Here is a 64,746-nt window from a genome sequence, read left to right as displayed (position 1 = left end):
CCACCAGATGGTGACATAATGGCAGCTATCTGACTCCTAGCTATTTGTATATGGTATGACTCCTGCCATTGTTTGTTGAATTTGTGCGGGCCGCAGTTTGGACACCACTGATATAAGGAATGACACACAGCAAAATACAAGAATTAGTTAAAAACACTCACTTGTTTGACTAACATATAAGACATATTTTGTGACGTGGTTAAGGACATAAGCAGTGTGAATCTTAGAGCACCTAACGGTTGTATCTGATTCCTAGGGTGCGATTCCATTCAGAATCGATTCTCAATTCAAACAGATTCTCACAATGTATAATTAGGTATAATAAATACAATGGAACTTATTCAAAACAGGTCACAGGTTAGAAGAGCTCCTTCTGGATTCATAGAGATAAGATTGTTTTTTTAATTTTTTTATTTTTTTAATTGAATCGATTTATAATCAGGTTGAATAAGAAGCATGTTTCGGATTTGTAAAAATATTTTTTGTGCACTCCTCGCTGTTGGTGTTTTTAAATGTGCCCATCAACTAAATTGCATACACAGTGTGATATGTAACATGATAATATTTAAATGTGATGCCAATGTGCATAAAAGAGACTTTAAACTAGCATCGGTGATTAAAACTAGTCAAGACTGAAGCACAAAACAATGCAATGTATTTGCTTTTTTAATATGTTATGTTGCAGCCTAATGCTAAAATCTTTTTTTTTTGGATACAAACTATTACATTCACATTAGAATCTCAAAATACGGTTTGAAATTGGACCAACACTTATGGAAAAACAACATGAACACTCATATGAAGAAAAGTGTGATGATAACCTTAGAACAGAAAAATAGAGCTCAATGCAATGTAGTTGGGTAAAATAACCCATTTGATTGATTATGAATCTTTTTTTTTATTTTATTTTGAAATATTGACTCACAAGGCCTGCAACCCCAAAAAAGGGACAAGCGGTAGACAATGGATGGATGAATGGATAATTCACAAGGCTTAATTAATGCCCCCAGAAAAACCCAGTGCACAATTCTGGATTTTACAATGACATCACTGTGGGACTTTGTTAAGAAAATAAGAGTCTTAGAAGAACAGCTTACATATTTACTCTTATTATTTTGTACTGGAAGACAATTTGTAGAAGCGGAATGTTGCGCTTGCAATTATTTTTCTCTTAAAAATTGTACTTTGAAACTTTCAGGAAGGTTGAAACTGTCCTAAGCTGTTTATGATAAAGAGACAAAATATATTTGTATATTTTGTTGTAGACATTTTTAATATATAAGCGTAGATTGAATCACTGCGATGAGGTGGCTACTTGTCCAGGGTGTACACCGCCTTTCGCCCGATTGTAGCTGAGATAGGCACCAGAGCTCCCCGCGACCCAACGGGAATAAGCGGTAGAAAATGGATGGATGGACGTAGATTGAATCAAATCTTGATTAATGGATTTAAGAGCTTCTGAATTGAAATCGACTTGATTTGGTAACTTGGCCATGATATCCCGCTTTAGTCACGACCGCTCGGTACAACATGGCTAAGTAACAATTTTTTTTAAACGCAGTTAAGGTTTATTGACATGGAAGAAAAAAAAAAAGAGGGAAATGTGATGAGCCCATAGATATGATTTAGTTGATGTAAATTGGACGGGTTGCATGCATCACTTCCTTAAAACACATAAGTATCATCATAGGGTGATTAACTTCTTTTTACACTTTTATGCTAAACTGTAGTAAAGATGGGCACAGTCTGACTTTGGAACAGATGATTAGTTTTGGGAAGGCTCACTGATGGACCTTCTTAAGAGGTTCCGCTCTACTGTAATTGCAAAGTGGCTTCCCTCAGGCAGGCCCGCCTTTGCGGCTCTGGGAAAAGTCGAGGTTGTCCCGAGGATGTATGAATTAGAGTCAAGGAGAGGCTTATGTGTCCTTGAGAACATCAATGGCAGCAGAAGCCTCTTCCAGAAACATCTGTGTCTCGTCACCATCATGTCAGCTTGGTGGACATGTTGTGTCATCTCCGAGGCTTTTGTGGGAACATCAGCGTCTTTACATATCATGTCTAATACATCGAGTCGGATTCACGAGCGGATGGGGGCGATTATTGATGAATTGGTCAAATTGTATTGACAGTTGATTAATGTTGGCTTGAAGTAAAATAGAGTGCAGTATGTGTCTGCAACCAGCAGAGGCGCTGTTGGGTCAGTTAGTACTTGATGTCACGTGGCTTAGCAACATGATTCTTCCATATTTTTGAAAAAATAAATCCATCCATCCATCCATTTCCTACCGCTTATTCCCTTTTGGGGTCTCGGGGGGCGCTGGCGCCTATCTCAGCTACAATCGGGCGGAAGGCGGGGTACACCCTGGAAAAAATAAATGTAAAACATTTATTTTTATTTTAGTATTTTGAAATGTGACTTTAAACCTTATTTAATTTGCCATTTTCTAATCTACCTTTTGCTTAATTTTTTTTTAAACCCACTTGATTTTAAGTATCTTCAATGCAAAACAGAACATACTACTACTATCCATCCATCCATTTTCTACCGCTTATTCCCTTTGGGGTCGCAGGGGGGCGCTGGTGCCTATCTCAGCTACAATCGGGCGGAAGGCGGTGTACACCCTGAACAAGTCGCCCCTCATCGCAGGGCCAACACAGATAGACAGACAACATTCACACTCACATTCACACACTAGGGCCAATTTAGTGTTGCCAATCAACCTATCCCCAGGTGCATGTCTTTGGAAGTGGGAGGAAGCCGGACTACCTGGAGGGGACCCACGCATTCACGGGGAGGACATGCAAACTCCACACAGAAAGATCCCGAGCCCGGGATTGAACCCTGACTACGCAGGACCTTCGTATTGTGAGGCAGACGCACTAATCCCTCTTCCACCGTGAAGCCCTACTACTACTATAAATAATAATAGTAATAATAACAACAGCAATAACAGTACTATTCTTAAGTTTTTGAAAGGTGTTACACTTTGGATTTTTTTTTTTTTTTGCTTACATCTCTCCATAAACCTTAGTTCTAAACAGAAATATCAAAAATGTCATGTTTTTTTTATTTTCAGTCTTTTTAAATGTTTACTCTTTTGACAGCCTTTTTGATCAGATAATGTCACAGGTTAAAAAATTGGTAAAATAACTCACGTATCCACATTTTTACAACCGGTACTTAAAAATTGTGACATGATTTGACCAAAAGACCACTAAAAGGTTAAAATAATAAATACACGTATTTCCTGTTTGGTATTTTTATTTAGGGCTGAGGTTAGTTAAGAGATTAATCAAAAAAACAACAACAAAAAAACAGAAGTTTTTGTGCCCTTTGAAAAAAGAAATAATGACTTTTATGTCCTGGGTTCGATCCTGTGCTCGGGATCTTTCTGTGTGGAGTTTGCATGTTCTCCCCGTGACTGCGTGGGTTCCCTCCGGGTACTCCGGCTTCCTCCCACCTCCAAAGACATGCACCTGGGGATAGGTTGATTGGCAACACTAAATTGGCCCTAGTGTGTGAATGTGAGTGTGAATGTTGTCTATTTACAGTGGGGCAAAAAAGTATTTAGTCAGCCACCGATTGTGCAAGTTCTCCCACTCAAAATGATGACAGAGGTCTGTCATTTTCATCATAGGTACACCTCAACTGTGAGAGACAGAATTTGAAAAAAAAAAATCCAGGAATTCACATTGTAGGAATTTTAAAGAATTTATTTGGAAATTATGATGGAAAATAAGTATTTGGTCAACCATTCAAAGCTCTCACTGATGGAAGGAGGTTTTGGCTCAAAATCTCCCGATACATGGCCCCATTCATTCTTTCCTTAACACGGATCAATCGTCCTGTCCCCTTAGCAGAAAAACAGCCCCAAAGCATCATGCTTCCACCCCCATGCTTCACAGTAGGTTTGGTGTTCTTGGGATGCAACTCAGTATTCTTCTTCTTCCAAACACGACGAGTTGAGTTTATACCAAAAAGTTCTATTTTGGTTTCATCTGACCACATGACATTCTCCCAATCCTCTCCTGTATCATCCATGTATCCATTTTAGGTATAAACTCAACTCGTCGTCTTTGGAGGAAGAAGAATACTGAGTTGCATCCCAAGAACACCATACCTACTGTGAAGCATGGGGGTGGAAACATCATGCTTTGGGGCTGTTTTTCTGCTAAGGGGACAGGACGATTGATCCGTTTTAAGGAAAGAATGAATGGGGCCATGTATCGTGAGATTTTGAGCCAAAACCTCCTTCCATCAGTGAGAGCTTTGAATGGTTGACCAAATACTTGTTTTCCACCATCATTTAAAAATAAATTCTTTAAAATTCCTAAAATGTGAATTCCTGGATTTTTTTTTCACATTCTGCCTCTCACAGTTGAAGTGTACCTACGATGAAAATTACAGACCTCTGTTATAATTTTAAGTGGGAGAACTTGCACAATCGGTGGCTGACTAAATACCTTTTTGCCCCACTTTATCTGTGTTGGCTCTGCGACCCCAAAGGGAATAAGCGGTAGTAAATGGATGAATTAACGATCATTGTATAGACATTGAAATGTTAAAATGTAACATGAAAAAAAAGCTCTACGAGCAAATCATGTACAATGGCGTAACAACAAAAACTATGGCCAAAAATACAACTAAAATGTACCTATAAGACAAAAAAAAAAGTGTTAATGATATTTTTTGATTTGTATATTTAAAAAAAATCTTAGAATAAGGCTGCAACATGATATAGTAACATATATATATAAAAGAAGGAGTATTTGTGACTTAGCTGCAACTTCGACAGGTGGAGTTATTGTGTCTGCACCATAAGGCACTGAGACTGAAACCAAAGAAACAAAAAAAAAGTGGTCTAAAAACGTCCATAAAAACGCAAGAGATAGCTCAGACCATGGGGGAGCGGAGTGGACCAAGGACCGAGTTGTCAGTCGTCTTTCTTATCCGAGATGCTGTCTTCCTGGCTATCTCCTGAACTGACCTGACCGGACAGTTCCAGATCGCCGGGACTTGCCTCCTGGATAGCTTGGTACCGCTGGAGCTCCAGGTAAGTGGTGAACAGCTTGGCGTACTCCGGATGGGTCATGGCGAAGGCTTGAAACTCACCTGGGAGGGGATCCCCAACACACGGAATATTTTGTAAAATAATATTTTATTCCACAGGCTGGGAAAATGACTGTCTAAGAACATGTTTTTTAGTTGTTTTTGTTTGGAGTGGAACTCAAATTAACACACTGGTGTGTTAGTTTGCGGCATTGGCAGAGTTGTATTATTTACTTTGTATTAAAATGGGATATTCAGGAGTAATTCCACAGTTAGAGATGTTACCTTTCCCTTTAGAATCGAAAAGGTACCAGTTACCAGAACCCGGGAATCTATACCAGTAATCAACAATATACATTTTTGATACCTGTGTGTGTTCCAATGTGTTAATAAATGTTAATTGTTTTAAAAACATGTATTCCTCCTTAATTACAACACTTAGCTGCACTATTCAGTTGATATTCAGGAGTAATTCTGCAGCTAGAGATGTTACCTTTCCATTTAGAATCGAAAAGGTACCAGTTACCAGAACCTGGGAATCTATACCAGTAATCAATATCAATTTTTTTGTTAATAAATGTTAATTGTTTTAAAAACATGTATTCCTCCTTAATTACAACACTGAGCTGCGCTATCCAGTTGTTCAACTTGTTTTCTTACATTTCTCTGTCTCCTTCGCAAGTACTGTACTGTATTTTATCGTAGACTTTGCATGCTGTTACAATTCCAAAACATTAGATCGCAGAATAGAGATGCGCGGATAGGCAATTATATCATCCACAACCGCATCACTAAAGTCGTCATCCACCCGAACCAATATTTTATCAGAACCGCAACCGCCCGCCACCTGACCGTTGTTATATATCCGGAGTCGGCGACCTTTACCACTAAAAGAGCTAGTTTGACCCGTGTCACAAAGTAAAGAAGGCAATGGGAGCCACTAACATTCTCGCGAATATCCGATGATGCTCATCCAGATAACGAGAAATAGGGCGTGCTGTGAAGCCATTGCCTTTGACGCCTTCTACATCATGTGCGAACCGTATGCCAGTCCAGCAACATGCTGTATGCAGCTTCCGCAGATACACGTACAAGATTGAAGGGCATACTGGGTGATACAGAGTACACTAATGGTTGTGATATAAACAATTTTAACAATCTTACTAATATGCGCTACGCTGTGAAGCCACACCCAACAAGAATGACAAACACATTTCGGGAGAACATCCTCACAGTAACACAACATAACACAACAAACACCCAGAATCCTTTGCATCCATGCTACTCCTGACTATATTTTACACCCCCGTGCCCCCAACCCTGCCCACCTTACCGACGCACGGGGGGGTGGGGGGACGGCGGGATTTGCTGCCAGCGGGGTGTATAATATAGTCAGGAAGTGTCATGGATGCAAAAGATTCTGGGTATTTGTTGTGTTGCGTTTATGTTGTGTTACTGTGAGGATGTTCTCCCGAAATGTGTTTGTCATTCTTGTTTGGTGTGGCTTCACAGCGTGGCGCATATTACTAAGAGTGTTGAAGTTGTTTATATCACAACCATTAGTGTATTCTGTATCACCCATTATGCTTTGCAGTCGTGTGCGTGTGTCTGCGGAAGCCACACACAACATATTGCTGGACTGGAAAGTAGATTGTACATGTTGTAGAAGGCGTCAAAGACAAAGGCTTCAGAGCACGCCCTAATAATTGTTAACTGGGTGACTGCCGGCAGACATTTTTGAGAATGTTTACGTCTCCTATTGTCTTCTTTGCTTTGTGACACGGGTCCAAAATGGCTCTTTGAACGGTAAAAGTTACCGATCCCTGAACCATGTATATCAAATATTTCCAAATGGTTCAACCGCCACCCGCCCAAATCTATTTAAAATATATATTTTCGTCATGTCACCCGCCCGACCGTGGATGAGACCGCAGACCGCCCATCTCTATCGCGGAAGTATATATAGGTTGAGTTTGCCATAGCTCGCAAGTATTTTTTTTAATGAGCCCTACAAAGTGTTTATACTGTAAGTATTGCGTTTATTACACACATGCTTGTTTTAGTTTCGATGACCAAAATTGGAGGTGTTGAAATCACAATGTAAAATGGGCTCATGCTAATTAGTAACATGTTTATGGCAAATCCAACGTAAATTAGCACCGGGCTAGTGGATTTTGAAAAGGGGAGCCTTACTGCACTTTTGAGCGCCTTCTCCTTGCTTTGTTGAAATGGAACATTGTAACATTGACGAAAGGCAGGCTGAGTGATTGACTGCTTGTTTCCCGGCCAAGTGTTTGAGCCATTGCTGAAACTGGATATAATGTCACGCGCAACAAAGGTATCAAAATATGGCGCCGTTTGACTTTACTTGGTTGTTTTTTTTCAAAGTTTAACAGAATAGATACATTATCCCATTTTTCTTGGAGTTATTTTATTGTGCCTTTTCTAGAAATGACTTTTTTCAGGCCTCTCATTGGCTGTAATGGTCCTGTTATTGGTTATGTCACCTTTGACATGCATTACACAACCTGCAAATGTGGTCGAACACTGCTGTGGCTATATTTCATGATTTTTGCCAATAATAACACTAATATGATGTGTTTTAAAGGGCATGAACACATGTGTATACTCACTGAATGTGATGAAACCAGAGTTGTCTGCGTCGATTTCTTTAAAAAGTTTGACCATGTTGATATCGGACACGCCCAGAGCTGAGCGTAGCAGCACTGTGAACTCCTCCCGGGTGATTTTCTCATCTTCGTCTGTGTCAAAAAGCTGCAAGAAGAAAACATGTGGATTAAACCATCATGTCTCTTCCTTTCCCATGCAATACATCCTGAAGCTGAACTTAATAATAGGATTTTTTTTTTTTTTTTACCTCCTTTCTTTGTTGAATTTCTAAAACCACATTTGATGTTCTGGGCGGAAAATTGACTGCGAGACTGACTCCAAGACTCCCACGGCGCTCCACAGCAGCCACATGTTATTACTGTGACATGACGCAAACGTCTTAGTGCTGCTGTCTGCTTCCATTTCACTGCAGTGGCGCCTTCCGCTTTCGAGTTTGTTCAACATCAATAAAACCAACGTACACCTAGTGATAATTCATTTATACTAGTGCTGTCAAACGATTAAAATAATCGCATTTTGTCCGTAGTTAACACGTAATTAATCGTAGATTTTTTTTTTTTAAATATCTAATCAATGCACGTTTGAATTGATACAGTACCTCTTCCTGGTACCTGAGAATCGATACTGGTACTCAAAGGTACCAATTTTCAGCACTTTTGTCTTGCTAAATATTGTTTTTGATAATAAAATCTCATTTTTTTTAAAGCAACATTCAAAAACTCGCTGTTTATGATAACTGCTGCCCATTTGTTATATCTTGTTTTAATATCAATTCTCTGAGTCTTAATTGTAGTAGCAAGTCCAAGAAGTTATATTGCTGTAGTGTATAGTTTATGTTTTTTTGGCTAATCAGTTCGGTTTTTGCTGTCTAGTCTTTTGTTACTCCCTAAAAAGTGTTAATATTTTAATACGGAAAAGCAGTTTGATTGTATCGTGCATCTTAGTTGGACTTTTCATTATCAAATTTGGAGGCGTTGAAATCGCCATGAAAAATGGCTAATGCTAATCAGTAGGGCTGTGAATCTTTGGGTGTCCCACGATTCGATTCAATATCGATTCTTGGGGTCATGATTCGATAATATATCGATTTTTTCCCATTCGATTCGATTCAATTTTCGATTCAAAGACGATATTTTTCCGATTCAAAACGATTCTGTATTCATTCAATACATAGGATTTCATCAGGATCTACCCCAGTCTGCTGACATGCAAGCAGAGTAGTAGATTTAAAAAAAAAAAAAGCTTTTATAATTGGAAAGGACAATGTTTTATCAACTGATTGCAATAATGTATTTTTTTTTTAACTATTAGACAAACCAAAAATATGACTTATTTTATCTTTGTGAAAACATTGGACACAGTGTGTTGTCAAGCTTATGAGATGCGATGCAAGTGTAAGCCACTGTGACACTATTGTTCTTTTTTTTTTTTATAAATGTCTAATGATAATGTCAATGAGGGATTTTTAATCACTGCTATGCTGAAATTATAACTAATATTGATCCTGTTGTTGATAATATTCATGTTTGTTTCACTACTTTTGGTTTGTTCTGTGTCGTGTTTGTGTCTCCTCTCAATTGCTCCGTTTATTGCAGTTCTGAGTGTTGCTGGGTCAGGTTTGGTTTTGGAATTTGATTGCATTGTTATGGTATTGCTGTGTAGTGGTTTGTTGGATTGATTAAAAAAAAAATAAAATAAAAAAATTAAAATAAAAACAATTTTAAAAAATAGATTTTTTAAAAATGAGAATCGATTCTGAATCGCACAACATATTCAAATCGATTTTTTCCTACAGCCCTACTAATCAGTTTACCATGAATTGATTAGCGTGGACCCCGACTTAAACAAGTTGAAAAATGTTACCATTTAGTGTTCAACTGTGCGGAATATGTACTGTACTGTGCAATCTACTAATAAAAGTTTAAATCAATAAAAATCAATCAAAGTAGCACGTCAATAGCAAAGTCAATGTATATTAGCATCAAGCTAACGCATTCATGGAAAAGTGGAGACCCTACTTTACTGGAAGATTTTTTGAGTAAACGTCTTTGTTAGCATTGGAAATTGCATCGACGTCCCGCCTAACACAGGTACCGCAACATGTTCGATTTTTAAGTGAATCGGTGTCCAGAGGACCGGCGGCCTTCGGTCTGTGCCAAAAAAGTACCGGATTCGGTACCCATCCATACTAACCTACACACCATGCTCAAAGTGGCACTCATTTTCAGCCCTGAAGTTTAACGCCCAAACCGACCTATTTCATATCATTGACCAACCTATTATGTAAAAATAACGTGATGACAACCTATAACCTGCTGCTCGATTGCTGATTAGAACCAGGAAATACCACCATACTAATCCAGTGCTCAGGTCACTGCAGTGCCTTCCTGTTGCTCAGAGAATAGACTTTTAAACAGCACTGCATGTCCACAAGCATTTTCATGGTCTTGTGCCAAAGTACATCTCTGAAATGTTAAAGAAATATGAACAATCCCAGGCTCTGAGAACCTCTGGGTGTGGTCTCCTGCTGTCAGGACCAAACATGGTGAGGCTGCGTTTCAGTTTAATGCTACTAAAACCTGGAAATATCTTCCAGGAGATGTGAGACAGGCCTCAACATTGTAATTGTTCAAATCCAGGCAGAAAACACCTATGCATAGTTTTCTACACGATTTGATTTTAAACTGAATTATAACAGTTTAATGATGCTTTTATTTGGATTATGGTTATTTTTATGACTTATTTTTAATTGGGCCTTCTTATATTTTCTGTAAAGCACTTTAAATTGCCATGTGTACGAATTGTGCTCTAAAAAATAAACTTGTCTTACAGTGTTCCACCTTGTAATTCTGTGTATTTTTCCAAAATAAAGGGTTACTTTGCATTGGGGATTTATTTGAACATGATTTTGAGTGCAAACATATTCACACCTCAGACTCAACTGTAACTGTATCATAAAAAATAATCTGTAAAGATCTAATACATTTTATTAGTAAAACAAATATTTTGACTCAAACAGTTCAGATTGTTTCACTGCCAAAATAAGTAAATGAATATTACTGTGCTTTCATCCTGTGGTCTTGATTTTAGTTCTACTAGCTGAGATAGGCTCCAGCACCCCCCGCGATCCCAAAAAAGGACAAGCGGTAAAAAATGGATGGATAGATGGATAGTGTGGGCTTATAGACTGTGAAAGTCCAGTTTAAAAAACTGCTATCAGAGCGCTGCTATCAGTTAGCTCGCGTGCAGGCGACGACAGAATTATCCTCGGACAACTCCCCGTCCCGTTATGCTCCGTGGGTAATCTCTTTGTCCCACCGCTGCCAACATGAAGTGTTATTGTATAAATAATACACTGGGTATTTACGACTGGAACATGCTTTATTTCAGCCCGGTTGTTTACATAGCCAGCATAGGTCCGCCGTGCACCCACAGCGTCATATGCGTCCCAGCACAATTCACGTCACTAATTTCGCTTCTTCTGCAGTCGAGTAGTCGCAAGATCACTAGCGCCCTCTACCACCAGGAGGCGGGAGTCATTTAATGACTCATATTTGACAGACGCAACTACGGTATTGTGACGGTCTCAAGCCGTCGTCTTGCGGGTTCCCAGGACCACCAAGAAAGGACATGGCTTGAGCAGTTTGACTTTGTTTATTTTTCAATAAAACCTCAGTCTAGGTTGCTCTTCCGCTCCTCTTCTCGCTTGCTCGCCGCCATCTTGGGCCGGCCTCCAGCGTGCCCTGCCTGTCTGTCGGACCATCGGCTCCCCAGGTATATTAATAAAACATAGCTGCTTACTGTTCTTTTCAGCATACCGGTATTCAATAGTTTGGACCTTAAATCGTACTGAATAGCTCTTAATCTTCTTTCCTTTATGCGATTTCAAATTACCGGTATTGAAATCAGCCTCCTCCATTTTGAAAATGATGACAGGAGAAGTGTCACTCGTGACGTCACGAGTTTGACCAAGCGGTAATACTAAGCACGCGCTAATTATTTTGCGAAGCGAGTTTGACCCGGCAGTAATTCAAGGCAGGCGCATACTATATGCCCGGCGGCAATTCAAGGAAATACGGGAGTACAAATAAAAGGCAATTAACGTTAATTTGTTACTATCACATCAACTTTGACAGCCCTAATTCACAAACAACAATCTTTGTCATACCCGGAATGCCATCCGAAGGACGTCTTCAGTGTTGGCTGGTCGACACAGGATGGTCACTCCAATGACGTACTCTCTGAAATCTATGGTGCCATCACAGTTCTGAAAAAGGAACACAAAACAACATGTTACAAATGTTGACAATTGTGTATATTTGTTTGTGCACAATGGCACACAAATACATGAGAAAAACGGGGTTATGGATGGGTAAATTATTTTTGGCTGTAAAGGAGAACTGCACGGAATTTTTCCTATTGTTCACAATCATTATGAGAGACAAGAAAACACCTTTTTTGTACTTTTACGATTATAAAAATAATTTTTAAAAATGCTTGAAATAAGAGGCACCGTTGTAGCCTTCAAAGCATATTTTGATAATTGTATTCATTTTCACACTGATTTTTTAAGTGCATTGATCTCTGTTTTCATACCAGCGCACGTCTGAGTTCTGGCAACAACAATGTTTATTACTACTTCCGGATTCAAACACAAGTGTGTTTTCTAATCAAGGCAGACTTGGTAACAGACAATGAGGAAGACTATTTTTGGACAAATGAGGATTTACTACCTTATACTTTTGGAGCTGAATATACTGCTGCCTATAGAAACGACCACGTAGTATTCGAAGAGTTACACCTTGGAGCAGACGGAAGCCGAGAGAGGGTAGAATGACAACAATTTTGATGCTATAAATATGGAACTTGGAGACAAGCTATTTAGACATAAATGGATTGCTTACCCAAAATCAACAGGAAACGTACCCGGCCAGCTGGACTAGACGACCAACTGTCCATCCAGTGACTCACTTTAATATTGATCATGATACACGCAGCACGCCATGCGTGTCATTACAACTACAATACATACGCTGTCTGGCATGCCGTGTACAAACAAAACATGAAATGAGGGCTAATACTTTATAGATACTGGAATGTGATTGTTCATTTGTTTCAGTCAGTACAGATTGGTGTTGCTACAGCTTGGTTATTATTGTGACGTTTAGCTGGCATTGTGGTGATGCGGTTGCGTTCTCTCGAGGTGCAGGCGGATAATGGACACAGCGTGAAGGTAGTAATGATGATTTATTTACAACTACAAAAATAGACTAAGAACAAAAAGACTTGCACAAGGCACTACAGACAAAACCAACAGAACTAGCATGGGAGCTAGAAGGAACAGAAAGCGCTAGCATGTGAGCTAGGAACACAAACAAAGGAATAGCCTGGAAGCTAACAAATACAAAGAGTCTTTTACCACAATGAGGGATAGCGACGTCACCTGTTGCATCGAAGCAAGTTGTAGACTGCGAGACCGAATGACAACCAAGGCAGGTTTAAATAGCGAGGAATAATCAAAAGGCAGGTGCGCGACAAAAAACACAAGGCAGGTGACACTAATACGTTACTATGGCAACGGAAACAAAACAGGAAGTGCCACCAGGAACTAAGGACGTCAAATCCTTAAACAGGATGTGATAACAAAACAAAAAACAGAACCAAACCATAACATGACATGATCCAAGTAGAGGATCATGACAATTAAACAGGTTACGGAACATAAATTAAGTATTGTTGACTGTTTTTGAATGCATTTTAGAGCGAATTAGAAGTAGAATTGATTGCTTCCATTGGCTATATTGCTAGCCACTGAGAACAAGCCAATTTTTATGTTAGAAAGCAAAACATTTAATAATAATGATTGTGAAAAAAAGGCAACATTCTAAAAAAAAAGTGCAGTTTCCCTTAAAGCTGAAAACCTGTGGAACCCAAATAATTCAAAATTTCACACATGGCCTAAATTTACAGAAAATGTGGTCCCATGGGTCAAATAATGCAGTCTTTGCTTTTTCTTTAGCAATGTATATACAATTACAATACAAGTGTATGACATATAATCTAGTTAAACATTAGGGGTTACATTTCCGTGACCAACTGCATCGGGTATATTCAACTAAATTATTTTGGGGGCCACATTTCCAGAAAGGACTTGGGAGCAGACTTCTCCCTTAACTATTAGTCTTATTTTGTATATTCGGAGGACCAGCGTCCTCCACAGTAGACTTTTGCTTTTGGTCTATTTATTTTATCAAAGTTACAGGAGCGCTCTTCTGTTTTTCACGACCTTTTGCCAACATTATAGTCAAAGATCATCTTTGGGACATCACTAGTGTTTTTAAGAATTTGCTGGCAAAATGTGTGTCTTTGAACTGAACTTGCGAACCACTAGTTGAATAGACTAAAAGATTAAAAAGAGAGGACTTCAAATGGAACCTTGGGGAACACCACTAGTATGACTAAATAAGTTGAGCTTTTGAATGACTATTGACTGCATCTTAGTTACATAAATCACATTACCAAAAAAAAAATGTACAACTGCCAAAAAGGAGAGGACTTAAAGGAGTGCTTGAGAAACGCCTTAGTTATGTAAATCACAAGTTTGCACCCCAGTGTTGTATGTTTGCTGACAAGGTTAAAATGTCAATAAAAAGGGATTTGCCAATGTGTTTACAATGGTCCAAGTTCCTCCATACAACAGGAGCTCTATAATTTTTTTTAGGAATTTGCTCCAAAAATGTTTGTCTCCCAAGTTTTGGATTGAATATGGGGGCCGATATGGTGTCACTCGAGGCTGGATTTGGCCCTAAGGCCGCCAGTTCAATGGCTTTGAACTATAGAAAAAAGTTAAATCAAGTTTTATTTACATTTATATTATTTAAAGACTGGAAAAAAATGTCTTTGCTAATGTTCTGAACTATTGTGTCCATGATTTTTTTTTAAATCAGCATTATACTGCACTTACTTGAAGTGAATATAGATCAACTTCCAAGCTAAATCCCTTCTTTTGATAGCAAACTAGTGCAAGCAGCGCACTCAGGTTATTCTGAGTTACCGTATTTTTCGGATTATAAGTAGCTCCGGAGTATATGTCGCAACTGCCGAAAATGTAGGAAGAAGGAACAAAAACATATACACGTAGCACTGGAGTATAAGTCGCATTTTTGGGGGAAATTTATTTGATAAAATCCAACATCAATAATAGACATTTGAAAGGCAATTTAAAATAAAAAATAAAAAAGAATAGTGAACAACAGGCTGAATAAGTGTACGTTATATGACACATAAATAACCAACTGAGAAGGTGCCTGGTATGTTAACGTAACATATTATGGTAAGAGTCATTCAAATAACTATAACATAAAAAACATGCTGTACGTTTACGAAACAATCTGTCACTCCTAATTGCTAAATCCCATGAAATCTTCTTCTTCGATGTCGCTTCTAAACAACTCTGCCAACTCCAAAGTATGCGCCGCTTCCTCTTGTCGTTTTCTGCTGCATATTTCACTACGTCCATCTTGTAATCTGTAGTACATGATTTCCTTTTCAGTGCCATTTTTGTTCAGCCCTTCTCGGTTTTTATAAGTTACCGCCAACGATGAAATGATCCATTTTAATAGCTATGGCAGTAGCATATATCATATAGCAGTTAGCATTCCATGACCCACAATGCACTTCTGCCATGACCCTCCCCCGCCAAATTCTTATTGGTTGACGTGTATGTGACGATTGCTGACGTGTGTGTGACATTTTCTTCATCTCTTCCGCGAATGTGATAAATAATATTATTTGATATTTTACGGTAATGTGTTAATAATTTCACACATAAGTTGCTCCGGAGTATATGTCGCACCCCTGGCCAAACTATGAAAAAAACTGCGATTTATAGTCCGAAAAATACGGTACTTCGAACTAGCTGTAGTCAGTTTGTGACGTATGGTCGCCTTACCCTGTCAAACAGGGCAAAGAGCTCCTGTAGGGCGGGGCTGACGGGGAGTTTGAGGAAGCTGGCAAACTCCTTAATGGTGATGCGTCCTCCTTTACATGAGCTGGCCATGGCGGCGAAACCGTCCAACTCCTTTCTCACGTTGTCCCACTTCAAGCTAACGAGGAGCAGCCGACAGGTTCAGACAAAATTTGTCTCAAAGCGGTGCGATTCTAATCAATTGGGTCTTACTTGAGCTTGCGACTGATTTTGGTGAATTCCACCAAGCCGGCCTCCATAGGGAGTGTCAGCTCCCCAGCAGAGATCATCAGGCGGCAGTCCTCGTACGTGTGGTCTGTCACGGGGACTCCCAGCGCCCTGGAAACAGCGTCACACACACGTCACACAAGGACGGCTAAAAAAGACGAGAGTTTGATTCCATGCACGGGATTCTTTACTTACCTGGCCATGATGTGTCTCACCCTGCTGGCTAGCAAAGCAGGACTTTTTTTCTCTTCCTCTGTGGGGATGTGAGGTGGCAAGAACTGAAAAACATGCAAGAATAAGGTCAAGTAGACATGTTTCAGCTATAAAAACATACTGCCTACCGTATTTGCCAATACAGTAGCCAGGGTCATTTATTTACTTAACTGCAGACATGTTTACTATACAAATGTTACATAATTATTTGAACAGAATAATTAGGGCTGTTAATAACAGTAAGTGATTTATTTAACTAAATAAGTAAAAAATAATAAAGCCACACCTCTTTGTTGATATCAGGTGGAGGGTAGTATAGCATTACAGAGTCTGACACATCAACGGTACTGCTGCGTGATGATTAATTCATTTGTAAACTGATTAATCTGATTAACATGTTTTAATCATTTGAAATGCATACATGCAACATACAATGAAATCCCATACAAAAATATTTTACTATATCTTATTTTTATTAAGGACACTTAATAAAAAAAATACATAAAACAATATAACCCGTGTAAAATTAATGCAACATAGAATAATTTTTCTCTATAAACTCCTTTGTAAACCTCAGCTTTACATACACAAAGTCTTCTTTGCTATCGCAGCAAAAACATCTAATGGCATTATGCCACCACTATTTATTTTTCGTTTCATCAATGATTTCAAGTTCATTATTGGGGCACAGTATCTATCGAAGCAGAGGCCACTATTTGAGGAGGTAGTTTTGTGGTTTCGCAACCTCGCCAATTCAACAAATATCTGCAAACGATGGACCGCTTTGCTATTTTGTCTTCACCGCATGTTTTGGCCAATCAGCGTGATTTTCGCCAATTGAATTTGTCTCTGAATAGCGTCCAATCAAAACATATGTTTGTTTCTTGTGTAGACGAAAACAAGGACATGTAACATTTATAAACTTTCTAATGCACAAACCGCACAACTGTTGTTCTCACGCATAATTTAAACCTAATCTTGGTTCTTGTCTATACAACTAAGCTTTTTGGGTAATGTAGTACATCGAACAAAAATATAACTGCAACACTTTTGTTATTGCTTCCATTTTTCGTGAGTTTAACTCAAACTTTTACGATACGCACTCAAAAGACCTCTCAAATATTGTTCACAAATCTGTGTTGGTGAGCATTTCTCCTTTGCCAAGATCATCTATTCCACCTCACACGTGTGGCATATCAAGATGCTGATTAAACAGCATGATTATTGCACAAGTGTGCCTTAGGCTGCCCACAATAAAAGGCCACTCTGAAATGTGTGGTTTTATCACACAGTACAATACGACAGATGTCTCAAGTTTGAGTAAGTGTGCAGTTGGCATGCTGAGTGCAGGAATGTCCACCAGAGATGTGGCCCGTGAATTGAATGTTAATTTCTCTACCACGAAGTTTCCAAAGGCGTTTCAAATAATTTGGCAGTACATCCAACCGGCCTCACAACCGCAGACCATGTGTAACCACACCAGCTAAAGACCTCCATATCCAGCAGGTGCAACTCCATGATTGTCTGAGACCAGCTACCCTAACAGCTCCTGCAACTATTGATTTGCATACCATCTCAATGGAAGCTCATCTGCATTGCTCGTCGTCCTCATTGGGGTCTTGAGCTGACGGCAATTTGTGGTCATAACCAACTTGAGTTGGCAAATGCTCACATTCGATGGCGACTAGTACGTTGAATACCGGTTTTCACTGTTCAGGGCAGATGGCAGACAGCGTGTGGGGGGTTGTGTTGGAGAGCAGTTTGCTGATGTCAACGTTGTAAATGAAGTAGCCCATGGTGGGGGTGGGGTTATGGTAGAGGCAGGCATTTGTTATGGACACTGAACACAAGTGCATTTTATTGATGGCATTTTGAATACACAGAGATACCGTGACAAGTTTCTAAGGCCCATTGTTATACAATTCAGCAGAGACCATCTCCTCATGTTGCAGAATGACAATACACAGCCCTATGATGCAAAAATCGATACACAATTCTTGGAAACTGAAAACATCCCAGTTCGTGCATGGCCAGCATATTCACTGGTCATGTCACCCATTGACCATGTTTAGGATGCTGTGGATCGTCTTATACGACAGCGCGTTCTAGTTCCTGCCAATATCCAGCAACTTGGCAAAGCCATTGAATAGAAGTGGACCGACATTGCACAGGCCACAATCAACAAACTGATCAACTCTATGCCAATGAAATGTGTTGCACCGAGTGAAACAAATGTTGGTTCCCCCCCCAGAGCTCCAATAAAGCAAAACTGTGGCCTTTTATTGTGGGCAGCCTAAGGCACACCTATGCAATAATCAGCATCTTGTAATGCCACACCTTAGGTGCGATGCATTATCTCGGCAAAGAACAAATGCACACTAACATACAATTAGACAGATTTGTGAACAATATTTGAGACGAATAGGTATTGTGTGTGTATATAGTAAACGTTTCAGATCTTTGAGTCTGTGTAGTATTAAAGGAGTAAAACATCAATTTGTTTTCCAGAAATCCTGTGCATTGTGTAGTTAAGGTTACAATGAACACATAACTAATTAATTAAATCACAGGTTTGAGTTTGATTCAATGTTAGTGGGGGAAAAAAACCTCAATAAATTACACCTTTTTTCACAACCTACTGAAAAAAGCTTCCGTAAATGTATGCATTTTAGGCCACAACAATATGAAAAAAAAAAAAATAATAATCAAAAACCTGGATTAATTGAAGTTACCAATATAGATTTTTCTTCGTTCGTTCCGCACGTACAATGACAATAAAGATCATTCAGTCAAACAGCATTTGGGATAAGGTTTGTTACCTCAATCTCCACCGTGGTGTAAAGCTGGCACAGTGTTAAAAGCAGAAGGGTCCTCCTACACATGATTTGATCAAGACATCATGTATTTATGTAAACAGCAGCAACACAATGACTTATTTATGTTTATGGCTGTTATCTAAGAATAAACAAGCCCTGATAGGAGAATACTTACGAGCTGAAACCTTGCCAGGTCCACGTCACTGTATCCTGCACGGCAGGAAAGAGACAAATACAACAAAATGAACCAACTTGTTGAACCTGAACTTCTTACAGAGATCTAACAAGAGATGAATCGATAAATTCTGCCTTTAAACGGATAATGATGTTCAGTTTTAACTGACATTGTCATAGAAGAAGATGTCCATTATTGTGGTTGCACACTTACTAGTTTGTTGGGGTATCTCAAAATCACAGGCTGCACGGGGACGCCTGGAATAAAGGCACCTAAGAATAGAACTTATTTAAGAACAGGGTCTCTGGAGGTTTCAACAAGTCAAATTTAAGACTTTAAGACAATATTGCAAAAAAATCAGGACCATTTCACATTCATACAGACAAAAAAGTACAAAGAGAAAGAAACATCAGAGGGCCAGAATGAATTGTAAGTATATGAATGCATTCACTGCTCTTTCACATTGAAAAAAAAGTGGTTAAACTAACTTAAAACACCAGAAGCTTCTCTAATGTAAACTAATTGAAAAAAATATCAGCAAACATTTGAACAGCCATTTTTCAGATTGCCATAGAAGTGGTTTCATGCAAAATGTGCAGTGTGCTCATCAGAGGTGGGAATCTTTGGGCACCTCACGATTCGATTACAATTAGAGAAATACAATTCGATTTAAAAAATTGATGCATTTTATCCATGTCAGGGGTCGGCAACCAGCGGCTCTGGAGCCTCATGCGGCTCTTTAGCGCCGCCCCAGTGGCTCTCTGGAGCTTTTTCAAAAATATATGAAAAAAGGAAATGATGAGGGGAAAAAAACATATTTTTTGTTTTAATTTGGTTTCTGTAGGAGGACAAACATGATACAAACCTCTCTAATTGCTATAAAGCACACTGTTTATATTAAACATGCCTCACTGATTCGAGTGTTTGGCGAGCACCGTTTTGTCCTACTAATTTTGGCGGTCCTTGAACTCAACACAGTTTGTTTACATGTATAACTTTCTCCGACTTTCTAAGACGTGTTTTATGCCACTTCTTTTTCTGTCTCATTTTGTCCACCAAACTTATAACCTTGCACATGAATGCACAAAGGTGAGTTTTGTTGATGTTGACTTATGTGGAGTGCTAATTAGACATATTTGGTCACTGCATGACTGTAAGCTAATCGATGCTAACATGCTATTTAGGCTAGCTGTATGTACATATTGCATCGATATGCCTCATTTGTAGCTGTATTTGAGCTCATTTAGTTTCTTTTAAGTCGTCATAATTCAATTTATATCTCATGACACTATCTGTATGTAATATGGCTTTTAATTTTTTGCGGCTCCATACAGATTTGTTCCTGTGTTTTTGGTCCAATATGGCTCTTTCAACATTTTAGGTTGCCGACCACTGATCTATGTGGATGCATTATTAAATTTAGTTTACTTCGTTAAAAAAGTGTTTATCATTTGCAACTTTAAAATAATAATTTGGAATACGAAACAGTTACGTTAATTCCCACATTTATTAACTTAGTGAAAATTGGAGCAAAACTGGGCCATTAGTGCCAAATAATAAAGATGTTGGTCAGACCTCTCGGTGAGGTTAGTTCGCTGCAATCAGCCAAATTTTAGAACGGTCTCCATTACTTTATTTACAATAAATACATCGATTATTGACTATTGACGTTTACTAATCGATTTGATTATCTTCCACGTCCGAATTGCGATGCATCTAAGAATCGACTATTCCCCCACCTTTAGTGCTCCTATCAAGTGTTTTCATATAACAACCAGAACATCCATCCATCCATCCATCCATCATCTTCCGCTTATCCGAGGTCGGGTCGCGGGGGCAGCAGCCTAAGCAGGGAAGCCCAGACTTCCCTATCTCCAGCCACTTCGTCTAGCTCTTCCCGGGGGATCCCGAGGCGTTCCCAGGCCAGCCGGGAGACTTAGTCTTCCCAACGTGTCCTGGGTCTTCCCCGTGGCCTCCTACCAGCTGGACGTGCCCTAAACACATCCCTAGGGAGGCGTTCGGGTGGCATCCTGACCAGATGCCCGAACCACCTCATCTGGCTCCTCTCGATGTGGAGGAGCAGCGGCTTTACGTTGAGCTCCTACCGGATGGCAGAGCTTCTCACCCTATCTCTAAGGGAGAGCCCCGCCACCCGGCGGAGGAAACTCATTTCGGCCGCTTGTACCCGTGATCTTATCCTTTCGGTCATGACCCAAAGCTCATGACCATAGGTGAGGATGGGAACGTAGATCGACCGGTAAATTGAGAGCTTTGCCTTCCGGCTCAGCTCCTTCTTCACCACAACGGATCGATACAACGTCCGCATTACTGAAGACGCCGCACCGATCCGCCTGTCGATCTCACGATCCACTCTTCCCCCACTCGTGAACAAGACTCCTAGGTACTTGAACTCCTCCACTTGGGGCAGGGTCTCCTCCCCAACCCGGAGATGGCACTCCACCCTTTTCCGGGCGAGAACCATGGACTCGGACTTGGAGGTGCTGATTCTCATTCCGGTCGCTTCACACTCGGCTGCGAACCGATCCAGTGAGAGCTGAAAATCCCGGCCAGATGAAGCCATCAGGACTACATCATCTGCAAAAAGCAGAGACCTAATCCCGTGGCCACCAAACCGGAACCCCTCAGCGCCTTGGCTGCGCCTAGAAATTCTGTCCATAAAAGTTATGAACAGAATCGGTGACAAAGGACAGCCTTGGCGGAGTCCAACCTTCACTGGAAACGTGTCCGACTTACTGCCAGCAATGCGGACCAAGCTCTGACACTGATCATACAGGGAGCGGACTGCCACAATAAGACATTCCGATACCCCATACTCTCTGAGCACTCCCCACAGGACTTCCCGAGGGACACGGTCGAATGCCTTCTCCAAGTCCACAAAGCACATGTAGACTGGTTGGGCAAACTCCCATGCACCCTCAAGAACCCTGCCGAGAGTATAGAGCTGGTCCACAGTTCCACGACCAGGACGAAAACCACACTGTTCCTCCTGAATCCGAGGTTCGACTATCCGGCGAAGCCTCCTCTCCAGTACACCTGAATAAACCTTACCGGGAAGGCTGAGGAGTGTGATCCCACGATAGTTGGAACACACCCTCCGGTCCCCCTTCTTAAAGAGAGGGACCACCACCCCGGTCTGCCAATCCAGAGGTACCGCCCCCGATGTCCACGCGATGCTGCAGAGTCTTGTCAACCAAGACAGCCCCACAGCATCCAGAGCCTTAAGGAACTCCGGGCGGATCTCATCCACCCCCGGGGCCTTGCCGCCGAGGAGCTGTTTAACTACCTCAGCGACCTCAGCCCCAGAAATAGGAGAGTCCACTACAGATTCCCCAGGCACCGCTTCCTCAAAGAAAGACGTGTTGGTGGGATTGAGGAGGTCTTCGAAGTATTCCCTCCACCGATCCACAACATCCGCAGTCGAAGTCAGCAGAACACCATCCGCACCATACACGGTGTTGATAGTGCACTGCTTCCCCTTCCTGAGGCGCCGTATGGTGGTCCAGAATCGCTTCGAAGCCGTCCGGAAGTCGTTTTCCATGGCTTCCCCGAACTCTTCCCATGTCCGAGTTTTTGCCTCCGCGACCGCTAAAGCTGCACACCGCTTGGCCCGTCGGTACCCGTCCACTGCCTCCGGAGTCCTATGAGCCAAAAGAACCCGATAGGACTCCTTCTTCAGCTTGACGGCATCCCTCACTGCTGGTGTCCACCAACGGGTTCTGAGATTACCGCCACGACAGGCACCAACAACCTTGCGGCCACAGCTCCAATCAGCCGCCTCGACAATAGAGGTTCGGAACATGGTCCACTCGGACTCAATGTCCCGCACCTCCCTCGTGACATGTTCAAAGTTCTCCCATATAACATATTTTCATATAACAACCAGAACATCAGCAATGGTAAAAGAAAGCTCAACAATATATTGTTTGTGAATGGGACTGTTAACATCTCTGCTAAAACTAAATGGTTTACTTTGGCAGTGTTTTTTTCAGCTGTCAGAATAGTGCAAACAGATAAACACATCTACAGTACTACTACTGTACAGTATTTGCACAAAGTTGATCCTTGTATAGTTTTGCAAGTGTTTGTAGCGTTTCAGCAGCGTTAAACACAGACTTGTTCCAGATTTTTGACTTTCATATTGTCATCCCATTCCTTTTTCACCGCAATGTTTACAAACGCTTCCTTCTTCGATGTCTCCTCATCCAGGTCCTAAACACTCAATACATTTCCACCCACTGGCTTCACACATGCATTAAATTAAACGTTCTAGTGTTACAAATCCTTAAAGGGGAACATTATCACAATTTCAGTAGGGTTAAAGCCAATAAAAATCAGTTCCCAGTGGCCTATTTTATTTTTTGAAGTTTTTTTCACAATTTTACCCATCATGGAATATCCCGAAAAAAGGCTTTAAAGTGCCTGATTTTCGCTATCTGTGAAGCCACCGTCCATTTTCCTGTGACATCATTCAGTGATGCCAATACAAACAAACATGGCGGATAGCACAGCAAGAAATAGCGACATTAGCTCGGATTCAGACTTGGATTTCAGCGGCTTAAGCGATTCAAAAGATTACGAATGTATTGAAACGGATGGTTGGAGTATGGAGGCAGACAACGAAAACGACACTGAAGAAGAAACTAAAGCTATTGAGCAAATAGCTATTGACGCTATTCGGCGATCCCCTTCTAACCAACGATTGAGTGTCGCAGGATATCCATACATCAATTAGAATCGCCGGTAAAATGTGCAGGAGCAACTTAAATCTGTCGATTGGTAAGTGTTTGTTTGGCATTAAATGTGGGTGGAGGGAAACGCTGGATGCAAATATGGCTACAAATGTACATACAGCTAGCCTAAATAGCATGTTAGCATCGATTAGCATGCCGTGGTAATCGATGCACACTCCACGTAAGACAACTTGAATCTGTCCCTGATCGTGTTGTTACACCCTCCGACAACACACCGACGAGGCATGATGTCTCCAAGGTACGGAAAACAGTCGAAAAAACGGAAAATAATAGATCTGATTTGACTTGGTGTTTGTAATGTGTTTGAGAAAATGGCGGATTGACTACCTATGTGACGTCAAGTTGTGACGTTATCGCTCCGAGTGCAAATAATAGAAAGGCGTTTAATTCGCCAAAATTCACCCATTTAGAGTTCGGAAATCGGTTAAAAATATATATATGGTCTTTTTTCTGCAACATCACGGTATTGACGCTTACATAGGTCTGGTGATAATGTTCCCCTTTAAACTTGTAGTTACCTATCTTATCTTATGCATGCAGTTCGGCTTTGCTGTGGGCTTTCATTTAGTTTTCTCCACGGCTATGCTAAACTGTAACAACACACCCCTGCGCACGCACACCATACTACCTGATATGCGATAAATTCCGACCGGGGTAGCACAGGTAGCCTCCTTTTGTTCCATTTTGTAATTACGTAATAGGATCCTCAACAATTTAAACATTAAGATTAGATAGTACTTTATTTATTCCGTCAGGAGAGTTCCTTTAGGAGAATTAAAATGTTCCACAAAATCCCATTCAAGATCGGACAAACATTACAGGGAGACAGAACAGGATGGCTGATGGGGCTGGCGGCTTCCAGCGTCCCTAACAAAAAAGGTGAAATACAGGCAAACAAGTGGGGGGGAATGGGAGAAAAACATAGAAGATTAAAATAAAATTAAAAAAATCGGTCTAAGCCTGGGCCCTGGAGAGGGGGTCCAGACTGAGGCTAAGGGAAAAAAACAACTCATAGCCATATTACACATCCCTTTTACATGTGTGTAAGAGGGAAACATCAAACTTCAAAGAACACAAAGGACATGAAAGACATTAAAGTAACGGAGCTGATGCAACCAGCCACTTCTACATACAGCTATGAATAAAAACTAAAAGAAACATATACACTGTGGTGGCCTCTGCGGTGTTCCAAGACTAAAGTTTATGCATGTGTTTTAAATAAAAGTAACGTGAATACATTTTTAAAAGACTTTTCAAAATCGCATTCAAGAACTTTTATGAGATTTTAGGAGAATTTTAGACATTTTAAGGCCTTCAATTTAGAGCGGCATTGCCAGAAACCTGAGGGTTGCAGGTTTGCTCCCCGCCACTTGCCATCCAAAATCCCTGCTGTTGTGTCCTTGGGCAGGACCCTTCACCCTTTCCCCCAGTGCCCCTCACACTGGCGAATGAATGATGGGTGGTGGTCTCAGGGGCCGTAGGCGCAAACTGGCAGCCACACCTCCATCAAGTCTACCCCAGGACAGCTGTGGCTACAAATGTAGTTTACCACCACCAAGTGTGAATGAATGATGGGTTCTCACTTCTCTGTGAAGCGCTTTGAGTGTATAGAAAAGCGCTATATAAATTGAATCCATCATTACTAAATTTAAATTGTTGGATTTAAAGGCCTACTGAAACCCACTACTACCGACCACGCAATCTGATAGTTTATATATCAATGATGAAATACTAACATTGCAACACATGCCAATACGGCCGCTTTAGTTAACTAAATTGCAATTTTAAATTTCCCGCGGAGTTTCTTGTTGAAAACGTCGCAGAATGATGACGTGTGCGCGTGACGTCATTGACTGTCAGGAAATATTAGCGCAGCACCATTTGCGGCTAAAAGTCGTCTCTTTTCATCGCGCAATTAAACAGTATTCTGGACATCTGTGTTGCTGAATCTTTTGCAATTTGTTCAACTAGTAATGCAGAAGTCAAAGTAGAAAGATGGAGTTGGGAAACCTTAGCCTTTGGCCACACAAACACACGGTGATTCCTTGTTCAAAATTTCCGGAGGTGAAGCTTTACTATGGATCAGAGCGGTAAAGCAAACATGTTTCCAGACAGCTTGTCAACCGGCAGGTTTCTGTGAGAAAATTGTGTTTAACTCCACAGATCTCTTACCGGAGATCTGTGGAGTTTGCGCCGTCCTTGTATCTGCCGTCGACTTCCCTCAGACACTGGCCTCAAGACCCCCGTGGACACACCTCGCCGACTATCAGGTCCTATTTAATCCCACTAAAACACTAGCAACACAATAGAAAGATAAGGGATTTCCCAGAATGATCCTAGTAAATGTGTCTAAAAACATCTGAATCCTTCCCAATGCAATCGCCTTTTTTTTTTCTCGTCCTTTGCTATCAATATCATCATCCATAAATCTTTCATCCTCGCTCAAATTAATGGGGAAATTGTCGTTTTCTCGGTCCGAATAGCTCATGCTGCTGGAGGCTCCCATTATAAACAATGTGAGGACGTGAGGAGCCCTCACCCCTGTGACATCATCGTCTGCGACTTCCGGTAAAGACAAGGCTTTTTTTATCAGCACCAAAAGTTGCGAACTTTATCGTCGATGTTCTCTACTAAATCCTTTCAGCAAAAATATGGGAATATCGCGAAATGATTAAGTATGACACATAGAATGGAACTGCTATCCCCGTTTAAATAAGAAAATCTCATTTCAGTAGACCTTTAAGACTTTTTAAGACCCCGCAAATACCCTGGAGAAGGACAAGTGATGTTGATCCAATTTAGTTGCTGCATTTGTGTGTGATGTCTTACCTTGTTTGAATGTGATGAGACATGAGCGATTTGTACACGTCCCCTCTGGAAATATCAATACCTGAAGGACAAATCAGCGGAGACAAGTCAGTTTGGTAATCCAAAATATTAGACAAGATTCTTTTTAAAGAGGATTACACACAAAAGGAAATGATGCAACCAGCTTCAACTTTAACTCCGCAACTCTTCTTAGTCAGTATTCAAACTTTTTCCCCCTTTCTTTACAGACCTGTGGCCAGCGGCCTCCTGATTTAGCCCTGCTGTCGATTTCTTGGATGGTGTTTTTCCTCGAGTCTGGGTCTTTCCTGGACACCAGCACCGGCTGGAGGCAGCGTACAAACCCTGCAGCCAAGAACATACGTCTTTATCAGACATGAGGAAGACATTATCTTTTACAAAGTGTTCGGATGCACCACCATAAGCGGGAGCAGTTTTTTGTCCATTAAGGCTTCCCCTGCAGTTTTAATTCGGAACTGAAGCAAATGTGGTATTAACAAGTGCACAGCGTATAGTCAGGGGCACAGCACCACATTCTGAGCCCGTTCCCCCTCCTAAAGGGACCCCTAACCCACCCAAAACCCAACGCCGCCGCCCCATACACACACTAAGTATGTTTAGATGCACTAAAATACTAACTATTGCATGGATTTTGTTGAAACCAACTTCTTAAAAACACACGTAAAAACCTAAATTGTGTTTTTGACCTTTTAAAGATGTGATTAACAATCTATCAATAAAAATGCTCACAATTTAAATATGAAGTGGTTAAAATTTTAATATAAATAATTAGTATTTCCTTAAAGATGAATACATATCTGTCAGGTTTTCCTTTACTTTAGAGCAGGGGTCTCAGACACGCGGCCCGCAAAACGTTATTTCGCGGCCCCCACCTTAATATGAAAGTTTAATGTAAGTGTGGCCCGCAACTTTTATATGAATGGTGCTTGACAGTGTTGTGTGCGGAGCTGAAGGAATCTACCAATCAGGGGGTGGTATATGGCTCTTGAGGGCCAAACATTGACATCACTTGCGTGATTCAAGCAGAGAAACATTTCGCCGCTTTTCCACTAGACCCAGGGTTTCCCACACATTCATTTATTTGTGGCGGCCCGCCACGAAAGAATTACGGCCGCCACAAAAAAAATAAAAATAAAATAAAAATAAAAAAATAATATTTGTATTTATTTATTTATTTTTTCGGCTTTTGACTCGCTTGACCGCTCATAAAAGCAATGGGACTCTGTCTGTGAATGGAGCTTGTAGTTACATACTATATAAATATGTAAATATTATATAAATATGTATGTACAGTGGGGTAAAAAAGTATTTAGTCAGCCACCGATTGTGCAAGTTCTCTCACTTAAAATGATGACAGAGGTCTGTAATTTTCATCATAGGTACACTTCAACTGTGAGAGACAGAGAGTGAAATAAATAAATAAATTATTTAAAATTCCTACAATGTGAATTCCTGGATTTTTTTTCACATTCTGTCTCTCACAGTTGAAGTGTACTTATGATAAAAATTACAGACCTCTGTCATCATTTTAAGTGGGAGAACTTGCACAATCGGTGGCTGACTAAATACTTTTTTGCCCCACTGTAAATATGTACATAAAATGTTGTAATTATATTCCAACTCCGCGTTCTTCTAGGTCATCGCCACCGCCACTGCGAGCGCCCCAACCGCCGCCCGACCACACCACCACAAATAGATGCCTGACCTGTGAGAAACACCGAGACCAATATGGCTTTTTCAACGTTCTGGGTTGCCTACCCCTGCGTTAGTGGAAAAGCGGCAAATGAGTGAAAGTGACAGAAACGTTGCCATGGAGACGAGGGTTTTCTTACGTGCCTGGCTGCAGTCACACCACGACGCCTGTCCGTCAGTAATAGTCCCTGATAACCTGGACCAATTCAAACCGTTATTCGTTTTTTTTTTTTATTGTTTAATTTACGTTGCCTCACACATTGTTGCTGACTGGAGAAATCAAATTATTATTTTTATTACTTATGACTGATTCATTTACTTAATTCTCATTTCGTTCATTTATATTTTGATTTAACTTTGTGTTGAAAATAAAAATAAAGACATTTAAAATTATTTTTTTGAACAAATCTTTTCTTGCGTCCCAGCCTCACCCAGACTCTGCATCCTGTGGCCCCCAGGTAAATTGAGTTTGAGACCCCTGCTTTAGAGTATAAAGTACAGAAGATCATCAGTGGACAATAGGAATCATTATACATCTTTATAAGTGTGATGATATTATTAGTGCATCTCCAGTAGGTTAAGTCTTCACCTGTCTTTAAAAACTAGTGACGCAGCCATTTCTAACTTTAATCAAATGTCTTTTTTTTTTATATGCAAAAGTGAAACTTTCTCCAATGCTGTCACAAATTCATGAATTACATATTTTACTTAGTTGTGATCACCTCACCCTGATTTTAAAATCTTGGTGCTGTGTGTAAATGCTTAAAAGTGAGCTTTGATGACTATGTTTTCTGTGTTGAGGGAAGTCTTCGACGTTAGATTTGGTGCTATCTAGTGGAACAAGCCATTTAGCATTTTTGATAGGGGGCGTCGGTAGTTAAACATTCTTAAATTGATTAATGCACCCTTATTATTGAACTATCACGACATTCATTTTATATAACATGCATTAAATTGGCCATAGTGTGTGAATGTTTGTCTGTCGATCTGTGGTGGCCTTGCGATGAGATACCGACTTGTTCAGGGTGTACCCTGCCTTCCATGCCAGTGCAGCTCTCCCGTCCAAAGGCAAAACTCTGTAACTCAATTTTGGTCAAAACTGAGCTGATATTAATTTTGGAGTTCCTAGGTGATATGCTTTACATTAGTGTATGCGATATTGTAATTTGTTCCGTAAGTAAGCTGTTACGCGCATGGCAGGACCTAGCAACTACCACATAACCGCGTAGATACAACAGAAAACCCTAGTATCTCAAGGGACCAATCGGAGCTTCTTTGTCAGTCGCCTTATTGTCTTTAATGAGACATTTGCACGAATGGGGGCCGACGGTCAACCTGATTATGTGATATTATGGCACGAGGGGATATTTGGAAGATTGGCCCAGGACGTTGCAAGCACCTTCATTAAATGTATTGTTTTTGATTCTTCCCCTTGCATACTCTTTTGGGCAGATAACTGTGGAGGTCAAAATAAAAACTGGACGCTGTACACGGCTCTTGCCCAATGTGCAAACGCAGAATGGGGCCCAGCGGGATTGTGATAAAATATCTGGAGAAAGGGCACACGTTCATGAGAGCAGATTCAATCCATGGCTCAATCGGCAATAAATGAAAGCTCAAGAAAACATCTATATGTTTGATGACTTTGTAAATCTTTGTAAGACAGCATCAAGATAGATTGTTTTTTCTTTGTTTTCTCAAAATCAGCTAAAAGTGAGTTACTAGGTTTTGCATTTAGACGGGAGAAGTGTATGATGCCTCCTCTCTGATCTGCCACCTTATCGTGGTAGAGGAGTTTGCGTGTCCCAATGATCCTAGGAGCTATGTTGTCCAGGAGCATTATGCCCCCTGGTAGGGTCTCTCAAGGCAAACAGGTTCTAGGTGAGGGATCAGACAAAGAGCAGCTCGAAGACCTCTATGAAGAAGAAAAAACATGGACCCAGATTTCACTCGCCTGGACGCGGGTCACCGGGGCCTCCCTCTGGAGCCAGGCCCGGAGGTGGGGCACGATGGCGAGCGCCTGGTGGCCGGGCCTGTTCCCATGGGGCCCGGCCGGGCAGATCCCGAAGAGGCAACATGGGTCACCCCTCCAATGGGCTCACCACCCGTAGCAGGGGCCATAGAGGTGGGGTGCAATGTGAGCTGGGCGGCAGCCGAAGGCAGGGCACTTGGCGGTCCGATCCTCGGCTACAGAAGCTAGCTCTTGGGACGTGGAATGTCACCTCACTGGGGGGGAAAGAGCCTGAGCTAGTGCGCGAAGTCGAGAAGATCCGGCTGGATATAGTCGGACTCACTTCGACGCACAACAAGGGCTCTGGAACCACTTCTCCCGAAAGGGACTGGACCCTCTTCCACTCTGGCGTTGCCGGCAGTGAGAGGCGACGGGCTGGGGTGGCAATTCTTGTTGCCCCCCGGCTCAAAGCCTGCACGTTGGAGTTTAACCCGGTGGACGAAAGGGTAGCCTCCCTCCGCCTTAGGGTGGGGGGACCGGCGCTGACTGTTGTTTGTGCTTACGCACCAAACAGCAGTTCAGAGTACCCACCCTTTTTAGGAGCACTCGAGGGAGTACTGGAAAGTGCTCCCCCGGGTGAGTCCCTTGTCCTACTGGGGGACTTCAACGCTCACGTTGGCAGCGACAGTGAAACCTGGAGAGGCGTGATTGGGAAGAATGGCCGCCCGGATCTGAACCCGAGTGGTGTTTTGTTATTGGACTTTTGTGCTCGTCACAGTTTGTCCATAACAAACACCATGTTCAAACATAAGGGTGTCCATATGTGCACTTGGCACTAGGACACCCTAGGCCGCAGTTCCATGATCAACTTTGTAGTTGTGTCATCGGATTTGCGGCCTCATGTTTTGGACACTCGGGTGAAGAGAGGGGCGGAGCTTTCTACCGATCACCAACTGGTGGTGAGTTGGCTGCGATGGTGGGGGAGGATGCCGGACCGACCTGGGAGGCCCAAACGCATTGTGAGGGTCTGCTGGGAACGTCTGGCAAAGTCTCCTGTCAGAGAAAGTTTCAATTCCCACCTCCGGAAGATCTTTGAACATGTCACGAGGGAGGTGCTGGACATTGAGTCCGAGTGGACCATGTTCCGCACCTCTATTGTCGAAGCGGCTGATCGGAGCTGTGGCCGCAAGGTAGTTGGTGCTTGTCGGGGCGGCAATCCTAAAACTCCTTGGTGGACACCAGCGGTGAGGGATGCCGTCAAGCTGAAAAAGGAGTCCTATCGGGTCCTTTTGGCTCATAGGACTCCGGAGGCAGTGGACAGGTACCGACAGGCCAAGCGATGTGCAGCTTCAGCGGTCGCGGAGGCAAAAACTCGGACATGGGAGGAGTTCGTGGAAGCCATGGAAAACGACTTCCGGACGGCTTCGAAGCGATTCTGGACCACCGTCCACCGCCTCAGGAAGGGGAAGCAGTGCACTATCAACACAGTGTATGGTGCGGATGGTGTTCTGCTGACCTCAACTGCGGATGTTGTGGATAGGTGGAAGGAATACTTCGAAGACCTCCTCAATCCCACCAACACGTCTTCCTATGAGGAAGCAGTGCCTGGGGAATCTGTGGTGGACTCTCCTATTTCTGGGGCTGAGGTCGCTGAGGTAGTTAAAAAGCTCCTCGGTGGCAAGGCCCCAGGGGTGGATGAGGTCCGCCCGGAGTTCCTTAAGGCTCTGGATGCTGTGGGGCTGTCTTGGTTGACAAGACTCTGCAGCATCGCGTGGACATCGGGGGCGGTACCCCTGGATTGGTAGACCGGGGTGGTGTTCCTCTCTTTAAGAAGGGGGACCGGAGAGTGTCTTCCAACTATCATGGGATCACACTTCTCAGCCTTCCCGGTAAGGTTTATTCAGATGTACTGGAGAGGAGGCTACGCCGGATGGTCGAGCCTCGGATTCAGGAAGAGCAGTGTGGTTTTCGTCCTGGTCGTGGAGCTGTGGACCAGCTCTGTGCTCTCGGCGGGGTTCTTGAGGGTGCATGGGAGTTTGCCCAACCAGTCTACATGTGCTTTGTGGACTTGGAGAGGGCATTCGACCGTGTCCCTTGGAAAGTCCTGTGGGGAGTGCTCAGAAAGTATGGGGTATCGGATTGTCTTATTGTGGCGGTCCGCTCCCTGTACGATCAGTGCCAGAGCTTGGTCCGCATTGCCGGCAGTGAGTCGAATACATTTCCAGTTAGGGTTGGACTCCGCCAAGGCTGTCCTTTGTCACCGATTCTGTTCATAACTTTTATGGACAGAATTTCTAGGCGCAGTCAAGGCGTTGAGGGGTTCCGGTTTGGAGCTGAGCCGGAAGGCAAAGCTCTCAATTTACCGGTCGGTCTACGTTCCCATCCTCACCTATGGTCATGAGCTTTGGGTCATGACCGAAAGGATAAGATCACGGGTAAAAGCGGCCGAAATGAGTTTCCTGCGCCGTGTGGCGGGGCTCTCCCTTAGAGATAGGGTGAGAAGCTCTGCCATCCGGGAGGGACTCAAAGTAAAGCCGCTGCTCCTTCACATTGAGAGGAGCCAGATGAGGTGGTTCGGGCATCTGGTCAGGATGCCACCCGAACGCCTCCCTAGGGAGGTGTTTAGGGCACGTCCAACCGGTAGGAGGCCACAGGGAAGACCCAGGACACGTTGGGCAGACTATGTCTCCCGGCTGGCCTGGGAACACCTTGGGATCCCCCGGGAAGAGCTAGACGAAGTGGCTGGGGAGAGGGAAGTCTGGGTTTCCCTGCTAAGGCTGTTGCCCCGGCGACCCGACCTCGGATAAGCGGAAGAAGATGGATGGATGGATGGAAGTGTATGATGCATATGTTTATACAAATGCCTGCATTACTGCCCGAAACGCTTCCACCCACTTTTGAAATACTATGACATTTCATGTAATCCATGGGTGTCAAACTCTGGCCCGCGGGTCAAATTTGGCCCGCCGTGTAAATTCATTTGGCCCAGAGTCAATATCAAATTAACATTACATTTGGCCTGCCGTGTAATTCAATTTGGCCCTTGACCTTGAGGCAATATCAAATTAACATTAGTGCTGGCCCTCTGGTATTATACAGCCGCATTCACCGCTAATACTCGTACTTGCCAACCCTCCCGATTTTCCCGGGAGACTCCCGAAGTTCAGTGCCCCTCCTGAGAATCTCCCGGGGCAACCATTCTCCCGAATTTCTACCGATTTCCACCCGGCCAACAATATTGGGGGCGTGCCTTAAAGCCTCTGCCTTAAAGCATTCTCTACAACCTGTTGTCACGTCCGCTTTTATTCTATACAAACATGAGTGAATGCAAGGCATACTTGGTCAACAGCCATACAGGTCACACTGAGGGTGGCCGTATAAACAAACAACTTTAACACTTACAAATATGCGCCACACTGTGAACCCACACCACACAAGAATGACAGACACATTTCGGGAGAACATGCGCACCGTAACACAACATAAACAAAATACCCAGAACCCCTTGCATCACTAACTCTTCCGGGACGCTACAATATACACCCTTCACTACCAGCACTATTAAGATTTTGCATTAAGTTATATAAGCGTTGCTTGTTCCATATTCCGTGTTAAAGCAAATCAGTGTAGCAAACTGAGCAATAGTTAACGTTTTATTCATGCACTTTCTCTTGCTACTTCAAGGCTTGAATGCTTGAGTCCTTCATCATTGTTATTTTATTTTCAAATGTATTATTAGCCTGTGAAAAAAGTTTATTTTGATATTTACCTGAGAAAAGCTGCAAATAAAAAAAGAGGCATTCAATTTTTATTTAAATTTCATTTCATATGCCATTGATATTTTTCAATTATTGTTATTATTATTGGAAACTCGATTTTGCATGTCACTATAAAGTTATATAAGTCTTGCTTGTTCAATATTCAATGCAAAACTTGTTTGGGTCGCTATTAAAAGTTTAATTTGTTCAACCTTGGCCCGCCGCTTTGTTCAGTTTTAAATTTTGGCCCACTCTATATTTGACTTTGACACTCCTGATGTAATCCTTTGATTATTTTGCAGGGACGATTTTTACTTTTGTATTGTTATATTTACCTATAGTCCATCATAATCGTAATATTGCATGTCTTGTTATTAGGGATGTAACGATGAACCGTATTAATGATAACCGTGGTAAAACTTCCGACGGTTGGTATAACTTTTTTAAATTAAAATTATCGAAAAAACGTTACTGATAACTGTATTTTATTAAACTCACTGACCGACTAGCGTGAGCTTGCCAAAATTCTAACATGATTACAGGAGGCATTCAGGTCTCTTCACATTAAGAAACAACATATCAGCAGCTAAACTTGTAGAAACACATTACTGTCTGAGTAACTAACATAATCAATTGTGGACATTGAACCTATAGTCCGTGCGCTCTTTGCATAGATTTTTTTTTTAACTTCATTAACAATGACGAAGGTGTTTACAAAACAAAGTGAACTTGCTTGCTGTCACAGAAAGTAAACACTCAATAAAAAAAAAAAACACACACATTCTAACACTTTTGCAAATTAAAATGGAAAAACAAACATTTAAACACTCAAATTAAAATAAGGCTCTTAAATGTGCAGAACAAAATTTAAATCAAAGTTCAAGTGAATTTATCTTTTATTGTAAAGAATAATAAATACATTTTAATGTATTCTTCATTTTAGCTTCTGTTTTTCAAAGAAGAATATTTGTGAAATATTTCTTCAAACTTATTATGATTAAAATTAAAAAAAAAAAAAATTCTGCTAAATCTAGAAAATCTGTAGAATCAAATTTAAATCTTATATCAAAGTCTTTTGAATTACTTTTAAAATTTTTGTTCTGGAAAGTCTAGAAGAAATAATGATTTGTGTTTGTTAGAAATATAGCTTGGTCCAATTTGTTATATATTCTAACAAAGTGCAGATTGGATTTTAAACTATTTAAAAGATGTCACCAAAATTCTAAAATTAATCTTAATCAGGAAAAAATACTAATGATGTTCCATAAAAAATTTTTTTAATTTTTTTCAAAAAGATTCGAATTAGCTAGTTTTTCTCTTCAATTTTTTAAGTTGAATTTTGAATTTTAAATAATCAAAATTGAAGATAAACTATGTTTCAAATTTGTATTTTTATTTTTTTTGTGTTTTCTCCTCTTTTAAACAGTTCAATTAAGTGTTTTTTTCATTATTTATTCTCTAAAAAAAACCTTCCGTAAAAGGAAAAAAAATGTACGACGGTATGACAGACATAAATACCCATTTTATATATATATATATATTTATCTATTAAAGGTAAATTGAGCAAATTGGCTATTTCTGGCAGTTTATTTAAGTGTGTATCAAACTGGTAGCCCTTCGCATTAATCAGTACCCAAGAAGAAGCTCTTGGTTTCAAAAAGGTTGGGGACCCCTGGTGTACACTAATGGCTGTCGCCATGGAGACACTCGTTTACTGCACATCCGTCATCAGCCTGTGGTGTTTTATTTTATTAACATGCCGCAAACAACTATTATCTGTGCCATCTTTTTGGGCTAGTAGCTGCACCATCCAGACAACAGAGCCTATCTTTAGCAATCTGAAGGGGCCTGACCCCTCCTTCCTTGTTGCATGTCTCGAGTTGTGTGTTGTAATATGTACAGTATATGTGCTTTGCTCAAGGTTTTTTCCTGGTCTTAAACAGAGCCCTCTTCCACAGAAGTTTAGTTTGTGTCTTGCCTTTTTTTTGTCCTCTTTCCCCATGTTACCTTACTGTTTTTTACGGGTCACCGCCCTTGTGACGACCCATGGTAAAGGGTTAAACTTGTATAGTGCTTTTCTACCTTCAAGATACTCAAAGTGCTTTGACACTATTCACCCATTTACACACTAAAGGCCTACTGAATCCCACTACTACCGACAACGCAGTCTGATAGTTTATATATCAATGATGAAATATTAACATTGCAACACATGCCAATACGGCCTTTTTAGTTTACTAAATTGCAATTTTAAATTTCCCGCGGAGTTTCTTGTTAAAAACGTCGCGGAATGATGACGCGAGTGCGTGACGTCACGGACTGTCAGGAAATATTAGCGCAGCACTGTTTGCGGCTAAAAGTCGTCTCTTTTCATCGCGCTATTAAACAGTATTCTGGACATCTGTGTTGCTGGATCTTTTGCAATTTGTTCAATTAATAATGGAGAGGTCAAAGTAGAAAGATAGAGTTGGGAAGCTTTAGCCTTTAGCCACACAAACACACGGTGATTCCTTGATTAAAATTTCCGGAGGTAAAGCTTTACTATGGATCAGAGCGGTCAAGCGAACATTGATCCCGACGACTTGTCAACCGGCAGGTTTCTGTGAGAAAATTGTGTTAAAAAGTCGCCTCGTATCGAAGATCTGTGGAGTTTGCACCGTCCTTTTATCTGCGGTCGACTTCACTCAGACACTGGCCTCAAGACACCCGTGGACACACCTCTCCGACTATCAGGTACTATTTAATATCACTAAAACGCTAGCAACACAATAGAAAGATAAGGGATTTCCCAGAATTATCCTAGTAAATGTGTTTAAAAACATCTGAATCCGTCCCAATGCAATTGCCTTTTTTTTCTTCTAGTCTTTCGCTATCAATATCATCATCCGCGAATCTTTCATCCCCGCTCAAATTAATGGGGAAATTGTCGTTTTCTTGGTCCGAATAGCTCTTGCTGCTGGAGTCTCCCATTAAAAACAATGTGAGGACGTGAGGAGCCCTCACCCTTGTGACGTCATCGTCTGCGACTTCCGGTAAAGGCGAGGCTTTTTTATCAGCACCAAAAGTTGCAAACTTTCTCGTCGATGTTCTCTACTAAATCCTTTCAGCAAAAATATGGCAATATCGCGAAATGATCAAGTATGACACATAGAATGGACCTGCTATCCCCGTTTAAATAAGAAAATCTCATTTCAGTAGGCCTTTAAACGTAGGCCTTTTACATATCCTAAACATGACCCAATAGGAGCAAGGGTGAAGTATCTTGGTCAAGGACACAATGGACGTGACTCGGATAGTGGAAACCAGGGACCCTCTGGTTGCCGGCATGGCCGCTCTACCAACCGAGCCACGCCGTCCCCCATCAATCTTGCCGGTCTGTCGACCATGTAACTGTGTGTCTGATCTTGGATGGGTTTGTACAAAACATGTAATTTTGTTGTACTTTTTAAGTGCAAAGACAAGAAAGTTCCATTCTATTTCCATGAAATGTCTTACTGCCGAAGATGGGCGTAGCCAGGTTTTCTATGCGGGATACGGTGGAGGGTAGGCCGGCCATGATGCACACGATGCCGTCAAAGAAAGTGGAGTGCGGGGCCACAGCTAGGATTGGGGCCTCGCTGCTGCCCACTTGCTTGCCCTTGACCACCACACGAAAGCCCATGCAGAAGTAGTAGGCTCTACCCAGGGCGGCCATTACACTCTGACACATGAGCCTGTGGACCACAAATGAAACATTAGGCACAATTTATTCCGATTGAATACTGGAGCTGTATCAAAAATGGTTTCAATTTCAGTCAGAGAGATACAGCGGGGCAAAAAAGTGTTTAGTCAGCCACCGATTGTGCAAGTTCTCCCACTTAAAATGATGACAGAGGTCTGTAATTGTAAGTGTACCTATGATGAAAATTACACACCTCTGTCATCATTTTAAGTGGGAGAACTTGAACAATCGGTGGCTGACTAAATACTTTTTCACCCCACTGTATTTAACACATTTTACTATTGGGGAAAGTAGACCTACTTTTTTCTACCTTTATGGTTTCAGGTCTTGCTGCTGTGAAAGTTGCACAACCGTGAACTTTGCTCGCACGTTATATTGCAACCATTTTGACTTCCGCCATTCACTTCCTCATTGTCGCAGTCTGCATCCATAACTATTTGGACGACAGACTCCCAAATTTGATTAAAAAAATTCAATTATGAGAGCATCAAGTATTCTGAGTATAAAGAAAAACAGTCACTCAGTTTATAGGAACAACTGTTCTGGGAACAAGTAATGTTGGTGGTACTGATATGATCTTTAAGACAAATAAAAAGCACTTTCTACAAATCGTGTCAAGACCTATTTGTTGTGACAATACGCTGCTTTGTCTGATGGCCGTCTTGTGTCCAGATCGTAACCCCAAGATAAATCTGATTCCTGCTTGGCCACACTAGATTAATAGTGGTTGGACACAATATTTCCATCATTCAATATCAGTGAGCATTCAAGGCAAACTTTTTAAATCTCTGACCTATGTTTAATTCGGATGCCAATAAAAATTAAAAAAGATTAAAAAGTGCAATGATAACCAAGGAAGAAAAAAATAGTACTGCAGAGCGAGGAAGCGATACACGCACTTCTGTCCTGGTTGTTGACTTTTTAGTCGAAATTGTCGACAAATGTCAAAAATAAAATTTGTTGCTGACAATTATCTTTGTCCAGTCGTCATCACTTGTGTTTTCCCGGGCGGAAGTGGGTCTCTCGCAAAAACATCGCCAGTAGGTTACCATGTAAAGTTTGAGGATATATCCCCTAATTCTTGTTGAAAACATGAATGTCTTGCTCATTTTACAAAGCAGACCTTGTTTTTTTTTGATTGATTGATACTTTTATTAGTAGATTGCACAGTTCAGTACATATTCCGTACAATTGACCACTAAATGGTAGAACCCGAATAAGTTTTTCAGCTTGTTTAAGTCGGGGTCCACGTTAATCAATTCATGTTTTTATAGCAGTACATCTGTGATACGCTAGCTTTTAAAGTGGTTACAGGATGTCGGACATCTGAAGGGGGGATGCAGACACAGCCTCGTTTTTGAACCCAAATTGTAAAAAAAAAAATACTTGTAAGGCGATAATTACTATCACCACAAAACGACAAAAAAGTGAGATTTCGGTGTAAAAATTCCCTAACAGAATCGCTGTCTGGCCCCTGTTCTGACCGTCGAAGGGTTGACTTTGCCCGTCACCATGTATGTCTATTTCAATTTTAAAATGTGTCAAAATTATGAGGGACAAGCAGTAGAAAATGGGTTCATCGGATTATTAATCTATTTGTTAATTTACTGTTGATATCTGATTACTTTCTGTTTTAACATGTTCTATCTACCCATTTTTTTTTATATATAATAGAAACGTATTCTTCTGTTGTTTGGATACTTTATCGATCTGTATCGATCCAATACCAAGTAGTTACAAGATTAAACATTGGTCATAATTAAAGTCATTATGTGTCTAGTTATGTATTTCCTGAGTGTATAATGGTTACAAAAATGACAAAAGATATTGTGATACTAAAAAAATATCGATCTTATTGTATCGAATATATACAGCTATTGTATTTGGTATTGGTACAGTCGATATTTGTACAGCAAAAACCCATTTCTTAACTTTCAGGAATGATAGCTCCTGAATGTACAGTATCGCCCTACAGAGATGATACTTGTTAGAACTGCACCTTTATTTGCCGCCATGGGGGTGAGTATTAGTGATTTAGAAGTAGCTAAAACACAGTGGACGGACGTTAGCCGCTAGCTAGTCAAGTTTTAAAGCACCACACACTTCAGTGTTTATAGCTTCACCTTTATTGCTATGTTTAAGCCAAAATAGGCCCATTCTCCCTTTACTCTCATCACACTGTTTCTGCTTGCAAGTCCTGAATGTGTGTGTGTTGTTTCTCATGCGCATCAATTTATATTACCAGCAATGTCACCAGTTTGCAATCCTGTTTGCCATGAATAAAAAAAAAGTGCCAGTCTTTTTCAAAGGCAGTAAATAGGTATGTCTGTAAAATGTTTACAAAATTACATGAAACCAGTATTATAGGGCAGTGGTTCTCAAATGGGGGTACACGTACCCCCGGGGTTACTTGAAGGTATGCCAAGGGGAACGTGAGATTTTTTTAAATATTCTAAAAATAGCAACAATTCAAAAATCCTTTATAAATATATTTATTGAATAATACTTCGACAAAATATGAATGTAAGTTCATAAACTGTGAAAAAAATACAACAATGCAATATTCAGTGTCGACAGCTAGATTTTTTGTGGACATGTTCCATAAATATTGATGTTAAAGAATTCTTTTTTTGTGAAGAAATGTTTAGAATTAAGTTAATGTATCCAGATGGATCTCTATTACAATCCCCAAAGAGGGCACTTTAAGTTGATGATTACTTCTATGTGTAGAAATCTTTATTTATAATTGAATCACTTGTTTATTTTTCAACAAGTTTTTAGTTATTTTTACATATTTTTTTCCAAATAGTTCAAGAAAGACCACTACAAATGAGCAATATTTTGCACTGTTATACAATTTAATAAATCAGAAACTGATGACATAGTGCTGTATTTTACTTCTTTATCTCTTTTTTTCAACCAAAAATGCTTTGCTCTGATTAGGGGGTAATTCAATGAAAAAAATGTTCACAGGGGGTACATCACTGAAAAAAGGTTGAGAACCACTGTTATAAGGTTTTGTAAAGATGATTCCAGCGATATAATTTTCCTGTAATAAATATTAAGAACGTTATGCTTTTTAACCCTGGTTACAATGCACCAATTTATGGATAACTTCTTTAAAACAAAGTCAATGGGGCTCAAGGTGTGACCGTTTTTGTTTAGATTGACTTTCAAGATGTCATAATCTTCCTAATATTTACCTGATTTTAAAAAGGTTGATATAATTTGAAAGCTTGCTAAAAAAAAGGTTTTAGTATGTTATAATTTTGTCATATATTTTTAATAAAATATTTGCTGATGAAACAATCAAACATGAAACTGTCCGGCAATACTGAAAAATGTCAACATTATAATCTCTCATTAACGTATAAAGTAATATTTTGATTTGTAGAAATCAATAAAATAAGTGTAATTGATTTAATTAAAGTTATCAGACAAAAAATATGTAATATGAAATAAAACAAACCAGATTTTGGAAAATAAAAATTAAATATTTGTTTCCCATCAGCACAATAATTAAGTTAAGTTAAAGTTAAAGTACCAATGATTGTCACACACACGCAAGGTGTGGCGAAATTATTCTCTGCATTTGACCCATCACCCTTGATCACCCCCTAGGAGGTTAGGGGAGCAGTGGGCCGCAGCGGTGCCGCGCCCGGGAATCATTTTATGGTGATTCAACCCCCAATTCCAACCCTTAATGCTTAGTGCCAAACAGGGAGGTAATGGGTCCCATTTTTATAGTCTTTGGTAGGACTCAGCCTGGATTTGAACTCACAACCTACCGATCTCAGGGCGGACACTCTACCCACTAGGCCACTGATTAGGTAAACAAACAAAACTTAAATATCACTTAATATCAATATAAGTTATATCAGTAATATGACTTAATATCAAAATATGCACAGGAAAAAGCTCATTTATAGCCCACAATGAACAAGCACACCCATAAGTTGTTTAAATATACAGTAATGGAAACATAAAGCACAGTTACAGTGCATTTTTAATTGATCAAATTCATGAAATTAGCGTTGGAAGGGAGGTAACATTTGACTCAGCATTATTGGTCGGACTCGACTTATGAATTAGAACAGAGCCACCAGCGATAAAAAGTCGGCAAATGTGAAAAAAAAAATTCTATCAATTTCTAAATATATTTGGCAAAACACGCGGATAAACTCAGGAAATGTCCCTGGACACGTGAGAACTTTAGATGTAAACAATGTGTGATCCTGTAACTACTTGGTATCCGATCGATACCCAAATTTGTGGTCTCATCCAAAACTTATGTTAAGTATCAAACAACAGAAGAATAAGTGATTACTATATTTAAACAGACGTTTAGAACATGTTAAATGAGAAAGTAAGCAGATAATAAGAGTTAAAGGCCTACTGAAACCCACTACTACCCACCACACAGTCTGATAGTTTATATATCAATGATGAAATATTAACATTGCAACACATGCGAATCCGGTTACTAAATTGCAATTTAGAATTTCCCGCGGAGTTTCTTGTTGAAAACGTCTCGGAATGATGATGCTTGCGCGTGATGTCACGGACTCTCAGGAAATATTAGCGCAGCACTATTTGCGGCTAAAAGTCTTCTCTTTTTATCACGCGATTAAACAGTATTCTGGACATCTGTGTTGCTGAATCTTTTGCAATTTGTTCAATTAATAATGGAGAAGTCAAAGTAGAAAGATGGAGTTGGGAAGCTTTAGCCTTTAGCCACACAAACACACGGTGATTCCTTGTTTAAAATTCCCGGAGGTGAAGCTTTACTATGGATCAGAGCGGTCAAGCGAACATGGATCCCGACCACTTGTCAACCGGCAGGTTTTGGTGAGAAAATTGTGTTAAAAAGTGGCCTCTTACCGGAGATCTGTGGAGTTTGCGCCCTCCTTGTATCTGCCGTCGACTTCTCTCAGACACTGTCACTGGCCTCAAGACACCCGTGGACACACACCTCCGACTATCAGGTACTATTTAATCTCACTAAAACACTAGCAACACAATAGAAAGATAAGGGATTTCCCAGAATTATCCTAGTAAATGTGTCTAAAAACGTCTGAATCCGTCCCAATGCGATCACCTTTTTTTTACTAACTTTATTTATTTATTTATTTTTTTTCTAGTCCTTCGCTATCAATATCATCATCCATTAATCTTTCATCCTCGCTCAAATTAATGGGGAAATTGTCGTTTTCTCAGTCCGAATAGCTCTTGCTGCTGGAGGCTCCCATTAAAAACAATGTGAGGACGTGAGGAGCCCTCACCCTTGTGACGTCATCGTCTGCGACTTCCGGTAAAGACAAGGCTTTTTTATAAGCACCAAAAGTTGCGAACTTTCTCGTCGATGTTCTCTCCTAAATCCTTTCAGCAAAAATATGGCAATATCGCGAAATGATCAAGTATGACACATAGAATGGACCTGCTATCTCCGTTTGAATAAGAAAATCTCATTTCAGTAGGCCTTTAATGAACAAGTAGATTAATAATGAATTTTCTACCACTTGTCCTTAATAATTTTGACAAAAAAATTGAATTATAAATTACACGATATGTTACTGCATACGTCAGCAGACTAAATTAGGAGTCTTTGTTTGCTTACTTACTAATAAATGAAAAGTTTTCTTGTATGTTAACTATTTTATTTAAGGACAAACTTGCAATAACAAACATATGTATAATGTACCGTAAGATTTGTTTGTTAAAATAAAGCCAATAATGCAATTATTTGTGGTCCGCTTTTTTATTTATTTTGAAAAGTACCGAAAAGTATTGAAATAATTTAATAACCGGTACCATAACATTGGTATCCGGACAACACTAATTAGACTTAGACATCCTTTTATTGTCATTCAAATTTGAACTTTACAGTAAAGTAATTAGTACTGGTATACCGTACTACTACCTACTCAGTGGCTTAGGGGTTGGAGCAGGGGTCACCAACCTTTTTGAAACCAAGAGCTACTTCTTGGGTACTGATTAATGCAAAGGGCTACCAGTTTGATACACACTTAAATAAATTGCCAGAAATAGACAATTTGCTCAATTTACCTTTAATAAATAAATCTATATATATTAAAAAAATGGGTATTTCTGTCCGTCATTCCGCCATACATTTTTTTTCCTTTTACGGAAGGTTTTTTGTAGAGAATAAATGATGAAAAAAAAACACTTAATTGAATGGTTTAAACGAGGACAAACAGGAAAAAAATTAAAATTAAATTTTGAAACAAAGTTTTTCTTCAATTTCAACTCTTTAAAATTCCAAATTCAACCGAAAAAAATGAAGAGAAAAACTAGCTAATTTGAATCTTTTTGAAAAAATAAAAAGATTATTTATGGAACATCCTTAGTAATTTTTCCTGATTAAGATACATTTAAAAATTTTGATGACATGTTTTAAATAGGTTAAAATCCAATCTGCACTTTGTTAGAATATATAACAAATTTGACCAAGCTATATTTCTAACAAAGACAAATCATTATTTCTTCTAGATTTTCCAGAACAAAAATTTTAAAAGAAATTCAAAAGACTTTGAAATAAGATTTAAACTTGATTCTACAGATTTTCTAGATATGCTAGAGTATTTTTTTTTAATTTTAATCTTAATAAGTTTGAAGAAATATTTCACAAATATTTTTCGCCGAAAAAACATAAGTTAAAATGTAGAATTAAATTAAAATGTATTTATTATTCTTTACAATAAATAAAAAAATATTTGAACATTGATTTAAATTGTCAGGAAAGAAGAGGAAGGAATTTAAAAGGTAAAAAGGTATAAGTGTTTAAAAATCCTCAAATCATTTTTAAGGTTGTATTTTTTCTCTAAAAGTGTCTTTCTGAAAGTTATAAGAAGCAAAGTAAAAAAATAAATGAAGCGAAAACCAAGTCTTTCAAATATTTTCTTGGATTTTCAAATTCTATTTGAGTTTTGTCTCTTAGAATTAAAAATGTCGAGCAAAGCGAGACCAGCTTGCTAGTAAATAAATAAAATTTAAAAAATACAGTTAAGTACAGCTATTTGAGTTATTTTTAGAACAGGCCAGCGAGCTACTCATCTGGTCCTTACGGGCTACCTGGTGACCGCGGGCACCGCGTTGGTGACCCCTGGGTTAGAGTGTCCGCCCTGAAATCGTTAGGTCGTGAGTTCAAACCCCGGCGGAGTCATACTAAAGACTATAAAAATGGGACCCATTACCTCCCTGCTTGGCACTCAGCATCACGGGTTGGAATTGGGGGTTAAATCACCAAAAATTATTCCTGGGCGCGGCCCCTGCTGCTGCTCACTGCTCTCCATTCCTCCCAGGGTGTAATCAAGGGAGATGGGTCAAATGCAGAGAATAATTCCGTCACACTTAGTGTGTGTGTGACAATCATTGGTACTTTAACTTTACTGGTATATCGTACAACTCTAGTATACAGTAGATACTTTTTACACACAGCAGCTGCAGGTTTAAAATAGGTGCCTGGTTTTTGACGTTACCTCCTCCATCCCGTCATTGGGGCCACAGCCCCCTTGAGAGGGTGCTTGAAGGTGATGATGACAGCCACTGGCCATGTCACCATTAGCACCAATGAGATGATGATGGCGCGAAGAGGGACCAGGATGATTCCTTGGAGGACACACTTTCAAAAGAAAACACATGATTTAGATCAGGGGTCTCAAACTCAATTTACCTGGGGGCCACTGGATGCAGAGTCTGGGTGAGGCTGGGCCGCAAGAAAAGATTTCTTTAAAAATATATTTTTAAATGTCCATATTTTTATTTTCACCACAAAATAAAAACACAATATAAATTAACCAAATGAGGATTAAGAAATGTGAGGCAATGCAAATTAAATAATAATAAAAAAACAAATAACGCTGATTTGAATTGGTCCAGGTTATCGGGGACTGTTATTACTGACGGACAGGTTTTGCAGTGCGACTGCAGCCAGGCGAGTTAGAACAGTGATTTTCAACCTTTTTTGAGCCGCGGCACACTTTTTACATTTACAAAATCCTGCAGCACACCACCAACCAAAATGACACAAAATGACACTCTAAAACAGTATATAAAACATATAGTTAATAATGTAGTTTCTAAATGTAATTATACTCACCTAGTGTGAAACTTGGGCCTGTTTCGATGAACACAAAATGGATATTCAGGCAGAAATGGTAGAAAGACACACACGGAGCTCTTCCTCAACAGCTCTCAGTCTCTCTCTGTTTTTAGTTTTTATCACAGTCAAGCTTGAGAAGCTCAGCTCACATACAAACCCCGTTTCCATAGGTGTTGGGAAATTGTGTTAGATGTAAATATAAACGGAGTACAATGATTTGCAAATCATTTTCAACCCATATTCAAATGAATATGCTACAAAGACAACATATTTGGAGTTAAAACTGACAAACATTTTTTTTTTTGCAAATAATCATTAACTTTAGAATTTGATGCCAGCAACATGTGACAAAGAAGTTGGGAAAGGTGGCAATAAATACTGATAAAGTTGAGGAATGCTCATCAAAAACTTATTTGGAACATCCCACAGGTGTGCAGGCTAATTGGGAACAGGTGGGTGCCATGATTGAGTATGAAAGCAGCTTCCATGAAATGCTAAGTAATTCACAAACAAGAATGGGGCAAAGGTCACCAATTTGTAAGCAAAGTGTCGAACAGTTTTGGAACAACATTTCTCAACGAGCTATTGCAAGGAATTTAGGGATTTTACCATTTATGGTCCGTGAAATCATCAAAAGGTTCAGTTAATCTGGAGAAATTACTGCACGTAAGCGATGATATTACGGACCTTTGATCCCTCAGGCGTTACTGCATCAAAAACGGACATCAGTGTGTAAAGGATATCACCACATGGGCTCAGGAACACTTCATAAAACCACTGTCAGTAACTAAAGTTGGTCTGTACATCTGTAAGTGCAAGTTAAAACTCTACTATGCAAAGCCAAAGCCATTTATCAACAACACCAAGGAACGCCGCCGGCTTAGCTGGGCCCGAGCTCATCTAAGATGAACTGATGCAAAGTGGTAAAGTGTTCTCTTGTCTGACGAGTCCACATTTCAAATTATATTTGGAAACAGGGGACGTGGTGTCCTCCGGAACAAAGAGGAAAATAACCATCAGGATTGTTATAGGCACAAATTTCAAAAGCCGGCATCTGTAATGGTATGGGGGTGTATTAGTGCCCAAGGCATGGGTAATGTACACATCTGTGAAGGCACCATTAATGTTGAACGGTACATACAGGTTTTGGAGCAACATATGTTGTCATCCAAACAACGTTATCATGGACGCTACTGCTTATTTCAGCAAAACAATGCCAAGCCACGTGTTACAACAGTGTGGCTTCGTAGTAAGAGAGTGTGGGTACTTTCCTTGCCTGCCTGCAGTCCAGACCTGTCTCGCATCGAAAATGTGTGGCGCATTATGAAGCGTAAAATACGACAGCGGAGACCCCAGACTGTTGAACGACTAAAGATCTACATAAAACAAAAATGGGAAAGAATTCCACTTTCAAAGCTTCAACAATTAGTTTCCTCAGTTCCCAAACGTTTATTGAGTGTTGTTAAAAGAAAAGGTGATGTAACACAGTGGTGAACATGCCCTTTCCCAACTACTTTGGCACGTGTTGCAGCCATGAAATTCTAAGTAAAATATTATTTACAAAAAAAAAAAGTTTATGAGTTTGAACCTTAAATATCTTGTCTTTGTAGTGCATTCAATGGAATATGGGTTGAAAAGAATTTGCAAATCATTCTATTCCGTTTATATTTACATCTAACACATTTTCCCAACTCATATGGAAACGGGGTTTGTAGATATGTGGTTGAAGACGGGAGCAATGTCAAATTAGCTTTGTTGGCCAGAATGGGGAACTACTTGGCAACAGATAACCAAAAACTGTCCAAAGTGAAGATCAGCAAAGTTTAGCTTTAAACCCCGATCTTGTTTTACTTCAAAGAGTATTTATATTTTCCCTTCTCAAAAACTTCTCCACCACTGTCACCTGCTCGCCTCCTCTTGCTGCGATCCCACACTGTCACGTGTTACGCAGCGCTAGCTCGATTGTCTTTACAGGTATTTATCGCCCTCGGCTGCCACCAACTGAAATAGAAGAGTATTACGTTATCTGCCGCACTTTATTACAGAAGGCACCCGACAATGGTTAATTAGGAGATATTACATCATTTCTCACGGCACACCTGACGATCTCTAACGGCACACAAGTGTGCCGCAGCACACTGGTTGAAAATCACTGAGTTAGAAAACCCTCGTCTCCATGGCAACGTCTCTGTCGCTTTCACTCATTTGCCGCTTTTCCACTAAGGCAGGGGTAGGCAACCCAGAATGTTGAAAGAACCATTTTGGACCCAAATAACAAAAATTGTCTCTGTCTGGAGAAAATGGGAGGAGGATGGTGGAGGGTGGGGGTTCTCTGTTTGCATCACGCAAGTGACGGTAGATCTACCAATCTACGTGATTGGTAGATTCCTTCAGCTCCACACACAACGCTGTCAAGCACCATTCATACAAAACTCGCGGGCCGCACGAACGTTAAACTTTCATATTAAGGTGGGGGCCTCAAAATAATGTCTCGCGGGCCGCAATTGGCCCGCGGGCCGCGTGTCTGAGACCCCTGACTTAGATGAATGAGGCCAGTAAACACACACAGTTTACATTCCAAGTGTTAAACCCAGATCAGTAGGCAGCACATAAAGGATTCCATTGTTCCTGGCAAGCATGGCTTTGCACATAGCAAAGCTGATTATGATAATAATAACAAAAGTATTAAGCCCAGGCTTGGTGCACGACATTGCACACATGTCGATGCTTATTCATGCACGATTATATTATGAGATAGCACACAATCAACTCACTTTGAGTATGGTGGCATTGGAGAGTTGGGTGTTCTGTACGAAAGGGTTGATGACGGCAGGCAGGAGCAGAGATTGTTGCCTCGGCAGGGCGAAGACGCGCTGGGACGGCATCGCGGCCAGGAAACAGATGCAGGTCGCAATCACAGAAGACGGAGCTTCATGTTATCATCGCACTACTTCCTCGTCAAAGGGCCTTGGCTTACCCCCCTTTTCCGTTATCTTGCCTTCCTAGTTCACACCAGCCTTCATGCTAGCATAACAACCCGCCGCAGCCAACCCGGAAGTGACACATTACAAGCCCCGCCTCCAAACAAGCGGACGTCAAACCCCGCACGTCACAACTGCCATGTTTTGCGTCCTTTTCTGTTTTTAATATTAGTTTTTTTTCATCATTTATTTTTTATTTTTTTTAGCTAACTACATTTTACTTTTCATTTCATTATTTCTAGAATTTCCCTGATTACAACCGCCATTGTTGCTCACGCCCGCCCTTTTTATTTTTAAATATTTTTTATTTTATTTTATTTTTTGGAACTGAACAGCATATATTTATAATTCAAACAAAAGTCAAGGCACTTTCCACATCAAGAAAAAAAAAACAAAAGCAAATACATCCATCCATCTTCTTTAATCAATCAATCAATCATCCATCCATCCATTTTCTACCGCTTATTCCCTTTCGGGGTCTCGGGGGGCGCTGGCGCCTATGTCAGCCACAATCGGGCGGAAGGCAGGGTACACCCTGGACAAGTCGCCACCTCATTGCAGGGCCAACACAGATAGACAGACAACATTCACACTCACATTCACACACTAGGGCCAATTTAGTGTTGCCAATCAACCTATCCCCAGGTGCATGTCTCAATCAATCAATGTTTATTTATATAGCCCTAAATCACAAATGTCTCAAAGGACTGTACAAACCACTACGACTACGACTACGACATCCTCGGAAGAACCCACATAAGGGCAAGGAAAATTCACACCCAGTGGGACGCCAGTAACAATGATGACTATGAGAACCTTGGAGACGACCTCAAATGTGGTCAACCCCCCCCCCCCCCCCCCCCCTCTAGGGGACCAAAAGCAATGGATGTCGAGCGGGTCTAACATGATACTGTGAAAGTTCAATCCATAATGGATCCAAAACAGTCGCGAGAGTCCAGTTCAAAGCGGATCCAAGACAGCAGCGAGAGTCCCGTCCACAGGAAACCATCCAAGCGGAGTCGGATCAGCAGCGTAAAGATGTCCCCAACCGACACACAGGCGAGCGGTCCATCCTGAGTCCCGACTCTGGACAGCCAGTACTTCATCCATGGTCATCGGACCGGACCCCCTCCACAAGGGAGGGGGGGGACAGAGGAGAAAAGGGAAAGAAGCGGCAGATCAACTGGTCTAAAAAGGTCTATTTAAAGGCTAGAGTATACAAATGAGTTTTAAGGTGAGACTTAAATGCTTCTACTGAGGTTGAGTCGCGGGGGCAGCAGCCTAAGCAGGGAAGCCCAGACTTCCCTCTCCCAGCCACTTCGTCTAGCTCTTCCCGGGGGATCCCGAGGTGTTCCCAGGCCAGCCGGGAGACATAGTCTTCCCAACGTGTCCTGGGTCTTCTCTGTGGCCTCCTATCGGTTGGACGTGCCCTAAACACCTCCCTAGGGAGGCGCTCGGGTGACATCCTGACCAGATGCCCGAACCACCTCATCTGGCTCCTCTCGATGTGGAGGAGCAGCGGCTTTACTTCGAGCTCCTCTCGGATGGCAGAGCTTCTCACCCTATCTCTGCAAATACAGATAAGAGTAATAATCAGGGGCGCCACTAGCTTTTAAAGATAGGGGGGGCTCGGCCCCCAGGAGATGAACAGGATGTAAGCGAACGTAGCGCACGAGTACAAAACTTCACAAACGGCTAACAAAGACTGAGAAATTATTCTTTGCTATTATTATTATTTCAGTCGGTTAAGGAAATTAAATATATATGGAAGTCTGAATAGAAGTGAGAAACATTTATGTATACTGTAAGAAAGACTTAGAGTCCGTCTGCTGATGTGAAAAAGAGCCAAAGCTGTCAAAGAGCTGAGGGACCATCTTTATAGTGCAATGCTGAAACAAATAATGCAAACAATCAAATGTAACTTCCAGGGCTTGACATTAATGATGTCCCGTCGTCCCAGGGACGGTAAAAAAAATTGCACGGGACGATGGCTTTTAACCATTTTTTTCTTTTTTTCTTTATGTATTTATTCATTTTACATTTTATATTAAATGTCTTGGATTTTCCTCCCTCTGAAAACCCTATGAAATGTTTAACAAGCCATCCTATAATAATACATTTATTATTAATGTATTAATGTAACAAATCAATGCAATAAAACAAATACATTTTTACTGATGTTTTTTTTTATTATTATTTTAACAATAGGCTAATGTGTACTGCTTTATATAGATTCTACAAGAAACACATAACTTAAAAACTAAATTATTTCCAATTGCAGACACAAGGTTTTGTGCAGCTTGACCACATAGTTGAGAAGGAGCAAAGATCTTCAATATTTGTATGTGAAAATCACAATGAAATTTTCTGGGGGAGGTATTTGGTTTACAAACTTTCAGCCCCACCTAAAACCAAATTCACCAGCCACCACTGATTATGATGCATTCTCATTTTAGGCAAAACATAAGACAATACTCTCTTAACAGTATAACTGTAACCAGGAATAAGTCTTCAAGTAACAATATTCAAATACTAACTATGTTGGGTAAGACAGACTTTGGTTTTATTCTGAATCCAGTGAAACAGAGTGGTGGTTTTAGCAGATTATATGACTTTCAGGTGTTTATATATGTTTAAGTATTTGGCAGACACTTTTACCCAAGGCAACATACATGAAAAATACAACAATCACTGTAAACATGACCGTTTACGGGAAGAATGTAATATAAAATATCAATACAAAGTGTCAAGACAGAATAAACTCTCTGCTGTTGCAGCAACAGAGATACAGTCTATTGGTCCGTAAGATATATTGATATCTAGTGGAAGTAGTGTCAAAGCGCTTTGAGTACCTTGAAGGTAGAAAAGCGCTATACAAGTACAACCCATTTACCATCTACCATGTTCGCTTGATTGCTATGTTCCATAGTAAAGCTTCACCATCAGCTTTCGGGAATGTAAACAAGGAAACGCCGGCTGTGTTTGTGTTGCTAAATGCGGCCGCAATACACCGCTTCCCACCTACATATTTCTTCTTTGACGTCTCCATTATTAATTGAACAATTTGCAAAAGATTCAGCAACACAGATGTCCAGGATACTATGTAATTATGCGATTAAAGCAGACGACTTATAGCTGGGATGTCCGCTACAATCTGTGACATTCACGCGCACGTGTCATCATATCGTGACGTTTTCAACAGGATACTTTGTGCGAATTTTAAAATTGCAATTTAGTAAACTAAAAAGGCCGTATTGGCATGTGTTGCAATGTTAATATTTAATCATTGATATATAAACTATCAGACTGCGTGGTCGGTAATTGTGGGTTTCAGTAGGCCTTTAAGAGTGTCTAGTGCGTCTACCACCACCTCCAGGATTGGAAAGGAGCAGCATACTTTGCTTTGATATAAATATATATATATATATATATATATATATATATATATATATATATATATATATATATGTATATATATATATATATATATATATATATATATATATATATATATATATATATATTTGAGGCCAGTAAACACACACAGTATATGGTATTTCTTGCCTTTAGTGTTTTTCATATTGCTTGAAAATATTGTATCTAAATGTACATTTGTATATTTTGTACTAATTTTCTTGGATGAATTTATCTCTCACATGTTCATTAAGGTATATCTATCAGAATATATTCATTTTACATTAAGACAATAAATCTAAAGTCATCCGGTAGCGTTAAAACACATTATTCTGCAGCTGAGATAGGCTCCAGCCACCCTGCGAACCCGAACGGGACAAGCGGTAGAAAATGGATGGATGGATAGATTCTGCTATTTGTGAGTGCAGGCTGTAAGTTTTTTGAGTCATGGTTATTTTCAAAAATGTCCACCAGGAGGCGCAATATATATATATATATTCATCCATTCATTTTGTTATATGTGTGTGTGTGTGTGTATATATATATATATATATATATATATATATATATATATATAAAATATATATATTTATATGTATGCATCCATTTTCTACTACTTATTCCCTTATATATATATATATATATATATATATATATATTTACACATACATATTTACATACATACAAATATGAATATATACATATATTTGTATATGTTTATATATGTATACATTTGTATGTATGTATAAATGTAAATGTACAAACCCCGTTTCCATATGAGTTGGGGAATTGTGTTAGTTGTAAATATAAACGGAATACAATGATTTGCAAATCATTTTCAACCCATTTTCAGTTGAATATGCTACAGAGACAACATATTTGATGTTCTAACTGATAAACATTTTATTTTTTTTTTTTCAAATAATCATTAACTTTAGAATTTGATGCCAGCAACACGTGACAAAGAAGTTGGGGAAAGTGGCAATAAATTCTGAAAAAGTTGAGGAATGCTCATCAAACACTCATTTGGAACATCCCACAGGTGTGCAGGCTAATTGGGAAAAGGTGGGTGCCATGATTGGGTATAAAAACAGCTTCCCAAAAAATGCTCAGTATTTCACAAGAAAGGATGGGGCGAGGTACACCACTTTGTCCACAACTGCGTGAGCAAATAGTCAAACTGTTGAAGAACAATGTTTCTCAAAGTGCAATTGCAAGACATTTAGGGAGGTCAAAATCTACGGTCCATAATATCATCAAAAGGTTCAAAGAATCTGGAGAAATCACTCCACGTAAGCGGCATGGCCAGAAACCAACATTGAATGACCGTGACCTTCGATCCCTCAGAGGGCACTGTATCAAAAACCAACATCAATTTCTAAGGATATCACCACATGGGCTCAGGAACACTTCAGAAAACCACTGTCACTAAATACAGTTCGTTGCTACATCTGTAAATGCAAGTTAAAGCTCTACTATGCAAAGCGAAAGCCATTTATCAACAACATCCAGAAACGCCGCCGGGTTCTCTGGGCCCGATATCATCTAAGATGAACTGATGCAAAGTAGAAAGGTATTCTGTGGTCTGATGAGTCCACATTTCAAATTGTTTTTGGAAATATTCGACATCGTGTCATCCGGACCAAAGGGGAAGCGAGCCATTTAGACTCTTATCGACGCAAAGTTCAAAAGCCAGCATCTGTGATGGTATGGGGGTAAATTAGTGACCAAGGCATGGCTGACTTACACATCTGTGAAAGGTACATACATGTTTTGGAACAACATATGCTGCCATCTAAGCGGCGTATGTTTCATGGAGGCCCTTGCTTATTTCAGCAAGACAATACCAAGCCACATTCAGCACGTGTTACAACAGCATGGCTCAAAAAAAAGAGTGCAGGTACTTTCCTGGCCGCCTGCAGTCCAGGCGTGTCGCCCATCGAAAATGTGTGGAGCATTATGAAGCGTAAAATACGACAGCGGAGACCCCAGACTGTTGAACAACTGAAGATCTACATAAAATCAGAATGGCAAAAAATTCCACTTTCAAAGCTTCAACAATTAGTTTCCTCAGTTCCCAAACGTTTATTGAGTGTTGTTAAAAGAAAAGGTGATGTAACACAGTGGTGAACATGCCCTTTCCCAACTACTTTGGCATGTGTTGCAGCCATGAAATTCTAAGTTAATTATTAATTGCAAAAAAAAAAATAAAGTTTATGAGTTTGAACATTAAATATATTGTCTTTGCAGTGCATTCAACTGAATATGGGTTGAAAAGGATTTGCAAATCATTGTATTCCGTTTATATTTACATCTAACACAATTTCCCAACTCATATGGAAACGGGGTTTGTATATATATGTAAATAAATACATATATGTATCTATATACATACGTATATGTATGTTTATGTAAATATGTATATATGTACATATATATATACATACATATATGTATATATTTATATATGTATACATATATACGTATATATACGTATGTATAAATGTATATGTAAATATGTATATAGATACATATATATACATACATATACGTATGTATATGTGTATATGTATATATATATACACACACACATATATATATATATATATATAAATACACACATATATATACACACAAATATATATACACACAAATATATGTATATACATACATATATATTTACATATACATACATACATACATATATACATACACACACATATATATATATATATATATATTTTTTTTTTTTTCCCACAACAGCCCAAACTATTTTTGTCTTTTTACACAATATGAACAAAAGTATTATGAGTGGTATTTAGTATTAGAATTATACATACATGTTACCATATTATGTTATAATGACCATCTTTATTGCTGACAGTAACAAAGTGCACAAGCATTACAAACAACAAACAAAAAAATAATAGACAACTTTTAGAGGAGAAAAAAAGATGTTTTTAGTAACACTACTGCAGTACTCAAACCTACACAACCTCAAGAGGCAACCTGTGCCTTCTCTCTTCACCATAAGTCAAAAATAAAACAAAGCTCCTGCAAAAGTGCTCACTGAGAGGAAAATATGTAAAAAAAAATGTCTTGGACATTGTCAGATGAACATAATACAAAATGCATATACTTACAAATGGGTGCCAAAATAAAATACGTCATCTAAAACTACACAGTAATGATTTCCATTCATTTGACACCCGATTGTGTGCATTTTCTTCAGAAAAAAGTTTCGAAAGCACCATATTCGGTCAAAGAGATTGTGCAAAAGTCATTTTTTCAAATGTATTGCACAACTATGAGCAAATTAACTAATAAAAAAACATACATTTAAAAATAAAAACACTACTTTACACACCTCACCTACATGAATTCCTTTTACTGTTCATAACAACCTCCTCTCACAGCACAATCTAGCACTGTGGTCAATGCAGTGTGGACATACCTGATGTCTTTGTTCAAAACTACAATACAACTAGACAACAATACAACAACAACAAAATATGAGTACATTGTATAGTAAATGTGAATCGAAATAAACACGTGGAACATCAAGTCGATGAGTATCACGGTGTAAATAAGTCCAAAGTCGAGTACGATAGCGTGGTAAAGTCCTCATCACAGGGAGTAGCCGGATACTTTTTTCGAGAGGCGCTCAACAGCCGAGCCAGTCCTTTGTGATTTCACCCAACTTCACGATCTTCAAGCTGCTGTCCTCCAGTTTGAAATAGTGTTGGCCTTTGAAGAAGTAGCTGTAATCTGGCCAAAGAAGAGCAAATAAAAATGTATTGGCATTAGTACCATTTTCTACCACTTGTCCCTTATGAGGTCTCGGGGGGTGCAAAGGCGCTAAAAAACAACAACAATAGAGAAGAACAATTGTCTCCTGTATTCCATTCCACTTTGAAGACACCTATTTTCTTATTAGGAGACTGAGGACAGTAAGAACATTTAAAAAACCGCATTGAACCCATCAGTCTGAAAGAGAGGGGGGGTGTTGGAGCCTATCGCAGCTGATTTTGGGTGGAAGGCAGGGTACACCCTGGACAAGTCGCCACCTCATCGCAGGGCCAGTAATAAGCTTCCTCTTCTGCCTATTCCATTTCAGACAATATGTGTATTAAAAAAATGTCATGTATTTATCTGTCAAAATGTTTAAAAATGTCTGAATAAATGAAACTTGAAAGGAGATGGAGGGCAACAATAGACGCGTGAAGCCCATAGCTGTCACTATTAATTTAGAATTCTCCATACATCTTAATACCTACTGTGTAGAGAGTAGAAAAGAAAACATTTCCAAAATGCTAATAACAATGCTAACAACAAAACGACAGAATATAAACCCTCAAAAAATACATTATAGGCTCATAGGAAAGCAAGAAAATGTGAACAATTGCTAGAAACTACACTGCACTGAATGCATCAGTCACCATATACACTGACAAACAAAATTAGTGAAAGGTCTACCGTATTCTCAAAGCAGACACATTTGTATAAACATGCACTAAAACCCTTTTAAAACATCATTTATCATCTGCCAGTTGGCGCTGAAAATGTGAGTGGGAAAAGGGCTTAAGAAGTAGAAGCTTCGGTCCTAACTGTTCGTCAAATTTCTGGCATTCTAGAGACGTAGCCAATGTTTTACAACAAATCAGAACAGACCAATTGTTGATTACTTGAAAGCATTCTAAAGTCTATCCCCCGACTGTGAACAAGGATTCACCCGCAAAGTCTATGGCCCACATGTAAAGCGGCTTCGCTGAAAGTCGCTCTTCAAGAAAGCAAACAGAGGCTTGCCTGTAAAGTTGCACAGACTCGCTTTATATCAAGATGTTGGTGCTGCGTATATTCGGAAAGCCGCAACGGAAAAACCCTCAGTCACATTCCATTGGCAAAATATTCCAATCCTGTCAGGCTTGCCTCTGACAGTTTGACTATGTTTTAGTTTTTCCCTCTGCATTTGTCTTTGTTTCCTCAGTGTGTGTAGTATTTCCTGTCAGCGCTCTTATTTTGTTGGTTTCCTGTCTTTCTCCCTGAGTGCTGTGTTCCCCCTCAGCTGCGGCTGATTGGCACTTGGCCACACCTGATGTCAATCATTCCGCTCCTATTGAGACCTGTCTTAACATCCAGTCACAACTGGATTATTGTATTGCATGTCGCACTTGTCATTGCTACCTGTTGTGTCGTATCTTGTCGTGTCAATGCAGCGTTGCGGTAAGCTATGTTTGATAGCGGTTTTTAGCTTACTGTCCTTTGTTCCTTGCTTCCAGTTTGTTTTCTAAGTACAAGTACGACTTCTGTTATCCATGCTCAAGTTCCTTTTTGTTTTCTAGCTCCCATGCTAGCTCTCTTAGTTTGTTATCCGCCCATGTGCGTGCTTTTTGTTTGTACCCTTTGGTTTTGTTCTAGTATTTTATATAAAACCATGTTTCCTTATTCAATGCCTGCCACCGTCTCTGCATCTTGGGGTTCGTCACTAACTAACTGTGACAAATCCAATCCAAAGCCAACAGTGGTCTTCGCCGATCTGCATTCCTTAAATTTACACAGCATTTACTAAATTTTTCACTAACATTCACTGGCATGTGTTGTCTTGCTTTTTAATTACCTGAACTTATCGACACCAAAACATTACAAGCAAAAATTACCAATTTCGTGGAGACTGAAGGCAGCGTCAACGTTATCTGGGATGCCATTCCAGGATTCAGCAATAAGTTTGGGGAATCCGCTGTCCATCGCTTTTGTGTTTTCATCATATCTACAAATGTAAGGACACACAGGGATTGTAACACCAAACATAAAACTTCTGCGGTGAACATTCGTCTTTTGAACTTCACCTCCAAAAGTTGTCGCCGGAAAAGAGGTAGGTCTTCTTGTTCTTCCTAAAGCTGAAGGCGGCGTCGATCTGCTCCACGTCGCTTGGCAGGCCAAGGCTGCTCAGCCTTTTGGGGTAGCCCTTCTGCAACTCGTCGGCCTTGTAGACCCACATCTCATTGCCTATAGGAGGAAACAAAAATATAAAACAGGTAATGTATGGCGAAAAGGATAGAGAACATATGGACTACAACGTCGGAATATAATGGCGAACTCGCACAATACTCTTGGGGTAAATATCTACCATATATGTGCAACCCGCCTGGTTTAGTCCTTGTTTTTTCTGTTCCGCCGGGGACTTGAACTTGGGTCGCCCGGTAGAGAAACATGCGTGCTAACTACCAATCTAACGCAGCAAAATGTTGTTCTTATCTGTACTGTAAAGTTCAAATTTCAATGACAATAAAGGAAGTCTAAGTCTCTAAGTCTAAAAGCCCAGGCTATTAATCAGGAAGCTGGCACTGCTTTTGAAGTTGTGCTGTTCTATTAAAAAGACAATTATCCGCCTTCTAAGGCAATAATTTTCCAGACTTGATTGTTGGGGGGAAGTCAAAGGCCAAATTGCCTTCTTTTTTTTTTGGACAGTTGCTTGATGACTCTGCCTAATTGATTCCGATTTTCTTTAAATTAGTATCATCAGTCCTCCACCCTTCTCTCATTTCTCCAGGCCACTGGCGTGTGTGAGCGACAGGAACAAAAACCTCTGACTCGCTTGGTAGACGTCTTGGCGCCACCTGTTGGCATCTGTGGACTCAATATGCTGAGGCTAACAGGCCTTATTAGTTTGCCTGTCCTGAAAAAAAATAAAAAATACAATATATATATATATGTAATTTTTTTTAATTCATACCTCAGCAGCCAAAAGGAGCTTTTGTACAATGTATCCTGTTTTGAAAAGGTTTTTTATCATAATATGTATACCAAATAATATATTACGATGAATCGAGAATCACTTCTGAATCGAATTGTGACCACAAGAATTGTAATCGAATCAATTTGTGAGGTGTCCTAATTATGTAATGGTGCACACTGGGTTCTGTTTTTTAAAAAAAGCACACAAATGTCAGTTAAAAACGTAGCTAGCTGTGTTTTGACAGACAATATAAAGCTAACAGGAAAGGAAGAGCATCATTGTATTAGTAAAATACCCAAAAATGTAGCAAGAGCCACTAATAAGTAGACTGAGATGTTTTGGCAGACCTCGCAAAGTATCAGCCAATGTCTCCATCATGTTCCACAAAGTAAAAAAGGGCTGACCGTTTAAAGTAAAATCATCCAGCTATTTCTTTTTGACGTTACAATGCCAGAAATCAGCAATTTATTCATCCAACCTGAGAAGAAGACCGTCTTCTCCTCCAATGGGTTCTCATAGGCAGCGTTGATCTTGCTCGGCAGGTCTGGCCAGTAGGTGGCCACCAGCATGGGTCCACTGGGCTTGCCTCTGAAGTTGACCGACCTGAACAAGAACCTGACACAAAGAAGAGAAGTAGTGGTTTAAATAAGGGGGGCCTGCGGGGGTGTAGAGGTGGGCTCAGTGTTTTAGAGTGGGAGTAGTAGTAGGGGCTGCACTGGCAGAGTCAGCCACAAAGACCTGATTCATGAGCATCTGGTTGTCGTTAAAGGCGAGAGGCTACACAGTGGAACAAGACCCATCTTGCCTGGGTTTGCAATAAAGCTGCACAACAACAACCGCCACAGCTTCCCCAACGCTTTTCCACTGACCCAGTTTTTTTTTTACGGCAAAAAGATAGGCCAAGTAAAAGTAGAGCAGAGAATGGGGTTACTTTTGTTTTTATTAAATGACATCAAAAAGTGTTTGTATGATTGCCCTAGGAGCGATTAATCACTTTTCTGTGACCTTTTGACAGTTTGTACGTTTTATCGGGTATGATATGTGGAAACAATTTTTTTTACAAGAATTGAATTGTAATACAACAAATAAGTTCATTTGCAGTATGAAAAAAAACAAGTCAACTTCAGATTTTTCAAATTTAAATAAATTAATCAAAAATAGATTTTTTACTTAAAATGTTACAACATAATTTTAGTAAAAAAAACTTTTGTGTTAGTGTAAATTCATTCAAGTATTATTTTGAGTATTTTTTTTGTCTTCTACAACTTTATACTTTTACCTTATGATATATTTCCTTAAATATTTTGTTCAGGTTTAATTTTATGAAAAAGATTAAATGTTTACAATTGAAACGTTTATAATAGAAACAATTATAATGTTAGAAGAAAAAACGTTTTTTGAGAAGTGACTTTAAAGTAGATTTATGATTATACTATTTTGCAAAATGTATATATTTAATTTAATATACTAATAGATTTTCCCCTCACAATATAATGACTTAATTTTTGATAAATGCTGTTTTTTTGTGTTGTTATGAATTTATTCTAGCAATTACGTGACTTTTTTCTTATAATGTTACAACATGATGGTTGTAATTGTCGCATGTGGCGTAATATTACAAAAAAAGTCCTAAAAGTAAGAGAAACAAAATTATACTTTTAGAACGTAGAAAATTAGTCGTTTTCCTTTTTTTTAAATGAGATGCAACGTTATGACTGTGATTTTCATTTACATCTGGTATGGCTGCCCTCTCTGATGTATTTGTAATTCTCTGCTTTGACATGAATCTACCTTTGAGACACTAAATAAAGTTACGTTTTTTGGACTGCTTTGCATTGCAAATATGCGCTTGGACTATTTGAGCATCATGAGTCAAATAGACTTAAGTTTCATCACAGCTTGATTTCCCAACAACAGGCCAAAAAGTTTCAAAGCAAAGGCTCTGCGATGTTGTAAGCTGTACCGGTTTTATCTACCCAATGTAGCAGGATGAAAGCAGATTTTTAGTAACAAAAAGCTTTTTTTAATTTGAATTGAGAGCCTCAGCAAAAAACTTCAAACAAGGTCTTGCTCATCATTTTCTGCTGTATGAGTAACTGCTTACAAAAACGGCGCCTGTGAAGCAATGTTGGGAGTGTTTACAGTTGGTCACCTTTTGGTTGATACAGCAGTAAAACACTTCAAGTGGTTGAAAGCATTCAAAAACAAGGAAAACATGCAAACCAAGTAGTTTTGGTAGTTTACCGGTCCTTGAAGAAGAAGGTCTCTCCTCTAATTTGTGCTACAGCATCAAAGACAACAGGTTCTTTACAGATGTCCATAGGGGTAACAGGTCCCTGGGTTGGAGGCATGGGTTTGTCCGTAGGAACACCTTTTGGTAATGTAAAGGGAATTATTATTGTCTGGGCTGTAATAAAAACCCTCTGTGGTATTTCCGATTTACCGTAAAGCTCCTGGATGCCCTTGATATCATCGCTGGAAAGTCTGAAGTCTTTGGTGAAGGTGTAGACCGGAGCCATCAGTGCACCAGGGTCTTGAGAGTGCTCCAAGCCGAGGGCGTGACCGAACTCGTGAGCAGCCACCAGGAATAAACTGTAGCCTGGAAGCAAACCACAGCGTAACATATCTACCTTGTAGATGTGCTTCAGCAAAGCCTTAGCAAGAATTACCTTGGTCTGGACAGAAACCCCACTTGCGGTCGTCGTCGTAGCTCTTGGTAGTAGCGCACCACATCTTGCCATCGCTGCGCCCGGATGAGGTGCACGAGTCATAGGTGTCTCCCAAGAAGGTGAAGGGGAAGACGCATGGACTGCCCTCGCCGTTTCCTCCGACTGTTGACATGGCTACAAAGATCGACGACATTTCACATTTTGAAAGGTACCTCATAGGGGCGGTACAAAGGTTCTGCTTGTGTACCCTCAAACCCTGACATGAAGTCTTCACAGTACAACTATGCACCCTTTTCTTACAATTAAAGTCAGCAAAGGCCTGATTCAGATGTCTCTCAAAGGTAAAAGGTAAACACGCTGGTCAAAGACCCTCTAAAATGACAATAGCGCTATGCTGTTTTACGATCTACAATATAACAAAAAAACTAATCAAAGATAGTTCTTAGCTGTTTTCAAAGACCTACTCAAGCTAAAGATTGTCTATATGACAGAAGCACTGTGCTGTTTTTTTAGAACCTTCTCCAACAAACATTTCCAAAGATCTTTTGTTAGACGAGAGTGATTTGCTGTTTTTCAGGATTTACTGCAACAATGCTAGTCAAAGATCCTCCATATAACGGAAGCGGTCTGTTGATTTCTAGAAACTTCTGTAAAAACACTTGTCAAAGATATGACCCAAGCACTCTGCTGTACTTACTGTAAAAGTGTTCCTAGGTTTTAAAGGGGAAGATTATCACCAGACCTATGTAAGTGTCAATATATACCTTGATGGTGCAGAAAAGACCATATATTTTTTTAACCGATTTCCGAAATCTAAATGGGTGAATTTTGGCGAATTAAACGCCTTTCTGTTTATCGCTCATGTGGTGATGACGTCAGAACGTGAAGTCTCTGAGGTATTACAGCCGCCATTTTCATTTTCAACACATTACAAACACCGGGTCTCAGCTCTGTTATTTTCCGTTTTTTCGACTATTTTTTGGAATCTTAGAGACATCATGCCTCGTCGGTGTGTTGTCGGAGGGTGTAACAACACTAACAGGGAGGGATTCAAGTTGCACCACTGGCCCGAAGATGCGAAAGTGTCTGCCGCCAGACCCCCACTGAATGTACCAGAGTGTCTCCACATTTTACCGGCGATGACAGACATGGCACAGAGATGTATGGATAACCTGCAGATGCATTTGCAACGATAAAGTCAACGAAATCACAAAGGTGAGTTTTGTTGATGTTGACTTATGTGCTAATCAGACATATTTGGTTGCGGCGTGACTGCCAGCTAACCGATGCTAACACGCTACGCTAATCGATGCTAACATACTATTTACCGGCGGTGCTAAGGCAGACATGGCACAGAGATGTATGGATAACCTGCAGATGCATTTGCAACGATAAAGTCAACGAAATCACAAAGGTGAGTTTTGTTGATGTTGACTGCCAGCTAATCAATGCTAAGATGCTATGCTAATCGATGCTAACATGCTATTTACCGGCGGTGCTAAAGCAGACATCGCACAGAGATGTATGGATAACCTGCAGATGCATTTGCAACTATATTACGCTTCCTTCCACCCACATTTATTGCGAAAAAAAACACCTACCAATTGACGGATTTAAGTTGCTCCAGTGTCAAGAGATGCGAAAGTCCTGATCGTTTGGTCCGCACATTTTACCGGCGATGTTAACGCAGCTATTCGGCCATGCTATGGCTATGAATAGCGCCAATAGCTATTCGCTCAATAGCTTCAGTTTCTTCTTCAATACTTTCATAATCCAACCATCAGTTTCAATACATGCGTAATCTGTTGAATCGCTTAAACCGCTGAAATCCGAGTCTGAATCCGAGCTAATGTCGCTATATCTTGCTGTGGTATCTGCCATTGTTTGTTTACATTGGCAGCACTGTATGACGTCACAGGGAAATGGATAGTCGCATTGCAAATAGCGAAAATCAAGCACTTTAAAGCTTTTTTTAGGGATATTCTGGGACCAGTAAAATTTTGAAAAACACTTCTAAAAATACAATAAGCCACTGGGAACTGATTTTTATTGTTTTTAACCCTTTTGAAATTGTGATAATGTTCCCCTTTAAGCTTAACTAGCAGACGAGTCTGATGTCATTACTGAGGTTGATTTGGCCCGTGAGCCACCAGTTGAATATCCCTGATTCAGGGTCCTCAACATACATGTCTTTGGATGTCAGAATCCACGGACAAAGGACAAACCCCAACAACATTGGAACCACAAACCATCTTTCAACAGTGCTAACCCAGGGAATTCTCAAAATACTTCAGCCGACCATAACCGAGTGCGGAAATCCCCAAATGGAGCTTGCTCCCCTCTGGAGAGTATGATGCATATCAGAGCAGCCCAGTAAACACAGCTGATGAACTCCAATAGAAGAAAAAGACTCCACCAACCGGTCTCAGGGCAGAAACCAAAGGTTTTGTCCTGGTCATAGTCCTCGGTGGTGGAGCACCAACGGTAGCCGTCGTCTCTGCCAGATGTGGTGCAGCCGTCGTACTTCTCGCCCTGGAAGGTGAAGGGGAATTTACATGGTGCGCCGTCGCCGTTTCCGCCCAGGGTGAACAGAACTGCAATGCAAAGGGAAGACACAGCATCCAATCAAAGTCATATACACGTGATACAAAACGGGTTTTAGGTGGATGAAGCAACAGGCATGCTACGCTGATAAACGAGACAAAGCCAAGTTTGCCAAAAGTGAGGCAGGAACATTTTCTTGGCATACAATGCAACACATTTTCTGTCTGTCCAGTTGGAATAACTCAATACCGTTCAAACTTGTGCTTCAAGGAGTGCATCTGAGGTCAACGTTAAACACGTAAACAAACTGAGTAATTGCCGAGACACGTCGACAAGGTAGGATTAATTACTGCTTTTGTCTACTCCTGCTCTGAGGACGCTGAACTTTGCAGGTGTAAACATGCGATGTTCTTCAATGTAACTTTGGCGAAAACCTACGTTCATGAGGACAGAAGCCGTA

At 40.2% G+C, this 64,746-nt stretch overlaps 2 protein-coding genes across 2 annotated transcripts in view; both read right to left on the bottom strand.

The window, feature by feature from the left end:
* Positions 1-4,496: 4,496 nt before the first annotated feature.
* Positions 4,497-49,013, bottom strand: lpcat2 (lysophosphatidylcholine acyltransferase 2). Its single transcript, XM_061877267.1, has 14 exons — positions 48,717-49,013; positions 45,320-45,462; positions 37,595-37,812; positions 26,910-27,022; positions 26,681-26,741; positions 19,293-19,351; positions 19,080-19,114; positions 18,908-18,962; positions 16,071-16,153; positions 15,861-15,986; positions 15,633-15,786; positions 11,850-11,948; positions 7,684-7,825; positions 4,497-5,113 (listed from the first exon to the last, which is right to left on the bottom strand). The coding sequence occupies exons 1-14, from the start codon at positions 48,825-48,827 to the stop codon at positions 4,935-4,937; spliced, it is 1,578 nt and encodes a 525-aa protein (XP_061733251.1). The 5' UTR covers positions 48,828-49,013; the 3' UTR covers positions 4,497-4,934.
* A 6,175-nt stretch (positions 49,014-55,188) lies between these two features.
* Positions 55,189-64,746, bottom strand: part of mmp2 (matrix metallopeptidase 2) — a 17,065-nt gene continuing 7,507 nt past the window's right edge. Inside the window, exons 5-13 of the mRNA XM_061877256.1 lie at positions 64,725-64,746; positions 64,163-64,336; positions 61,743-61,916; positions 61,517-61,672; positions 61,318-61,444; positions 59,552-59,688; positions 58,184-58,343; positions 57,995-58,104; positions 55,189-56,105 (exon numbers count right to left, since the gene is read on the bottom strand). The exon at positions 64,725-64,746 is cut by the window's right edge and continues 152 nt beyond it. Coding sequence (XP_061733240.1) covers positions 56,002-56,105; positions 57,995-58,104; positions 58,184-58,343; positions 59,552-59,688; positions 61,318-61,444; positions 61,517-61,672; positions 61,743-61,916; positions 64,163-64,336; positions 64,725-64,746 — 1,164 coding nt within the window. The 3' untranslated portion in view covers positions 55,189-56,001. The remainder of the gene's footprint in view (positions 56,106-57,994; positions 58,105-58,183; positions 58,344-59,551; positions 59,689-61,317; positions 61,445-61,516; positions 61,673-61,742; positions 61,917-64,162; positions 64,337-64,724) is intronic.

This window comes from Nerophis ophidion, linkage group LG02 (assembly GCF_033978795.1).
Source record: "Nerophis ophidion isolate RoL-2023_Sa linkage group LG02, RoL_Noph_v1.0, whole genome shotgun sequence".
NCBI classification, from domain to species: domain Eukaryota; kingdom Metazoa; phylum Chordata; class Actinopteri; order Syngnathiformes; family Syngnathidae; genus Nerophis; species Nerophis ophidion.
Note: the sequence above shows the minus strand (reverse complement) of the source record. Positions and strands in the feature narration are given on the sequence as shown.

Coding starts and splice junctions, on each gene's coding strand:
- lpcat2 (XM_061877267.1), bottom strand. CDS start 48,827: ATGCCGTCCCAGCGCGTCTTCGCCCTGCCGAGGCAACAATCTCTGCTC. Junction 27,023..37,594: donor GGCTACGCCCATCTTCGGCA/GTAAGACATTTC, acceptor TCTTGGCTGCAG/GGTTTGTACGCTGCCTCCAG. Junction 19,115..19,292: donor TGAGATACCCCAACAAACTA/GTAAGTGTGCAA, acceptor CCTGCCGTGCAG/GATACAGTGACGTGGACCTG.